The sequence below is a fragment of the Coregonus clupeaformis genome, chromosome 4 (genome assembly GCF_020615455.1).
Source record: "Coregonus clupeaformis isolate EN_2021a chromosome 4, ASM2061545v1, whole genome shotgun sequence".
NCBI classification, from domain to species: Eukaryota; Metazoa; Chordata; class Actinopteri; order Salmoniformes; family Salmonidae; genus Coregonus; species Coregonus clupeaformis.
In genome coordinates, this window is record NC_059195.1 from 11821222 (window position 1) to 11893310 (window position 72089).

The 72089-nt window shown below is 44.2% G+C and overlaps 1 long non-coding RNA gene across 1 annotated transcript; it reads left to right on the forward strand.

The window, feature by feature from the left end:
* The first annotated feature begins 18277 nt into the window (after positions 1-18277).
* On the forward strand, positions 18278-49334 carry LOC121556235. The gene is made up of 3 exons (XR_005998122.1): positions 18278-18367; positions 49018-49080; positions 49200-49334. It is a non-coding gene; the product is annotated as an uncharacterized LOC121556235 (long non-coding RNA).
* The last annotated feature ends 22755 nt before the right edge of the window (positions 49335-72089 follow it).

Here is a 72089-nt window from a genome sequence, read left to right on the forward strand (position 1 = left end):
CACCATGAAGGGGTTCAAATGCTGAGTTGATGAGAGGCAGGGGGTATGTATTTCTGACTGTGATGTTATTCAGTCCTCTGTAGTCAATGCAGGGGCGTAATGTTTTGTCCTTCTTCTCTACAAAAAGAACCCAGCTCCAACAGCGGAAGATGAGGGACGAATGATGCCAGAGGTTAGGGAGTCGCCTATGTAGGTTTCCATAGCTTCTCTCTCAGGACGGGACAGATTGAAAAGCCGACTGGACGGCAAAGGGGCTCCAGGCAGTAACTCAATAGCGCAATCGTATGGCCTATGAGGTGGTAATGAAAGTGCCTTGGACTTACTGAATACCTCGGCCAGGTCCAGGTACTCCTCAGGGACTGAAGAGAGGTCTGGGGTTTTGACAGGGGAAGCAGGGGAGCCGACCGAGGGCGGAATAGCCGACCCAAGGCAAACAGAATGGCAGTGAGTGCTCCAACTGTGTATCTTGTGGTTTTGCCAGTCAATATGGGGGTTGTGAAGGCTAAGCCAAGGGAAACCGAGGATAAGGGGGGAGGCCGAGGAGGAGACTACTTTAAACTGGATGGTTTCTTTGTGATTGCCGGACAGCATGAGAGAAACGGGGACAGTTTGGTGGGTGATGTTGGCAAACTGATGGCCGTCAATAGCGGTTACTGTTATAGGCTTAGGCAGGGGCTTAACAGGGATCTCAGCCTGAGTGACCAGGTTGACGTCAAGGAAACTATCCTCAGCACCAGAGTCGATTAGAGCAGCTAGTGGGAGAGATAGATTCCTGAACTGGACTGTAGCTGGGATAACTAGACGGGGTGCTGTGGGCATTGAGTCAGGTGTAGCACTCGCAAGTACGCCCACTTTTACCTGCGAGCTTGGTCTTTTGGGCGAACCGGACAGTTAACCAGGAAATGAGTGCGGTCCCCACAGTACATGCACTCACCAGCCCGCATGCGCCGTTCCTTTTCGGCAGGGGACAGACGAGCACGGCCCAGCTGCATGGGCTCGTCTAGTTCCGTGGAGGGATCCGCTGAGGTGTGTGGGCGGTGTCCGAGTGGTGGTGTAGCTCGGGCTGCCGAAGCGAGGGGGCCCCGCCTGTGGTGTGGACCCGACCGCCCCTCTCCTGTCTCCTCTCCCGTAGCCTGTTGTCTATTCGTGTAGCAAGGGAAACGAGAACATGAAGGTTAGCAGGCTCATCACGAACAGCTAGTTCATTCTTAATCGGATCACTTAGACCGTTAACAAACGCTCCCTGAAGAGCTTCGTCATTCCACTTGGAATCGGCTGCCAAGGTCCAAAAGTCAATGGCGTATTCCGCCACGCTACCCGTGCCCTGTCGTAGCTTCAATAGTCTCTTTGTGGCGGTCCCGGCATGGTCCGGGTGATCAAACACAACTTTCAATTGAGAGGAAAAATCGTCAAACGACAGGCTGGCAATCTGCTGAGTAGAACAAGCCGCTTCTGCCCAAATCAAAGCTTTGCCCCTCATTAACCCCAGTGCGTAATGTACCTTTGAGGATTCCGTGGAAAAAGACAGGGGCTTCTGTTGGAACACCAAGCGGCACTGAAGCAGGAAACCACGGCATTTGTTCAGGTCCCCGGTGAAAGGTTCGGGTGAGGTTGTAGGGGGTTCCCGAAGGACAGGAGCGGAAGCCGAACCTGGAGCCACTGTAGGAGGAACAGGCGGAGGAGAAACAGAGGGAGGAAGGGTAGTGAGTGTTACCAGGTTAGCTACCTGAGAGGAGAGATGAGATACTTGATCCAACAACTGCTGGTTGTTATCCAATAGAGTCCGGATGAGTTGGTCGTGTTGTCCCAATAGCATTCCCTGTGAATGGAGGGCGCGTTGTATGCCATCACCCGTTGTTTCACGTGGCATCTCTGCTGAGTCCATGTTTGGCCAGTTCGTTCTATTAGGCTTGGGTGGGGGACTCAGGTGCAGAGACGGACACGCGGACAAAGAGGGTGAATTATGATGTAGTTTATTCAGCGTGTTATGGTAGAGAGAAGCAGTACAGGGTGGAGTAGCTTCAGGCCGGGGTAGGAGCTGAGTAGGGTGGAGAGCCAGTAGTCCTGAGGGCTGGATGACGAGGATATCAGACAACAGAGCAGGTTGCGGCGTGGGAATGGCAGGCAGGCAGGCAGCAGGAACAGACGAGATCACAGGTAGTGTAGGAACGAACTGGCGCTGGAGAGGTGTCCAGCCCGGGTAGATAACTGCTGGTTGATTGTTGACAATAAGCTGCAGCTGGATGTAACTGATCTTGTGAGAGAATGGCCACGCCCCCTGACCTAGATCCTCTGACTGGACTGCACAGCAGGGGGAGACAGACACAAACAACACACACAGGGAAAAAGGGAAAGGAAAACCAGCAGGAACAGGACCAACAGTGCCGGACCGTAACAAAATCAATGAATGTGGGGTTTGACTCGTTGACTGCTAAGTTGTTTACGTTGAGCGTGTGAGATCTGTGTCCTTCGAAGCTATTTTCTGATAAAGTGTGGTATGTGCCAGATACTAAAACTACTGACCATTATCATTGAAATAAAGGAGGATTAACTTGTCTTTTCAATAAAGCATAGATTCTGCATCGCTGATTAGAGTCTAGGTTTTCTAAGTATAGTTTAACTATGGTTGTGGGTTGTTTAGATTGACGGAACAGTCAGGATAAGACTGGACAATTTAGCAGCCTGCGTCTTTTCAGACTTAAGGACTCACTTATTCAACGGGAAAGAAGGAGGAGTGTCTATAGTCTAATCAGAAAGGACAGTTACATACATTTGAATAGCGGACTGGCAATTGCGATAGAGTTATGGCCATAATTTGAATTGTTTAGGTAGACTGGAATGAAAGTAAGGTCTTTTAGTAATATGAATATAAATATATTATTAGTTATTGTTGGGATGTGAATAGACTTTGCTAATGCCATGAACTAGTTCCCGGGTAAAAGAGAGTCGTACTTGCTTGACTGTATCGAGATGAAAGAGATATTTGAAGCAAGTTTGAATAGTTGGATGGAAAATATTTATTTGACAGATTCTAATTGTTATTACTTTATTCTATAGCTTGCGTGACACCAGTGATGTATGCAAATAGTTGGTGAATTCTAGAACAATCATTTATTTTCGTTACGTGAACCAGGGGATGCAAGGAGCTTTGGCTATTATGCTGAGGGAATAGCACCAATTTATAGTGGGTTCTAGATTTGTTGAATAAACAAACGTATATTTTAAACTAAAGTAATGCAATAGGCTACAATTATAACATTATCAGAAAAAGGCACTATACGATCATCTGTGGTCCTCTGTAGCTCAGTTGGTAGAGCACGGTGCTTGCAACGCCAGGGTTTGGTGTTCGATTCCCAAGGGGGGCTAGTATAAGTATAAAGATGTATGAGCTCACTAATTGTGCGTCGCTTGGAATAAGAGCATCAGCTAAATGACTAACATGTAAAAATGTTAATGGTATGGAGAGGAGAGTACGTGGTAGTAATTTTTTGGGCATTGAATAAGGTTTTGCTAGATTAAACGAGTGACAATGGTGGAATATGTCTATAAATAAATTGGATCGTGATAAATGGATGGTTTCAATATATGATGGTAAACTACAGCAAGTGTTTGGTGTTACTTGTAGCTTACTTAGAAAGGATAGTTGAATAGATCTCATTCATTCTGTAATGGCGGAGTGATGGTTTAATTGCGTGGCTATGATTTTGGTTGATTACAAGAGAAATAGGATATAGTTTACGACGCATGGAGAAGTGAATGCCTTATATGGTAATAGATAAACTGAACCAAACATGACGTTACTACGGCAATTTAGGATGGTTAATGTTTTTAAGTTAGTTTTTAAACCCTATGATAGAGGTAAATGCAGAACGCTGTTTGAAAGTGTGTTTTATTTGGTCTGCTAGTAGAAATTGAAGAATTTCAATTTTTGTCTGCGGGTGTTAACCATTGGGGCTTGCTGAAACGTGAGAGCGCTATAAGGGACATTATGGGTTAAGTTAGGTGTACAAGGATCGCGTATTTTGTAGGACGTCATAGGAGGTTGAGTATTATCGGCAGGAAATTGCTAGCTAGTTAGCGGTGAGAGCTAGTGCGGTTTTCGTTGGGTGACGTCACTTGCTCTATGAACTGGAAGTAGTTGCTTTGCGGGGGCCGTGGCTTTTGTGGAGCGACGGGTAACGGTGCTTCGATGGTGAATGTTGTCGATGTGTGCAGAGGGTCCCTGGTTCAAATCCAGTAAGGGACAGAAAGGAAATCTTTTACATTGATGTTATTGATGTGAATTACTGGTTTTATTGATAACATTATAGGAAATATGTTGTCCTACCAATCCATGTCGTATAGGATAACATAGTATTTAAAATTGCATATCGGTGAATTGGATGTTTTATTGGTTTTTACTATAAATATTAAATAATTTGTCATCTGTTGGGGTACCGTTATGAGGGAAATTAGCGGTAGAGTATGATAGATATTGTAGAGGGTTTAAAAAATAAGTTAATTGGTTGATGAGACAGGTTGACTTGATGTTGAATGGGATTGTTTAATATAAGTAATTATTTCTATTTAGGAGAATGAGAATATGTTTTAGGTAGTATTGCTCTGTGGAGACGATTTACTAATGAAGAACATGTCTCAATAGTTGAATAAGGAACGATAATTGATAATTGATCATTTTATTATGACATTATATAGTTTGTTTAAACAGCAGTGAGTTATGACGATGGTTTATTACTTCAGATAACGATAATGTGTTTATAGTACGTTGAACGATGGGAGGTAGTTGTTGCTGTTGGCCTGATGGATTAAGTAGACATATTTTTATGGGTTTTGGATTATGAAATAATAGGTTTATATTTTTAAAAAACATCAATGCAACAGTTTGCTATGTTTAAATTACTAAAAAGGAGTGAGATTGATACGAATGATTGTTGATGAGATAGGACTGGGGATATATGTATGATGTTTTGTGTGTAATTACTATCTTTGGATTGCTGATTATATGTTAATGACATGTATACTTTCTCTTCCAGGAACATGGGGATTTCTTTATATCTCATTGGGATGTTAAAAAAGTATGTAGGCTAGGGTGGAACTAGTTAGTAAAATTAAGTAGTTTTATTTTTAGGTTGTCATAGGGAGCTACCAAAATAAATAAGGCCTGGCCATTTTTTGTTTGTTTATTGTTTTACTATATGGTGTTCGAATAACCACAAACAAACTACTTAGTATGAAATGTTATTCTGTATAGGATTTGTATTTCTATTTTGGGTTTTTTGACGGGATGGAAGTGAAATATCTTAAAGGGGCAAACACATGTAATTTGGGTTTTATTTACTGAGTGATAAGTAAATATGTGTGATTTATTTTGAAAAGAGCTGTACTAAGGACTTACTGTACACTCGGGATACAACATTTATGAAATGTCTTGATGGTTATTAATGAGTAGTATACTATTGGATGAAACAATTCATTGAATGATTTCAATGACCTCTGAAATCTGTCCTGGCTTTTTAGTGTGACCTGATCACCCGCACTATAAATTCTAGAGGCATGCTGTATTAGGGGGTTAGATATAATAAGGATAATTGTGACGAAGTTTATAATTTGGACAAAATCCTATATATATATATTAGTCCAAACAGGACAAGGATGAAGTGAGACAGTTAGTCCTGAAGGAGAGGTATTCCTTGAATAGTGTTATGGGATACAGTTAAGTAAATATATGCTCAAGGGTTGTTATTTTCAGTTTAGTTATTATTTTTGGTTTAATAGGCAATATTGTTGTTGTTTAGTTTTTTGGAACACATGAATCACGATGTGATGCATGTGTCCAAGGGGGGAAGTTGGGCTTACAGAGGTTTTAATGTTTTATAATGGTTTTGTGGGGAAATATGCAAGGTGTATTAAGGATATGAGCAGTAGTAATAATGTGTTATGGGTTAGGTTAAATCTTTTTTGTCTTTGTGATAGGAGGCATGAAATAAGTGGACTACAACAAGCTGGAAGCGGGTGTGCTTCATAATTTCAAGGCTTCTCTTGACGGATGAGAGGACATAAGTAGCATACTGTGTCTCACCTAACCTAACAATGTTCTTAAGATTTTATTTTCATGGGTGAAGATAACTCTGCCCAACTGAGTAGGAGAATCTGAGTATTTTCTGTGCCCTGGAGACTATGTGATGGCAAAAGACTACAGAAGAAAGAGCTGGAAAGACCCTATGTGGAGGGGCCTGTACCAGGTGTTGTTGGCTACCTTAATGATGGTAAAAGTGGTGGAGACAGATACTTAGATCCATGTTTCCCACTATAGAAGTGTTCCAACCTTAGCCATTGGGTAGCATTGTTGTCTTTTGTGTGTGTCTGTGCTTGTGTCTTTGCAGCAGTAACTCCGAGCTTCCCTATGGGTAGGCTGATAGAAGGACACTCATCGCAGACCGATGTTGATAGATTGAGAGGGACTCTGGCTGATCCGGAGACCCTGGTGATGGGAGAAGGTTAACAGCTAAAAGTGACCATACATCATCGTCTAGGTTACACCAACAGCGGTACGGATAGAGGGGAGCGTGATCGGGTATCATTTAAACCATTGTACCAGAGTGAGGGAACTGATGACTAGGAGACCACCGATACTTCCAAGACCTTCCAGACCGCCGAGAGATTCCAGACCACCGAGAGATTCCAGACATTCAAGATGTTATTACGGATGGTGTCGTAATGCATAGTAGAAATAATTCGGTCCAGAGCGGTGTGAACCTCAATAAAAACAAAAAACCCTCTACCCGGCTGAAGAGGAACAACAAAGGCGGTGAAGACGTTCCTGTCCGACACCACCTCTGCCAGGAGACCTGAATCCAGCATCAAATCAAAGCAATCAATTGCCTTCTCTTTTGTGCCTTTTCTCTCAAGAATGTGACAGGAGTCCATATGGAGAGAGCAGGAAGAGAGAGGTCTATGCCAATGCAACGTTCTTCGTAGTTTGGGTATACTGGTTTGCAAATTGACAAAACAGAATGATGGTGGAGGTGGGGTGGCTCAGGTGTGACATTGGAATTGGGACATTGCCATGGGCAATCCAAGATGAACTATGAAGCTATCTGAAGAACACAATGAAGACGGCAGAAGATTGAGTGCCGGTAGAGTAAGGGAGTGTTAGTTAAGGTAGTATGTTGATTAAGGAGGTATTAAACACTGCAAAATGTATAGTATTTTAGACTAGGAATGTATTAAGATAATGATCTGTTGTAATTCTTGTTATGAGGAAGCTAATGCCAAAATTATGATAGTATAAATATACATTCTGCCAGTGTCAATATGTGCCAAGGTGAGAGATTTAACTTTGAATGATGGAACCAAAGTGAATAACTAAGAATTGTCATTCTAAATTTGTTTTGGGTAATTAATCTGATAATGACTATGAATTATAAGGTGACTGATTGATTTGAATAAGTTATTAATATGTTAATAACTAATGATGTTGACATTGCAATTAATGGATTAGATATTGATATTGATTCTTTTGATTGTTATAATAGTTGTGATATGGGTAAAAAAGGTTATGTAAGCTAAAGATGTTGACACTATTCTTAACATGTCCTAGATATTATGGTTTAAACATAGTTGCATTTATTTCTTATATATTTTGATGTGTTAGGATACTACCATGTATATTGGAAATGCTACAACAAAACAAAAAGGGGAGCAATGGTTACAAAGCTCAATAGAACAATTTGAAGGTTAATTTAGAGGAAAACCTTCCAGACTTGTAACCAATACCTGACTGGGCTCTGGGTCCTCATCAGGATGGGTCAGACAATGAGGAAGATACATTGGTCTGAATATATATTCTTATAAAATGTAACAACAGATGGCAAGGCTAAGAATAAGTATATGCACATGCTTACACTCATTTTATGTAAACTTTTGATTTATTGGAAAGTCCCAAAGGGGGGAATATATATAGATGATTTTCAAGTACATATGTTGTAGAATTAAACACCTATTTGCCTTAAAATGTTTATGGATTGAGAACCAGTTGAAGGGTTAATACAGAGCAGAGACATTTATGTGTTTTTCATAACTCCCTGCAGCTGGTCTGGGTATGTCAATGACATGTGATGGAGATACAACTCCTCATGGTGGCTGTGTGGAGATTGGAGTAACAATGGAACTAGTGATATCATTTGTTTGTGCTTATGACCTGACACATAGCCACATGCACATAATCTCAAGGGTCAGGGAGGATAGTAAATGATAAATACTTAAATGTATGTGGTTGAGAATGGGTTATGGATGACATGTTTAAACTATGTTTAAGTATTAATTGATATGTTTTATAATGTGTTATGAAATGATAAAGGTAAAACAGAATGAACATGATTGATACTTTGTACTTCAGATATATGTCTGGATAGTGAATATAGTCAATACAGAGTGTGATTGTTCTTTAATGTACGTATGTACATAATTTTTTGAGTCACGCCACTAATAAGATACAGAGGCCCCATTTAGAGAAGCGCAAGTAGCCCCTGTGAGTAGCCAACATGTGATAATGAAAATATGTTATTCATTCACACAGAGAGGAGTAACTATGTATGTTGACTATGCATTTGTGTCTGTATAAAAGGACAGCTCTGGTTCAGGGCAAGCAGTTGCTCCATGGAGCAAGCTCGGCTTTGTTATGCAAATAATAAAAGTCTAATTTTTGGATTCACAAGCTCCAGTCTCTTGAGAGATATTTTGAGTTGACTACTTTTGAGTCAAATATTTCTACGACACCAGTGGGTCAGAAGTTTACATACACTCAATTAGTATTTGGGAGCATTGCCTTTAAATTGTTTAACTTGGGTCAAACGTTCCGGGTAGCCTTCCACAATCTTCCCACAATAAGTTGGGTGAATTTTGGCACATTCCTCCTGACAGAGCTGGTGTAACTGGGTAAGGTTTGTAGGCCTCCTTGCTCGCACACGCTTTTTCAGTTCTGCCCACACATTTTCTATAGGCTTGATGTCAGGGCTTTGTGATGGCCACTCCAATACCTTGACTTTGTTGTCCTTAAGCCATTTTGCCACAACTTTGGAAGTATGCTTGGGGTCATTGTCCATTTGGAAGACCCATTTGCGACAAAACATTAACATTTTTTATGGCGGTTTTGGAGCCGTGGCTTTTTCCTTGCTGAGCGGCCTTTCAGGTTATGTCGACATAGGACTCGTTTCCTCCAGCATCTTCACAAGGTCCTTTGCTGTTGTTCTGGGATTGATTTGCACTTTTCGCGCCAAAGTACGTTCATGTCTAGGAGACAGAATGCGTCTCCTTCCTGAGTGGTATGACGGCTGCGTCCCATGGTGTTTATACTTGCGTGCTATTGTTTGTACAGATGAACATGGTACCTTCAGGCGTTTTGAAATTGCTCCCAAGGATGAACCAGACCTGTGGAAGTCTACACATTTTTTTCTGAGGTCTTGGCTGATTTCTTTTGACTTTCCCATGATGTCAAGCAAAGAGGCACTGAGTTTGAAGGTAGGCCTTGAAATACATCCACAGGTACACCTCCAATTGACTCAAATGATGTCAATTAGCCTATCAGAAGCTTCTAAAGCCATGACATCATTTTCTGGAATTTTCCAAGCTGTTTAAAGGCACAGTCAACTTAGTGTATGTAAACTTCTGACCCACTGGAATTGTGATACATTTACATTACATTTTCATCATTTAGCAGACGCTCTTATCCAGAGCAACTTACAAATTGGTGCATTCACCTTATGATAGCCAGTAGGACAACCACTTTACAATATATCAATTTATGTATTTATTTTTGTAAAAATTTGGGAGGTGGGGTAGGGGGAGGGTAGAAGGATTACTTTTATCCTATCCCAGGTATTCTTTAAAGATGTGGGGTTTCAAGTGTCTCCGGAAGGTGGTGAGTGACTCCGCTGTCCTGGCGTCGTGAGGGAGCTTGTTCCACCATTGGGGTGCCAGAGCAGCGAACAGTTTTGACTGGGCTGAGCGGGAACTGTGCTTCCGCAGAGGTAGGGGGGCCAGCAGGCCAGAGGTGGATGAACGCAATGCCCTCATTTGGGTGTTGGGACTGATCAGAGCCTGAAGGTATGGAGATGCCGTTCCCCTCACAGCTCTGTAGGCAAGCACCATGGTCTTGTAGCAGATGCGGGCTTCAACTGGAAGCCAGTGGAGTGTGCGGAGGAGCGGGGTGACGTGAGAGAACTTGGGAATGTTGAACACCAGACGGGCTGCAGCGTTCTGGATAAGTTGTAGGGGTTTAATGGCACAGGCAGGGAGCCCAGCCAACAGCGAGTTGCAGTAATCCAGACGGGAGATGACAAGTGCCTGGATTAGGACCTGTGCCGCTTCCTGTGTAAGGTAGGGTCGTACTCTTTGAATGTTGTAGAGCATGAACCTACAGGATGGGGTCACCGCTTTGATGTTAGCGGAGAACGACAGGGTGTTGTCCAGGGTCACGCCAAGGTTATTTGCACTCTGGGAGGAGGACACAACGGAGTTGTCAACCGTGATGGCGAGATCATGGAGTGGGCAGTCCTTCCCCGGGAGGAAGAGCAGCTCCGTCTTGCCGAGGTTCAGCTTGAGGTGGTGATCCATCATCCACACTGATATGTCTGCCAGACATGCAGAGATGTGATTCGCCACCTGGTTATCAGAAGGGGGAAAGGAGAAAATGTATTGTGTCGTCTGCGTAGCAATGATAGGAGAGACCATGTGAGGATATGACAGAGCCGAGTGACTTGGTGTATAGAGAGAATAGGAGAGGGCCTAGAACTGAGCCCTGGGGGACACCAGTGGTGAGAGCACGTGGTGCGGAGACAGCTTCTCGCCACGCCACCTGGTAGGAGCGACCTGTGAGGTGGGACGCAATCCAAGAGTGAGCCGCACCAGAGATGCCCATCTCGGAGAGGGTGGAGAGGAGGATCTGATGGTTCACAGTATCAAAGGCAGCAGATAGGTCTAGAAGGATGAGAGCAGAGGAGAGAGAGTTAGCTTTAGCAGTGCGGAGAGCCTCCGTGACACAGAGAAGAGCAGTCTCAGTTGAATGACCAGTCTTGAAACCTGACTGGTTTGGATCAAGAAGGTCATTCTGAGAGAGATAACAAGAGAGTTAGCTAAAGAAGGCACGCTGAAGAGTTTTGGAGAGAAAAGAAAGAAGGGATACTGGTCTGTAGTTGTTGACATCGGAGGGATCGAGTGTAGGTTTTTTGAGAAGGGGTGCAACTCTCACTGTCTTGAAGACGGAAGGGACATAGCCAGTGGTCAAGGATGAGTTGATGAGCGAGGTGAGGTAAGGGAGAAGGTCTCCGTAAATGGTCTGGTGAAGAGAGGAGGGGATAGGGTCAAGCGGGCAGGTTGTTGGGCGGCCGGCCGTCACAAGTCGCAAGATTTCATCTGGAGAGAGAGGGGAGAAAGAAGTCAAAGCATAGGGTAGGGCAGTGTGAGCAGGACCAGCGGTGTCATTTGACTTAATAAATGAGGAACGGATGTCGTCAACCTTCTTTTCAAAATGGTTGACGAAGTCATCCACAGAGAGGGAGGAGGGAGGGGGAGGAGGAGGACTCAGCAGGGAGGAGAAGGAGGCAAAGAGCTTCATAGGGTTAGAGGCAGAGGCTTGACATTTAGAGTGGTAGAAAGTGGCTTTAGCAGCAGAAACAGAGGAAGAAAATGTAGAGAGGAGGGAGTGAAAAGATGACAGGTTGGCAGGAAGTTTACTTTTCCTCCATTTCCGCTCGGCTGCCCGGAGCCCTGTTCTGTGAGTTCGCAATGAGTCGTCAAGCCACGGAGCAGGAGTGGAGGACCGAGCCGGCTGCGAGGATAGGGGACATAGAGTCAAAAGATGCAGAAAGGGAGGAGAGGAGGGTTGAGAAGGCTCAGTCGAATACACTACAATACATACCTACAATAACTACCTACAATAACTACCTGGATAAACTACCTACAATACCTATCTACAATACCTACCTACAATCTAAATGCATGTTTTTTAGCAGTGGCTGCGGTGTTGCTACCCGCTAGCTAGCTAGCTTTAATGGTCCAGGTAGTGGGTTAGCTAGCTAGCCTCGTGCTTCACCGGGCTCAGTCAAATACACTACAATACTTACCTACAATAACTACCTGGATAAACTACCTACAATACCTAACTACAATACCTACCTACAATCTAAATGCATGGTTTAAGCTTTACTCAACACATATAAAGAAGAAGCCAAGCTTACCTCCCCGCTTAGAGGAACACAATCTCACCCCATAGATCCTCAGTATGCATACTTGACAGAGCAAGATTGGAAAAAAGTGTTATGGACAGACGAATCGAAGTTTGAGGTGTTCGGATCACAAAGAAGAACATTTGTGAGACGCAGTCCAAATGAAAAGATGCTGGAGGAGTGCTGATACAGTGAAATATAAGTGAAATAATCTGTCTGTAAACAATTGTTGGAAAAATTACTTGTGTCATGCACAAACTAGATGTCCTAACCGACTTGCCAAAGCTATAGTTTGTGAACAAGACATTTGTGGAGTGGTTGAAAAACGAGTTTTAATGACTCCAACCTACGTGTATGTACACTTCCGACTTCAACTGTACCTACCTCAATTACCTTGTACATCGACTCGGCACAGATACCCTATGTATATAGCCAAGTTATCGTTACTCATTGTGTATTTATTCCTTGTGTTATAATATAATAGATTTTTCTCTCTGCATTGTTGGGAAGGGCCCCGTAAGAAAGCGTGACACTGTTAGTCTACAGCTGTTGTTTACGGAGCATTTGACAAATGAAATGTGTTGATTTGATGATTCAGCCCCTTTCTCAATTTTCTCACAGAAATGGGGTGTGTCTTTGGTGGTTCGTTATGCGTGCCACGACCGACGTAGCTAGTTCGTTAACTAAGCTAGCAACTTTAGGTAGCCATTAACTCCAACAGTATGAGTTGACGTCATTTCACAGAATTTGGTTTTGGACGGAAGCTGTAGAGATTGGTAAGAAATGGCACTTCTGTAGACATATCTTATTCATCATTTTGTTTTTAATTTTAAGCATTAATTGACCTGATATGATGGTGTGTTGATCAGTTATACAGTTTAAAGCTGTTATTTTTGAGTTTTTGCCCAAAGTCGACCTTTAATAAGTTGACATTACAGACATTTCAGTACCTGCAAGGTAACAGGGATTAGCCTACTATTATATATGACTTACACTACCCATATGTCCCGGGGCAAGGATGAAGTATATGTCCCAATGTCTATTTTGGGAAGTGCAGTATATCTAGAGCTCTATATTATGTGCATTGGTTTAGATCTTTCATTTGACTAAGAATATAGTCCCGTGTAGCTCAGTTGGTAGAGCATGGTGCTTGCAACGCCAGGGTTGTGGGTTCGTTTCCCACGGGGGGCCAGTATGAAAATGTATGCACTCACTAACTGTAAGTCGCTCTGGATAAGAGCGTCTGCTAAAATGTAAAATGTAATTGGTAGTAGAACAAACTTTTGAACGTGACTTTAACGTTACATGAGGTATATGTAAGGGATAGGGGCCTAACTACTGTATAAATAAATAAATATTTGTGGAAAATGGAACGTACTGAAATAATGGGTTGGTGTTATGATATGGAGAATCAATGGCATAAAGTAAGTTTTTCAAAAGTCATTCTCCAGCCACAGCTACAGTGCCTTCAGAAAGTATTCATACCACTTCATTTATTCCACATTTTGTTGTGTTACAGCCTGAATTCAAAATGGATAAAAAACAATTAAAAAATCTCCCATCAACACACAATACCCCATAACACAGTGAAAACATGTTTTTAGACATTTTAGCAAATGTATTGAAAATGAAATACAGAAATATTTAATTTCCATAAGTATTCAGACCCCTGAGTCAATACTTTGTAGAAGCACCTTTGGCGGCGATTACAGCTTTGAGTCACCTTGGGTATGTCTGTATCAGCTTTGCACATCTGGATTTGGGAATTTTCTCCCATTCTTCCTTGCAGATTATCTCAAGCTCTGTTAAATTAGATGGGGAGTGGAAGTGAACAGCAATCTTCAAGTCTTGCGACAGATTTTCAATGGGATTCAAGTCTGGGCTTTAGCTGGGCCACTCAAGGACTTTCGCATTCTTGTTCTGAAGCCATTCCAGCATTGCTTAGGCTGTATACTTGGGGTCATTGTCCTGTTGGAACGCAAGTCTTCGCCCCCAGTCTAAGGTCGTTTGCACTCTGAAGCAGGTTGTCATCAAGGATTTGCCAGTATTTGTCTCAATTCATTGTTCCCGCTATCCTTACCAGTCTCCCAGTCCCTGATGCTGCCACCACCATGCTTCACTGTAGGGATGGTGTTAGACGGGTGATGAGCTGTGTCTTGTTTTCTCCAGACATAGCGCTTTGCATTCAGGCCAAAGAGTAAAATGTTTGTGTCATCAGACCACAGACTCTTTTGCCTTATGATCTCAAAGTCTTTCACGTGCCTTTTTGCAAACTCCAGGCGTGCTGTCATGTGCCTTTTTCTCAGGAGTGGCTTCCGTCTGGCCACTCTCCCAGAAAGCCCAGATTGGTGAAATGCTGTATAGACTGTTGTCCTTCTGGCATGTTCTCCCATCTCAGCCAAGGAACTCTGTAGTTATGTCAGAGTGGTCATTGGGTTCTTGGTCACCTCCAAGGTCCTTCTTGCCCGGTTGCTCAGTTTGGTCGGACGGCCAGCTCTAGGCAGAGTCTGGGTAGTTCCATATTTGTTAAATTTCCCAATGATGGAGGCCACTGTTTTCTAGGAAACTTTCAACACTATAGAAATTGTTTTACACCCTTCCCCAGATATACAGTAAGGAAAAAAAAGTATTTGATCCCCTGCTGATTTTGTATGTTTGCCCACTGACAAACATGATCAGTCTATCATTTTAATGGTAGGTTTATTTGAACAGTGAGAGACAGAATAACAACAAAAAAATCCAGAAAAACGCATGTCAAAAATGTTACAACTTGATTTGCATTTTAATGAGGGAAATAAGTATTTGACCCCTCTGCAAAACATGACTTAGTACTTGGTGGCAAAACCCTTGTTGGCAATCACAGAAGTCAGATGTTTCTTGTAGTTGGCCACCAGGTTTGCACACATCTCAGGAGGGATTTTGTCCCACTCCTCTTTGCAGATCTTCTCCAAGTCATTAAGGTTTTGAGCCTGACGTTTGGCAACTTGAACCTTCAGCTCCCTCCACAGATTTTCTATGGGATTAAGGTCTGGAGACTGGCTAGGCAACTCCAGGACCTTAATGTGCTTCTTCTTAAGCCTCTCCTTTGTTGCCTTGGCCGTGTGTTTTGGGTCATTGTCATGCTGGAATACCCATCCACGACCCATTTTCAATGCCTTGGCTGAGGGAAGGAGGTTCTCACCCAAGATTTGACGGTACAAGGCCCCATCCATCGTCCCTTTGATGCAGTGAAGTTGTCCTGTCCCCTTAGGAGAAAACCCCCCCAAAACATAATGTTTCCACCTCCATGTTTGACGGTGGGGATGGTGTTCTTGGGGTCATAGGCAGCATTCCTCCTCCTCCAAACACGGCGAGTTGAGTTGATGCCAAAGAGCTCGATTTTGGTCTCATCTGAACACAACACTTTCACCCAGTTCTCCTCTGAATCATTCAGATGTTTATTGGCAAACTTCAGACGGCCCTGTATATGTGCTTTCTTGAGCAGGGGGACCTTGCGGGCGCTGCAGGATTTCAGTCCTTCACGGCGTAGTGTGTTACCAATTGTTTTCTTGGTGACTATGGTCCCAGCTGCCTTGAGATCATTGACAAGATCCTCCCGTGTAGTTCTGGGCTGATTCCTCACCGTTCTCATGATCATTGCAACTCCACGAGGTGAGATCTTGCATGGAGCCCCAGGCCGAGGGAGATTGACAGTTATTTTGTGTTTCTTCTATTTGCGAATAATCGCACCAACTGTTGTCACCTTCTCACCAAGCTGCTTGGCGATGGTCTTGTAGCCCATTCCAGCCTTGTGTAGGGTCTACAATCTTGTCCCTGACATCCTTGGAGAGCTCTTTGGTCTTGGCCATGGTGGAGAGTTTGGAATCTGATTGATTGATTGCTTCTGTGGACAGGTGTCTTTTATACAGGTAACAAGCTGAGATTAGGAGCAGTCCCTTTAAGAGTGTGCTCCTAATCTCAGCTCGTTACCTGTATAAAAGACACCTGGGAGCCAGAAATCTTTCTGATTGAGAGGGGGTCAAATACTTATTACCCTCAATAAAATGCAAATCAATTTATAACATTTTTGACATGCGTTTTTCTGGATTTTTTTGTTGTTGTTCTGTCTCTCACTGTTCAAATAAACCTACCATTAAAATTATAGACTGGTTATTTCTTTGTCAGTGGGCAAACGTACAAAATCAGCAGGGGATCAAATACTTTTTTCCCTCACTGTATGGCAACCCATTCACTCTGGTTACAAATCACAAACCACTGAAGATGATCTGGAACAACTCAAGGTCAAAGCCACCTGCTCAGATCGAAGGTGGGGACTCCGTTTTCAGCCATACAACTACAGAGTTACAGTGGGGGGAAAAAGTATTTAGTCAGCCACCAATTGTGCAAGTTCTCCCACTTAAAAAGATGAGAGAGGCCTGTAATTTTCATCATAGGTACACATCAACTATGACAGACAAATTGAGAAAAAAAATTCCAGAAAATCACATTGCAGGATTTATGAATTTATTTGCATATTATGGTGGAAAATAAGTCTTTGGTCACCTACAAACAAGCAAGATTTCTGGCTCTCACAGACCTGTAACTTCTTCTTTAAGAGGCTCCTCTGTCCTCCACTCGTTACCTGTATTAATGGCACCTGTTTGAACTTGTTATCAGTATAAAAAACACCTGTCCACAACCTCAAACAGTCACACTCCAAAGTCCACTATGGCCAAGACCAAAGAGCTGTCAAAGGACACCAGAAACATAATTGTAGACCTGCACCAGGCTGGGAAGACTGAATCTGCAATAGGTAAGCAGCTTGGTTTGAAAAAATCAACTGTGGGAGCAAGTATTAGGAAATGGAAGACATACAAGACCACTGATAATCTCCCTCAATCTGGGGCTCCACGCAAGATCTCACCCCGTGGGGTCAAAATGATCACAAGAACGGTGAGCAAAAATCCCAGAACCACACGGGGGGACCTAGTGAATGACCTGCAGAGAGCTGGGACCAAAGTAACAAAGCCTACCATCAGTAACACACTACGCCGCCAGGGACTCAAATCCTGCAGTGCCAGACGTGTCCCCCTGCTTCAGTCAGTACATGTCCAGGCCCGTCTGAAGTTTGCTAGAGTGCATTTGGATGATCCAGAAAAGGATTGGGAGAATGTCATATGGTCAGATGAAACCAAAATATAACTTTTTGGTAAAAACTCAACTCGTCGTGTTTGGAGGACAAAGAATACTGAGTTGCATCCAAAGAACACCATACCTACTGTGAAGCATGGGGGTGGAAACATCATGCTTTGGGGCTGTTTTTCTGCAAAGGGACCAGGACGACTGATCCGTGTAAAGGAAAGAATGAATGGGGCCATGTATCGTGAGATTTTGAGTGAAAACCTCCTTCCATCAGCAAGGGCATTGAAGATGAAACGTGGCTGGGTCTTTCAGCATGACAATGATCCCAAACACACCGCCCGGGCAACGAAGGAGTGGCTTCGTAAGAAGCATTTCAAGGTCCTGGAGTGGCCTAGCCAGTCTCCAGATCTCAACCCCCATAGAAAATCTTTGGAGGGAGTTGAAAGTCCGTGTTGCCCAGCGACAGCCCCAAAACATCACTGCTCTAGAGGAGATCTGCATGGAGGAATGGGCCAAAATACCAGCAACAGTGTGTGAAAACCTTGTGAAGACTTACAGAAAACGTTTGATCTGTGTCATTGCCAACAAAGGGTATATAACAAAGTATTGAGAAACTTTTGTTATTGACCAAATACTTATTTTCCACCATAATTTGCAAATAAATTCATAAAAAATCCTACAATGTGATTTTCTGGATTATTTTTTCTCATTTTGTCTGTCATAGTTGACGTGTACCTATGATGAAAATGACAGGCCTCTCTCATCTTTTTAAGTGGGAGAACTTGCACAATTGGTGGCTGACTAAATACTTTTTTTTCCCCCACTGTAAGTACAGAAAAGGAGCCGACAACCCAGCAGACTACATGTCCCATCACCCACTCCTAGCAAAGACAGCTGACAGCACACGAGAAGCGAAAGTGGCAGAGGAATATATCAACTTCGTTGCACAACACGAAGCACCCAAAGCAATGACACTGGAGGAAGTCAAAGAAGAAACTCAGAAAGACCATACCCTACAAAAGGTCAGTGCCCTTATCAGAGACAATACATGCACACAATCACAAATGACAAGCGCAGATTTCTATGGCTCTCTCCCCGCAGGAGTATGTACTAGTCCTTGTAGATGAGTATTCGCGCTATCCAGTTGCGGAGGTTGTTCACTATACATCAGCCAATGCTGTCATCCTAGTCATGGACAAGGTGTTCTCCATGTTCGGGATCCCCAGAGTCGTTAAAACAGACAATGGCCCTCCCTTCAACAGTGACCGAATGACTAAATTTTCAACCTACCGAGGGTTTCATCATCTTAAGATCACATCCCTCTGGCCGCAGGCTAACGCTGCAGCAGAACGGTTCATGCGCACTCTAGGCAAAACCATATTACGTTATTATTATATTGAACATATGGAATATTAAAGTCATCATAGCTGAGGAGGAAATAATGAGGCTATTTAAATAACACTATCCCAGTAGATAGACTCAATAAACAGTTGTAGCAGAACTGACTATGGGCATATTTCCATGTAAAAAGCCTGATGAGCACTAACGCGAAGTTCAAAGTAGCACATAACATTTGTTGTCAAATGAAAGCTAAGAGTCTATATTTTTGAGAAATGAAGGCATATATAACATTTTCAACCATTTTCCATCCTAAAAATGTGGAATAAGCAATGGCTTTCATTTCTGGTCAAACAGATGGAAAAGGGGTCTTAGAAAACATCTAGCAGAAAAAGTCTTAAAAAGTATTAGAAATACATCAAAACACAATATTGTTGAAACCAACTAATATTAACAGCTATATTTCAATTGCAGAAATGATTTGCCTTCTGTAAGTCTAAGAAATATTGCTTAGTGTCTTGTCATTCTGTTACCAAAACCAACATACAGTATCTTTAAGGTATTTTCTAATTTCTCTCCCTCAGGGAGGATAATGAAGTTCACAGTAAAGATAGACCTACCAATTAGTTATAGTGTTTTTACTGATAACAATTTGGTTTAGGATTTATTAAGTGATTAAAACTCATCATTCTGTTACCAAATCGTTTACAGAATGATGAAAAAAATCAGTAACAGAATGACTGCAACTGAATTGGCTACAATAGGAATTCATAGTAGTCACAAATCACTTTGGGTCACCTGCTACTTTCCTCACTTCAACTGGTATACTTTTATGTTTTTGAGTCATTCAGTTTCCTCTTGATTGCTAGCAATAGCATCAATTCTTTGTTTCACAGTGTTATCTGACAAAGGTATTGATGTGAGTTTCTGTACCTCTGCCTCCCCACATATTGTTTTCACCATATCAATTGTGGCCTGCAATATCGAAGTCTCTGCAATAGTGTTTGGTTTCATAGCGTAGCCATTCACAGTGGGAATTATTCAAGTGCAACTGTCAAGTGCGTCCTTTTCCCATGATCTAAGGGCGCTCTCTGGTTGAATTGTATCTTTCAGATTTGAATTATTTTCGTTTAGATTTTGAAGGTTAACCACATCACAATAATTTTGAGATACAAAGACGATATTATAAAGAAAACACACATGGGGTTACCGGGTTACCTTCAGACGAGGCCCGGAGAACTCCCTTATCGGAGCATGAGGTCTGATACCAACAGGCTCAGAGACCGTTTCTATCTACAAGACATCAGACTGCTAAGCACTTGAACTGGACGGTGTATACCATGTGTATCCCATACATACGACTAATAAAACTTGAAACTTGAACTAAATGTGTTTTTGTAAAATGTTCTGTGAAAATTGTTACAAGTAGTCCTGCATAGAGTTCTATGGTTTGCTTAACTTTGCAATCAATGGTTTTTGTTTCGCATTGAAGTGCCATTCTGTTAACCTGGAATTGCCCCTATCTGACTAACTAGGCTATGGGATCACAAGATAGACTCTTTATCTACTTTGTGTCCGTTCCAGGAAGATATACAGTTGAAGTCGGAAGTTTACATACACCTTAGCCAAATACATTTAAACTCAGTCTTTCACAATTCCTGACATTTAATCTTAGTAAAAATTCCCTGTCTTAGGTCCGTTAGGATCACCACTTTATTTTAAGAATGTGAAATGTCAGAATAATAGTAGAGAGAATGATTTATTTCAGCTTTTATTTCTTTCATCACATTCCCAGTGGGTCAGAAGTTAACATACACTCAATTAGTATTTGGTAGCATTGCCTTTCAATTGTTTAACTTGGGTCAAATGTTTCGGGTAGCCTTCCACAAGCTTCCCACAATAAGTCCTCCTGACAGAGCTGGTGTAACTGAGTCAGGTTTGTAGGCCTCCTTGCTCGCACACGCTTTTTCAGTTCTGCCCAGGATTGAGGTCAGGGCTCCAATACCTTGACTTTGTTGTTCTTAAGACATTTTTTATTTTATTTTTTTGTAATTTAGCAGACGCTCTTATCCAGAGCGACTTAGAGTTAGTGAGTGCATACATTTTCATACTGGCCCCCCGTGGGAAACGAACCCACAACCCAGGCGTTGAAAGTGCCATGCTCTACCAACTGAGCTACAGGGGACCATTTTGCTACAACTTTGGAAGTATGCTTGGGGTCATTGTCCATTTGGAAGACCCATTTGCGACCAAGCTTTAACTCCCTGACTGATGTCTTGAGATGTTGCTTCAATATATCTACATAATTTTCCTTCCTCATGATGCCATCTATTTTGTGAAGTGCACCAGTCCCTCCTGCAGCAAGCACCCCCACAGCATGATGCTGCCACCCCCATGCTTCATGGTTGGGATGGTGTTCTTTGGCTTGCAAGCATCCCCCTTTTTCCTCCAAACATAACGATGGTCATTATCGGCCAAACAGTTCTATTTTTGTTTCATCAGACCAGAGGACATTTCTCCAAAATGTACAATCTTTGTCCTTGTGTAGTTGCAAACCGTAGTCTGGCTTTTTTATGGCGGTTTTGGAGCAGTGGCTTCTTCCTTGCTGAGCGGCCTTTCAGGTTGTGTCTATATAGGACTCGTTTTACTGTGAATATAGATACTATTGTACCTGTTTCCCCCAGCATCTTCACAAGGTCCTTTGCTGTTTTTCTGGGACTGATTTGCACTTTTCGCATCAAAGTATGTTCATCTCTAGGACACAGAACGCGTCTCCTTCCTGAGCGGTATGACGGCTTTGTGGTCCCATGGTGTTTATACTTGCATACTATTGTTTGTACAGAACGTGGAACCTTCAGGCATTTGAAAATTGCTCACAAGGATGAACCAGACTTTTTTTTCCGAGGTCTTGGCTGATTTCTTTTGATTTTCCCATGATGTCAAGCAAAGAGGCACTGAGTTTGAAGGTAGGCCTTGAAATACTTTGACAGGTACACCTCCAATTGACTCAAATGATGTAAATTAGCCTATCAGAAGCTTCTAAAGCCATGACATCATTTTCTGGAATTTTCCAAGCTGTTTAAAGGCACAGTCAACTTAGTGTATGTAAACATCTGACCCACTGGAATTGTGATACAGTGAATTATAAGTGAAATAATCTGTCTGTAAAGAATTGTTGGAAAAATGACTTGTGTCATGCACAAAGCAGATGTCCTAACCGACTTGCCAAAACTATAGTTTGTTAACAAGAAATTTGTGGAGTGGTTGAAAAACAAGTTTTAATGACTCCAACCTAAGTGTATGTAAACTTCCGACTTCAACTGTAAGTATTTTGAAAGCTGTTTGTATGTTTTTTAGATATTTATTGTACTGACCTGATTTAAAAAAAAAACTATGTGCCCTTGAGAGTTGGAGTCAACGAGTTCACAGATTACAGAAATGTTGGTAAATGTGTATGCCTCAACAAAAAAATTATTGAGCCAAACCGCAACATTAATCCAAATGGTAATGGTGAAATGGATTTAGAATAACAAACAGACAAAATATAAAAAATACACTTTTGTCCATCAGACTTCAGATTGCATCATCTTCACGCTGACCCTTCTGTGGCTCCGTCTTTTCCAAGCCACTGTCTAGAGATTGTGTGAACGGAGTGAGGACAGACAGACAGTCAGAATGAATGACAGAAGTACAGACAGACATGGTTTGTACCAATTAACTTGTCTTTGTTTTATTGTAATTCCATATAATTCCATTGTGCCAACCTAAAGCTGTGCTCTTTACGTTTAGGAGGAAAATGAAGAGAAATAAGTGGAGAGTGAGATGAGACAAGAAGAGGGTGAACAATAGGCCCAACACATTTAATAACAAACACCCTGCCTAGCCCAACACACACACACACACACACACACTGATGTGTATGAGGAAGTTTATCCAGATGCAGCACTGGTAGTGCATTTGTAAAATGATTCATGTCAAGTTTTGACAAGCATGCACCTGTTATGAAACTAACTGTGACAACTTTTAGAGCCCCCTGGATTGATGATGAATTGAACAATTGTATGGTTCAAAGAAATGATGCAAAAGAGGTGGCAAACAAGTCAGGCTGCTCAGTTGACATACTGTAAATTTAGACATTTTGTGACTAAACTTAACAAAATAAGAATACCAAACAAAGATAAATGACATAAACCACAATGGAAAAATACTTTGGAATACCTTACATGATATCATGGGCAGAAAACCCAATTAATCTCCATTGTTCATTGAAGTTGATGAGTAATTTATAACAAAACCTTTCGATATTGTCAATTTCAATAACTAGTTCATTAGTAAAGTGAAAAAACTCAGAAGTGAAATGAAAACAATAAACAGTGAACCATCATATGTTTGTATAAACTATCTAATAATGAAAGAGGATTGCTGTTTTGTATTTGGTCAAGTTAGTGTGGGAGAGGTGGAAAAATGATTGTTATGCATCAATAATGATTAGCCACCAGGTATAGACAACCTTGATGGGAATCTATTGAGAATGGTAGCAGACTGTATTTCCACCCCTTTTTGCTATATCTTTAACCAAAGCCTAAATGAGTGTGTGTTTCCACAGGCGTGGAATGAAGCTAAAGTAATTCCACTGCCTAAAAATAGTTAAGCCCCCTTTGCTGGCTCTAACAGCCGCCCAACCAGTTTGCTGCCTGTTCTGTTTGACCAAATACAATGCTATTTTTCAGAGAATATGTTAACCACTGACTCTCAGCATGCATTTAAAGAAGGGCACTCAACTTGTACTGCACTGACTCAGATGACTGATGATTGCTTAAAATAAATAGATAATAAGATGATAGTTGGAGTTTAATTGTTAGATGTTATTGAACATAAATTGATATTGAAAAAACTCACTTGCTATGGCTTTACATTACCTGTCATCACATGGTTGGAGAGTTATTTATCAAATAGAACCCAAAGAGTGTTCTTCAATGGAATCTTCTCTAACATCAGATACGTACAGTTGCCTTGGGACATTACTCTTCTCTATTTCTACCTCAATTTCGTGATATCCAATTGCACTTCTTAACACCTGACTGCACCGATGTGTCGGCAGAAACACCGTTCAACTGATGACCTAAATCAGCCTGCAGGCACCCGGACCACCACAAGGAGTCACTTGAGCACGATGAGCAAAGCAAAGCCACCACTGCCAAACCCTCCCTTACCCAATTCTGCACCGCCCTACGGGACTCCCGGTCACGACACAGCCTGGAAACGAACCCGGGTCTGTAGTGACGCCTCTAGCACTGTGATGCTGTGCCTTAGACCGCTGCGCCACTCAGGAGGCACTCTATTCTTAGGAATGATTTGCCACTGGTCTTACACAAAGCTAGAATGACTACAGTGGCTTGCAAAAGTATTCACCCCCCTTGGCATTTTTCCTGTTTTGTTGCCTTACAACCTGGAATTTAAATTAATTTTTTGGGGGTTTGTATAATTTACACAACATGCCTACCACTTTGAAACAAACAAGAAATAAGACAAAAAAAAACAGAAAATTTGAGCGTACATAACTATTCACTCCCCCAAAGTCAATACTTTGTAGAGCCACCTTTTGCAGCAACTACAGCTGCAAGTCTCTTGGGGTATGTCTCTGTAAGCTTGGCACATCTAGCCACTGGGATTTTTGCCTATTCTTCAAGGCAAAACTGCTCCAGCTCCTTCAAGTTGGATAGGTTCTGCTGGTGTACAGCAATCTTTAAGTCATACCACAGATTCTCAATTGGATTGAGGTCTGGGCTTTGACTAGGCCATTCCAAGACATTTAAATGTTTCCACTTAATCCACTCGAGTGTTGCTTTAGCTGTATGCTTAGGGTCATTGTCCTGCTGGAAGGTGAACCTCCGTCCCAGTCTCAAATCTCTGGAAGACTGAAACAGGTTTCCCTTAAGAATTTCCCTGTATTTAGCGCCAACCATCATTCCTTCAATTCTGACCAGTTTCCCAGTCCCTGCCGATGAAAAACATCCCCACAGCATGATGCTGCCACCATCATGCTTCACTGTGGGGATGGTGTTCTCGGGGTGATGAGAGGTGTTGGGTTTGCGCCAGACATAGCGTTTTCCTTGATGGCCAAAAAGCAAAATTTTTGTCTCATCTGACCAGAGTACCTTCTTCCATATGTTTGGGGAGTCTCCCATATGCCTTTTGGCGAACATTTAAAAAATGATTAAACAACAATTAATGGAACGGTGTTGACTGTGAATACATATGCACGCACCACTTTTCCGTTATTAGTTTTTTCATTTCACTTCACCAATTTGGACTATTTTGTGTATGTCCATTACATGATATCCAAATAAAAATCCATTTAAATTACAGGTTGTAATGCAACAAAATAGGAAAAATGCCAAGGGGGATGAATACTTTGCAAGGCACTGTATGTATGCAGATGATTCCAAACTCTACCTCCCAACACCCAGTGAGCTCACATAAATTCTAAATAAGGAGTTACAATCAGTATCAGAATGGGTGACTAATAATAAATTGGGTGACTAAAACTAAAGGCAATATATTTGGTTCAAAACATTCTCTAACATCTAAACCTCAACTGGAGTTGTACATGAAGGGTGTGACCATTGAGCACGTTTAGGAAGCTAAACTCCTAGGTATAACATTGGATGGTCAATTATCATGGTCAAGTCATATTGACAAAGTTGTTGTGAAGATGAGGAGAGGCATTAATTATTTAAAAAAAGATGTACTAGTTGTTCAGGCTCTGGTCTTGTCCCATCTTGGGCTCTGGTCTAGTTCCATCTTGATTACTGTCCGGTAATATGGTCAAGTGCAGCAAAGACCTAGCAAAAGCTGCAGCTTGCTCCAAACAGAGCAGCACACCTTGCCCTTAACTGAACTAACATCAACAACATGCATGCCAGTTTTTCCTGGTTGAGGGTTGACGAGAGATTAACTGCTCCTCTTCTAATTATGAGAAATATTACTGTGACAAAAATTCAGAATTGTATACATACATACAGTCAAATAACATTCAGCTCAGAAACCCATACAGTACATATCCCACAAGGCATGTCACCAGGGGCCTCTTCACAGTCCCCAAGTCCAAAACTAATTCATGGCAACGCACAGTTTTATACAGAACTCCCTTCCATCTCCAATTACTCAAGCAGACAGCAAAATGACCATTAAAAAACTGATTAAACAACAACTCGTGGAACGGCGGGGACTGTGAGGGGGACACACACACAAACACATGCAGGCACACACATTGTGTAATTTTTTATTGTTTGCATTATTATTTTTGTTGTATTGTTTGTATCTCATTGTATTTTAAATGTGTGTGACTGTCCTTGTCTATCAGTGTATGTGTTTCGTTACTTGTCATGTTTTGTGTTTTTTTGTGGACCCCAGGAACACTAGCTGCTGCTTCTTCAAAAGCTAATAGGATTCCAAATAAACAAATAGACACACACACACACACCTTCCCTGCCCTAGCCCCCAGTGGATCAGGCCAACTTGTTTCACACATCCATGAAGTTGCTGCAGAGCCAGATAAGGCCTTATTAGATTTGTCATATGTTTGGTGTTTACCTTTTTTGGACAAAGTTCATAGATGCAATGTGTTTCCACAACATAGATGAATCCAAAATCAACTAAATATAAATCCTTAAACATACCGTGGCATATCAAATAAATTGTTAAAAATAGAATATTTGACGCAATTAAGTACAGATGTTTTTAGCCACCAACATCACATTATGTGTCCTTGCTGTTTTAGATTTTGCATTGACAAACATCTGTCAAAACCTTTGGGGATTTAACACACAACTAAAACAACTTAAATCTCTTACATCTATAAAAGTCTTAACATGTCATACATGCTTGACTTAAATCCCAATAAGGTTCTGTGAGAATAAGATGCTAAGGGAGAGAACTACTTGAATGTACAGGAATTCACAGAAACTTTTATCTGCTTGTAGTATCTTCTGTATTGTAACAGCATATCACAGCAAATGCATGGATGCATAGACAATTGATTCTACCTTTTTTTCTCTACTGTTAGGCAAGGTCAGCTTTTATACATACTGGGCAATTCCACAGTAACAGAATGATGCTGAGACTCAAATTTTACACTTTAAAATGTATGTCAAACAAAAACCAATGTTTGCAAAGTTCAACAAACCATACAAAGTTTGGTAACAGAATGATGTTTTGTGCTGTTTGTGTCGGCATTCTCTTAACAAACTTTGCATCTGCATTGTTCTTCAAGTAAATGTGTTTTTGTAAAATATTCTGTGGAAATTGTTAAAAGTAGTCCTTGTGCATAGAGTTGTATGGTTTGTTTAACATTGCAATCATTGTTTTTGTTTGAAATACGTTTTAAAGTGGAATTGCCATATAAATAACGAATAATGAATAATGAATAATAACATTATGCAGTTACAATGTGTTACATCGAATTATGTATTCACCATTACATAATTCAGTGTGCTGACCAGCCACTACTGTCAACCATGACCGTCCACAATTCACTTGGCTTTGACAAAAGGTTTAAAAGTTCAAATTCTAAACTTTGAGACACAGGGACCCTCCCTCTTAAATTTCCTTGACGCATCTTTCATGAATAGAAGCCAATGGGGTTCGGCCTTGCATGTGTGTGAAGCTCAGTTCTGGAATATGATGTTATCTGCCTGTTTCCTCCTCAAACACGCTGCATCACCCAAACAGATCTTCCTCCCTGATCTTTTTTAACTCAACTGTTTCGCCAATCTTTATCGTTTCCATCTCTCACACTCCTCCATCTCTTATCTGCCATTTCCATTGCACAACTAGCTATGTGACTGCATACAGACGTAAACTATTTTTAAAGAGCCACGCGAGCCCGGCAATTGAAAATTGGAAACACAATGGTTGAGTGTAACTGGTTCATTTATTTTGACCTTTTCTAGTCTTCCAAGTGTTCCCCAGACTTTGGATGCTGTTGAGTTTCTACTCACACCTAGCCAGATGGTTCTAATTCCTTCTATAATTCAGCAATCACTGAGTGCCTGTAAACCAGTTGGAGTTGAAGTGAGGTCTATATTGTCTGAGGTAAGGATTCTACTGAGAGTAGGGATGGATCTTATCAAAACGTTCAAAAATGTTTATGTGTGCTGATGTGTAAATGCATAAAAGCAAATCAAGGGGTGTGCCACCCCTTTTCATCCAGCCTTCACTAGATAGAAGCAGGTTTGTTAAAGCAGGGATGGACCAAAAGCCTCCACACCCAATAGCTCTCCAGGGGAAGAGTTGGCCATCCCTGTTCTAAGGGTTAGACTATGGGGTAAAATGATGATATTTATATTATACTTGTTATCAAGTAAAATAGAAGAGGTGTAGTTCTGCAGCCGGTGTTGGAGAAGAGCCAGTGGGATGGAGGCTGACTTCCAAGTGATCTCAGAGAGCAGGCGCTGCGGGACCTTATTACGTTAGTGACAAAGTGAGGTGAACACTCAAACAGAGGGCCTACAAAACAGGCCTCATGAACACAATTAGGATTAGTATAATCCCACTGTTGCAGATAAAGGCTGATTGCTGTCATCCTGTTCTCTTCTCGGCTTGGATGGATCCAAGATAGCTCCAACTTCGCACTCTTTAGTATAATGGCTGAATGACATGTTCTATTGAAAACAATCAAACTGCTGATTTTTGGAACTATGACTGCTACATTCCCTACAGGACAAGAGGAAGGAAATTATAACACATTTTAATCAACCCCTGCTGTCTGATGACTCTAACACATTTGGTCAGACTTCCCATGCAGCTGCCAGTCTAGCCCTTTCCAAAGCTTCGGAATTCCGTCATTAAACTAGGAATGATCTTCAATATACAGGTATCTGCCAAAATAAAGGAAACACAAACATAAAGTGTCTTAAAGAGATTCTCCAGTACTTTTGTATACTTTTTAGCCAGTAGTTCTGAAAGTAGCACTCACGAGCCAGAATTGCGTACTACGTCACATATGTTCAGATATGTGAACTACGTCATTGCGCTCTCTCTCTCTCTCTCTCTCTCTCTCTCTCTCTCTCTCTGTGTCCACTGAGCCGTTGGGCCCACCCTGCAACCTCATTGGATAATGCTGGGCAGGCCTCTTGCTAGCTGTCACTCAAATGTAAGGAGCTGAAGCTCATTGGCTAGAACTTGAATTGCTAGTGGGCTGGCCCACATGGGGGGAAATGTAAGAAAAAGGGCGTGGCACAGCGTCAAGAATTCAGTCGCTTTCAAACTAGGGATTATGTGGCTAACTGAGGTAAGACAGTAATTCTGCTCATAGATTATGTATGTATGAACTACACATCAAGCCCAAAGCGGGAGGTTTAAAAAATACTTTCTTAGTCGCCAAAGTACCTGAGCATGTCTTTAAAAGGGCGTTGGGCCATCACCAGCCGCCAGAGCCACCAGAACAGCTTCAAAGTGGCTTGGCATAGATTCTACAAGTGTATGGAACTCTATTGGAGGGAAGCGACACCATTCTTCCATGAGAAATTCCATCATTTGGTGTTTTGTTGATGGTGGTGGAAAATGCTGTCTCAGACGCTGCTCCAGAGTCTCCATAAGTGATCAATTGTGTTGAGATCTGGTGACTGAGAAACACACACACACAAACACTGACACAAATGTGATCATATTACTCCAGTGCTAGCCTCTCTACACTGGCTTCCTGTTAAGGTTAGGGCTGATTTTAAGGTTTTACTGCTAACCTACAAAGCATTACATGGACTTGCTCCTACCTATCTCTCCAATTTGGTCCTGCCGTACATACCTACACGTACACTATGGTCACAAGACACAGGCCTCCTTATTGTTCCTAGAATTTCCAAGCTAACAGTACCTCCCACAACCTGGTGCCGACGAAGATGGCGGACTCGCGACTAGCTGTTAGGAAACTTTGCAGAATTGTGTTTTTTTTATGTATTATTTTTTACATTATTAGCTCAGAAAGTGTTTTGTATCATTTACATATCGCCGGCACTATTGGATATCAGAGCGACGGTAACTCACCAGCATTACGACCAGGAATACGACTTTCCCGAAGCAGATCCCTTGTTTGCTCTCCCCAGGGCAACTGAACTGATTCCAGCGGCTGACCAAAACATCGCCGGCGGAGGAGAGGCACTTGGAGCGGCCTGCTGGTTCGACTTAGGAGATGCGCACACCACCCACCGCTTCCAAGTATACTACTCGCTAATGTTCAGTCTTTGGTTAACAAAATCGACGAACTCCGGGCAAGGATTTCTTTCCAGAGAGACATCAAGGCCTGTAACATACTTTGTTTCAAGGAAACATGGCTCTCTTGGGATATTCCTTCGAAATCGGTCCAGCCAGAGGGGTTCACAGTTCATCGCACAGACAGGAATAAATATCTCTCCGGGAAGCAGAAGGGCGGAGGTGTGTGTTTCATGATTAACGACTCATGGTGTAATTGTAGTAACATACAGGAACTCAAGTCCTTTTGTTCACCCGACCTAGAATATCTCACAATCAAATGCCGAATGTATTATCTCCCAAGATAATTTTCTTCGGTTATAGTCACGGCAGTGTATATCCCCCCTCAAGCCAATACCACGACGGTCCTCAAAGAACTTCATTGGACTTTACGCAAACTGGAAACCACATATCCTGAGGCTGCATTTATTGTGGTGAAGGTAGGAAACAACATCTCCACTTCGCTGATCCTCAACACTGGGGCCCCACAAGGGTGCATGCTCAGCCCCCTCCTGTACTCCCTGATCACCCATGGCTGCGTGGCCAAGCACGCCTCCAACTCAATCATCAAGTTTGCAGATGACACAACAGTAGTAGGCTTGATTACCAACAATGACGAGACCGCCTACAGGGAGGATTTGACGGCTCTGGGAGTGTGGTGCCAGGAAAATAACCTCTCACGCAACGTCAACAAAACAAAGGAAATGATCGTGGACTTCAGGAAACAGCAGAGTGTGCACCCCCCTATCCACATCGACGGGACCGCAGTGAAGAAGGTGGAAAGCTTCAAGTTCCTTGGCATACACATCACTGACAAACTGAAATGGTCCACCCACGCAGACAATGTGGTGAAGAAGGCGCAACAGAGCCTCTTCAACCTCAGGAGGCTGAAGAAATTCGGCTTGGCACCTAAAACCCTCACAAACTTACAGCACCCGATGTCACAGGAAGGCCAAAAAGATCATCAAGGACATCAACCACCCGAGCCACTGCCTGTTCACCCCGCTATGATCCAGAAGGCGAGGTCAGTACAGGTGCATCAAAGCTGGGACTGAGATAATTAAAAACAGCTTCTATCTCAAGGCCATCAGACTGTTAAATAGCCATCACTAGCGCATTAGAGGCTCCTGCTGCCTATTGAAATAACTGGCCACTTTAAGAAATGGAACACTAGTCACTTTAATAATGTTTACAGTCACTTTAATAATGTTTACATATCTTGCACTACTCATCTCATATGTATATACTGCATTCTGTTCTATAATATTCTACTGTATCTTAGTCCATGCCGCACTGTCATTGTCATTGCTTGTCCATATATGTATATTTTCTTAAATTCCATTCCTTACTAGTTTTGTGTGTATTAGGTATATGTTGTGAAATGGTTAGATATAACTTGTTAGATATTACTGCATTGTCGGAGCTAGAAGCACAAGCATTTTTTCTACACCCGCTATAACATCTGCTAAACACGTGTATGTGACAAATACCATTTTATTTTATTTTATTTGTAGACAGGGGTTTCTCCTATAGAGCTATATTTTTATCCACGTAAGAGACGCAGACTCGGTCTCGAGCTTTAAGTCTTTACTGAAGACTAATTTCTTCAGTAGGTCCTATGATTGAGTGTAGTCTTGCCCAGGAGTGCGAAGGTGAACGGCAAAGCACTGTGACAAACCGCCCTTGCAGTCTCTGCCTGGCCGGCTTCCCTCTCTCTGCTGGGATTCTTTGCCTCTGACCCTATTACGGAGGCTGAGTCACTAGTGCTCTTCCATGCTGTTCCTAGGAGGGGTGGAGGAGATCTTTGTGGGCTATACTCAGCCTTGTCTCAGGGTAGTAAGTTGGTGGTCTGTTGATATCCCTCTTGTGGTGTGAGGGCTGTGTTTTGGCAAAGTGGGTGGGGTTATATCCTGCCTGGTTGACCCTGTCCCGGGATATCGTCGGACAGGGCCACAGTATCCCCCAACCCCCCGTCTCTGCCTCCAGTATATATGCTTCAATAGTCTATGTGCATGGGGGCTAGGGTCAGTCCTGTGTGAACTTAAGTGTTCTCTCTCTCTCTCTCTCTCTCTCTCTCTCTCTCTCTCTCTCTCTCTCTCTCTCTCTCTCTCTCTCTCTCTCTCTCTCTCTTCTCTCTCTCTCTCTCTCTCTCTCTCTCCTCTCTCTCTCTCTCTCTCTCTCTCTCTCTCTCTCTCTCCCCCCCTCTCTCTCTCTCTCTCTCTCTCTCTCTCTCTCTCTCTCTCTCTCTCTCTCTCTCTCTCTCTCTCTCTCTCTCTCTCTCTCTCTCTCTACCGTACCTGCTGTCTCAACTTCTGAATGCTCGGCTATGAAAAGCCAACTGACATTTACTCCTGAGGTGCTGACCTGTTGCACTCTCTACAACCACTGTGAATATTATTTGATACTGCTGGTCATCTATGAACGTTTGAAGATCTTGAAGAGCGATCTGGCCAGCACAGCCAGAAGAGGACTGGTCACACCTCTGAGGCTGGTTCCTCTCTAGGTTTCTTCCTAGGTTCCTGTCTTTCTAGGGAGTTTTTCCCAACCACCATGCTTCTACATCTGCATGGCTTGCTGTTTGGGGTTTTAGGATAAGCACTTTGTGACATCTTCTGATGTAAAAAGGGTTTTATAAATACATTTTAAATCCCCTATGGTCCTTTGAGTCCCCTCTTTCAAAGTCACCAAGATATTTTATTTTAGCCATGGTAGACAAAATAATGGCCAACTGGGCATTGTTATACATGACCCTAAGCATGATGGGATGTTTTAATTGCTTAATTAACTCAGGAACCACACCTGTGTGGAAGCAACTGCTTTCAACATACTTTGCATCCCTCATTTACTCGTGTTTCCTTTATTTTGGCAGTTACATGTAAATGCATACAGTATGTACAATAAATACAGTATTTATGTCAAATGGTACTTCTATGAGGTCTTGGTTTTCACTCTTGTAATGCAACAGAAAGTGATGTCAGGGTTGATGTTACATAGACTGACTCTTGTGGCAACACTGGTTGTGGTTGATATTACCATCATGTTCTTGCCATTTGCCTGTGGCACAGGTTTTTTTGCTTTAAACTGGAAAAGTTGGCATGCCACATCATACTGGACTTTCACTCCTAACTACGTTAAAAGCTGACCTGATCAAGCAGGGGATAGGTCGATGATTAGCATGTATTAGCAAATTAGCCTACCGACTGGAAGCATAATGGGTGTGTAGTAAAATGTTAAGTGATTGACTGTATATGTGTTTCACACCTTACCTTTACTATGGTGTCTGTATTTATTCAGCTTTTCTTCCAGAAAGGGGATGCAGTGGCTGTAGCAGCCATGGAAAATGCTATGAACTACACATTTGACAGGCTTATGAACAAGAGTTGCGTGACACAGACCTCCTTTCATAATAGCCTTTTTTTACTAGACGTACTTGGCTACAGGTCCTGTTCTGCTCTGTTAGGTCAATATACCTTTTCTATCTTGTTTTTCTGTCTAATAGTAAGAGTGTTTTTACACTCAATAGACTTTTCTGAAAAAATACCACAGATACACATATTACTTTAGTCTAAAGATGCGAATATAGATACATTTGTCACGTCTCGCATGCAACCTCCATGGGTAGCGTTAGACATAGTCCCTAGACTCCCCGCCCTCCGAGCAGAACAAAACAGAATTGTATTTTCAAGCCAAATGTTTCTGCAGTAAAAATCTTAATAGCAGAGCAATGTTTTTGAAACACCTGAAATGTAGACATTTTCCTTATATTAGAGACTTGTTTTGTTGAGTTTTTACCTGAAATTGCAGAAACAGCCTGTTACATTCTGAAATTGTCACTATTGCTTAAAAAAAAAAGGAATCTCAACTTTGTTTTCTTTGGGTGCTTGCCAGCACAGGGCCACAGTACATTTGAATGCAACACTGTCAAGCAGCTGATCAACTCCCCAGTGAATTAAAGGAAATCTTCTCCCATGTTGAAAGTTATATTGTATTTGTGCATCTCTGAGCAATGTTCTATTGATTCCCATGGTCATTTCATGTTTTCATGTGTATCTGAGCTATTCGCCGTTCAAGCAGGCAGAAATACAGCCGGTATAGAGCGTTTTGCAAATACAATATAACATTCAAAATGGGTGAATCTTTTCTTTAAGGTTTTTTCAGTTGCAATTTGCTTTTACCTCATGCAATGATTTGCATGATATTGATCAAATAAAGCCTGGTTTGTTGTAAGGTAAAGTTGTCATTTAGGCCTAAAAACCTATCTAGCTATGGTTCAGATAACGGTAGCTAACATTAGTGCTCAGCTAACTACCCAGCTAACAACAAACGTTCCCACAACTTTAAAGAACGTTCCCTTAACCCTCCCGTTGTCCTAGGGTCAAAATGACCCGCCACTGTGTTGAACCAACTTTATTTAATTTTTATATTTTTTGGATCATTTGTGAGAAGGAGGCAGTGATATTTTCTTTAAAGTCTCACTGCCTCCTTCTCACAAATGATCCCCAAAATATAAAAATTAAATAAAGTTGGTTCAACACAGTGGCGGGTCATTTTGACCCTAGGACAACGGGAGGGTTAAGAGTCTTAAGAGTCATTAGGTCATTAACTAAAGTTTTCATAAGAATGTTCCTTTGATGTGCAAGGAATGTCTCCAAGAGCCCATTCCCTTAATGTCAAATAGAACATATCCAGAACGTGGTTATCATGTTCTCAGAATTTAAGATATTAATGTTCTAGACACGTTTCATTGGACCGCTGCAAGAACATTTATTTTTATCAGTTGTCAGGACGTCACCTTATGGTCCCAAAGAAACTTTCTCTCCCCCTTAAAAATAATTACACATCATGCCTTGTTACTGTTGCCGAGCCAATCAAGGCCCTGATTGGTGAACCACTGATCCATTCATACAGTGCCTTGCAAAAGTATTCAACCCCCTTGCCGTTTTTCCTATTTTGTTGCATTACAACCTGTAATTTAAATATATTTTTATTTGGATTTCATGTAATGGACATACACAAAATGGTCCAAATTGTTGAAGTGAAATGAAAAACATAACTTGTTTAAAAAAATTAGAACAAATAAATAACGGAAAAGTGGTGCGTCCATATGTATTCACCCACTTTGCTATGAAGCCCCTAAATAAGATCTGGTGCAACCAATTACCTTCAGAAGTCACAAAATAAGTTAAATAAAGTCCTGCTGTGTGCAATCTAAGTGTCACATGATCTCAGTATATATAGACCTGTTCTGAAAGGCCCCAGAGTCTGCAACACCACTAAGCAAGGGGCACCACCAAGCAAGCGGCACCATGAAGACCAAGGAGCTCTCCAAACAGGTCAGGGACAAAGTTGTGGAGAAGTACAGATCAGGGTTGGGTTATAAAAAATATCAGAAACTTTGAACATCCCTCAGAGCACCATTAAATCCATTATTAAAAAATTGAAAGAATATGGGACCACATAAAAACCTGCCAAGAGAGGGCCGCCCACCAAAAGTAATGGACCAGACAAGGCATTAATCAGAGAGGCAACAAAGAGACCAAAGATAACCCTGAAGGAGCTGCAAAGCTCCACAGCACCACTTTAAGCCGTACACTCCACAGAGCTGGCCTTTACGGAAGAGTGGCCAGAAAAAAGCCATTGCTTCAAGAAAAAAATGAGCAAACATGTTTGGTGTTCGCCAAAAGGCATGTGGAAGACTCCCCAAACATATGGAAGAAGAATACTCTGGTCAGATGAGACTAAAATTGAGCTTTTTGGCCATCAAGGAAAATGCTATGTCTGGCACAAACCCAACACCTCTCATCACCCCGAGAACACCATCCCCACAGTGAAGCATGGTGGTGGCAGCATCATGCTGTGGGGATGTCTTTCATCGGCAGGGACTGGGAAACTAGTCAGAATTGAAGGAATGATGGATGGCGCTAAATACAGGGAAATTCTTGAGGGAAACCTGTTTCAGTCTTCCAGAGATTTGAGACTGGGACGGAGGTTCACCTTCCAGCAGGACAATGACCCTAAACATACCACTAAAGCACCACTTGAGTGGTTTAAGGGGAAACATTTAAATGTCTTGGAATGGCCTAGTCAAAGCCCAGACCTCAATCCAGTTGAGAATCTGTGGTATGACTTAAAGATTGCTGTACACCAGCGGAACCCATCCAACTTGAAGGAGCTGGAGCAGTTTTGCCTTGAAGAATGGCCATAAATCCCAGTGGCTAGATGTGCCAAGCTTATAGAGACATACCCCAAGAGATTTGCAGCTGTAATTGCAGCAAAAGGTGACTCTACAAAGTATTGACTTTGGGGGGGGTGAATAGTTATGCACGCTCAAGTTAGTTTTTTAAATCTTATTTCTTGTTTCACAATAGAAAATATTTTGCATCTTCAAAGTGGTAGGCAAGTTGTGTAAATCAAATGATACAAACCCCCTAAAAATCAATTTTAATTCCAGGTTGTAAGGCAACATAACAGGAAAAATGCCAAGGGGGGTGAATACTTTCGCAAGCCACTGTAGCGCTTTGTCTGTTGGCAAGGTTAGGGATAATCACACACACAGTGCTTTTAACATACAGTGTTATGACATGTTTGTCAATTACATGTTTGTTCTACATGGTATACAGTATGTGGTGCAGTAGAGGCTGCTGAGGGGAAGACGGCTCATAATATTGTCTGGAACGGTGCTAATGGAATGGCATCAAACACATGGAAATCATTCCACCAATTCCGCTCCAGCCATTACCGAGCCCGTCCTCCCCAATTAAGGTGCCACCAACCTCCTGTGATGTGATGTAGATAGTTCTCTTTGAGATGCTCAGCTATATAAAATTAATAAATACTGATAATTTATGAGGTAGTGGAAATGTGGTCATCATTTGTGGTCAAGTGGAAATCCTACAGATACCCATCTTTCAATGAGGAACTCATGTTTTAAATTAGAACAGATAGATGTGTTGTAACTGTTGCCAAATAATGACATTAATTAATGTTGCTAAGAATGTGAGATTAGGGTGACTACGCTAGCGGGTCTCAAAACCAGGCTACCAGCACCAACGACGAATGCCCTATCCACTGTCCCGATATGTGATATCTCTAGGGTATGTGCTTATTGGGCCACTATAGTTAGAAGAAACCCTACCCCCTCCTCCCTAGGCACTTGTGTAGGTCTGAAACAACTTGATATGTTTAAGGCTGTAAGCAATAGGGTGAATGCACTTTGAAGTAATGCAAATCTCAGCTCTGTTAAAAGTACACTCAAGAAAAACTTGTATTGATCACAGTGATTTGGAGTATCGTTAAAACAGGTTAATAACATGCCCCACCAACATTAGACAGACAACAATTTGAAAGCCCTTAAAGAGTGACTGCCCCAAAAAGCAAATAATCACTTTGAAAACGGCATGTGGCATCGATATGAGTCACAAACATGTATTCTAGTGTCAAAATTGACTACAAAGTGTAAATAGGATAATTTTGGTCATAAAGTCAGTCTCATCTAAAACTGAGTTTGCAACCTCAGTGTGTCACAACAAGCAAATGAAGGTTGGGTTTGGATTACAATTATGTCAACAAATCATGCCCCTTTTTGCCAAGCTCCAAGTGCAAAATGCCCTTCTGTCGACTTTGCTTCCCTTCATTGAATGGGGCATTGATATTTATACATACATATTATGAGTTACACCCCCCAGCCTACCCCCTCCTCACCCCACCCACATACCTCATATGCACATATGAATTTAAATACAACATAACATATTACAATAACTTCTTAGACCCACTCAGGTCGTTCAAGACATTTTGTGAATTAAGCTCTTAAAACAACTATTTGGCAAGTTTTTGTAGATGAAGGGAAAAAAATATGTTTAAGCCTTGAGGCAACTGAGACATGGATTGTGTATAAGTGCCATTCACAGGGTGAATAGGCAAGACAAAATATTTAAGTGCCTTTGAATGGGGTATGGTAGTAGGTGCCAGGCGCGCCAGTTTGAGTGTGTCAAGAACTGCAATGCTGCTGGGTTTTACACCCTCAACAGTTTCCCGTATCAAGGAGTAGAATGGCGCCGGAGAAGATGGCTGCCGTTTTACAGCCCTCTAACCAATTGTACTACTGTGTGTTTTTTCGCGTTATTTGTAATTTATTCTGTACATAATGTTTCTGCCACCGTCTCTTATGACCAAAAAGAGCTTCTGGATATCAGGACAGCGATTACTCACCTCGTATTGGATGAAGATTTTTTCTTCAACGAGTCGGACGCGAAGGATATCCTACAGACACCCGACAAGGCCCAAATCCCCATCATTCGCACGAGAAAGTGTCACAAACCGGGCTAGAAACTCCGGTCTCAGATGTGGAGAGCTGGGGGTACTACCCCTTAGCCACAGAGGAGGTGTTGTAGGACCCAAATGAAACACCCAAGGCAATACTCCAGGCAAGTAGATTTAATGTTCCAAAACAGGAGGCAAAACAAAACAACTCCACGAGGGGAGAAAAACAAACTAAAGATAACTTTGAACAACTTACTAGGACAGACACGGTGGGACAAAGCAGGAGACACATAGTCAGGACGCAATAACCAAGTGAGAAACAAGGGGAAAACACACAGCTAAAATACACAAGGGGGAAACAAGGCACAGGTGACCTGGATCAAGCTAATTAGGACACATGAGGAAGAACTAAGGCAGAGGGGGAACACAGATGACCTCTAGAGGCCCGGAGACAAACAGGAGGCAGGAAGCTGACACACACGAGGAAGAACTAAGGCAGAGGGGGAACACAGATGACCTCTAGAGGCCCGGAGACAAACAGGAGGCAGGAAGCTGACAGGACCCCTCCTCTAGGAACGACTCCTGACGTTCCTTCCAGAACACCCTGGCCCCAGGGTGCGAAAATCTTGGATCAAACCTGGGTCCAGGATGTCCCTGGCTGGAACCCAGGAGCGCTCCTCCGGCCCGTAGCCCTCCCAGTCCACCAGATACTGCAGAGAGTTCTGGACCCTCCGGGAGTCCAGTATCCGGCGGACTGTGTAGGCTGGCTGGCCGTCAATGATCCTGGGAGGTGGCGGGGGTCTGCGTGGGGGGCAAAGGGAGAAGACAAGACAGGTTTAAGGAGTGAAACATGGAAAGTGGGGTTAACTCTAAGGGGAGCGAGGGAGAACCAAACGATACGACACAGGGTTAACCTTTCTAGCAATGCGGAAAGGCCCGATGTATCTCTGGGAAAGCTTCCTGGATTCGACCCGGAGGGGCAGGTTCTTTGTGGCCAACCAAACTCTCTGACCAGCTCGGAAACTAGGGCCGTCCGGCGGTGGCGATTAGCCTGACTTTGGTATCTCTGGGAGGTCCGAAGGAGGGCACGCCTGGCCTTCTTCCAGGTCCGCCTACAGCGTTGGACAAAGCGCTGGGCCGAGGGAACACCAACTTGCGCCTCCTCCTCTGGAAACAATGGAGGGTTGTAACCGAACTGGCATTCGAAGGGGGACAATCCGGTGGCTGAGGACTGGAGGGTGTTGTGGGCATATTCAGCCCAAATGATATAGGTGGCCCAAGACGTGGGATTACTGGCCGCCATACACCGCAGGGTGGTCTCCAGATCCTGATTAATCCGTTCCGTTTGGCCATTAGACTCTGGATGGAACCCCCGACGATAGGCTGGCTGTGGCCCCAACAAGCCTGCAGAAGGCCCCCAAAACCGGGACGAGAATTGGGGACCTCGGTCAGAGACCACGTCCAGGGGAATACCAAATATCCGGAAGACATGGTTCATGAGGAGCTCAGCAGTCTCCTTAGCCGAGGGCAGCTTGGGCAGGGGAATAAACCGGGCAGCCTTAGAGAACCGGTCTACCACCACTAGGATGACGGTGTTGCCCTGGGATAGAGGAAGTCCCGTAACAAAGTCCAGAGAAAGGTGTGACCATGGCCTTCGAGGAACAGGTAAGGGATGGAGCAGTCCCTGGGGGTCGCTGGCGTGTCGACTCTTCCCTGGTTGCACACAGGGCAGGCCTCAACATAGACCTGCACGCCTTCTTGATGGACGGCCACCAAAACCGCCGTCGGAGGAACTCCAGTGTGCGAGCACTGCCTGGATGGCATGTCAAGGGCGACTCATGACCCCACTGCAAGACGCGGCCCCGAACAGAGAGAGGAACGTACAGGCGACCGGCAGGACCACCGCCTGGATCGGGCTCCTGGACAAGAGCTTCTCGTACCCTCTTTCTAGTTCCCACTGAAGAGGTGCGACGATCCTAGACCTCGGAATAATCGATGCCAAGGGCTTCTCTTGTAACTCGGGAGAATAGACTCGAGACAGAGCATCCGGCTTGACGTTCTTGGTGCCAGGTCGGTAAGTCAGGAGGAACTGGAATCGATTAAAGAAAAGGGACCATCGTGCTTGCCGAGGGTTCATCCGCTTAGCCTGTTGGAGATATTCCAGGTTCTTGTGGTCTGTGAGAACCTGGAAAGGGTGCTGAGCCCCCTCAAGCCAATGGCGCCACTCTTCCAATGCCAGTTTTACCGCAAGCAACTCTAGATCCCCCACGTGGTAGTTGCGCTCGGCCTCAGACAGGCGGACGAGACATGAAGGCACAAAGGGTGTAATCTCCCATCCGCACCCCTCTGTGACAGGACGGCTCCCACCCCCACCTCTGAGGCGTCCACCTCCACCACGAAAGGTCTCTCTGGGTCAGGGGTCACCAGAATCGGAGCAGACGTGAAGCGGCGCTTGAGATCCTCGAAGGCCCCTGCTGCTTCCGGACCCCAGTGAATCTTGGTCCCTCCTCCCTTGGTAAGCGTCGTCAAGGGGCTACCACCGAGCTGAAATTCTTAATGAACTTCCGATAGAAGTTAGAAAAGCCAATGAACCGTTGAACCTCCTTGACCGTGGCAGGTGTGGGCCAATCGTGGACCGCCTTGACCTTCTTGGGATCCATCTCTAGGTGCCCGGGAGTGACAATAAACCCGAGAAACTGAGTCTGAGAAACATGAAATTCACACTTCTCAGGCTTAACGTAGAGGTGATTGTCAAGGAGCCTCTGGAGAACCCTGCTAACATGCCCCTCATGCTCCTTCAGTGACCTCGAGAAGATGAGGATATCGTCCAGGTACACGAAGACGAACAGATTAAGCATATCCCGGAGAACATCATTAATCAGGGCTTGGAATACGGGGGCATTGGTGAGCCCGAACGGCATCACCCGATATTCATAGTGCCCCCGTGGGCGTGTTGAACGCCGTCTTCCATTCGGTCTCCTTGCCGGATCCGCACGAGATGGTAAGCATTGCGGAGATCCAGCTTAGTAAAAATGGAAGCCCCTTGAAGCAGCTCAAAAGCAGTGGCCATGAGAGGAAGGGGGGTATCGATTCCGAACCGTGATCTTGTTGAGTCCCCGGTAATCAATACAAGGCCTAAGACCCCCGTCTTTCTTTTCAACAAAAAAGAAGCCCGCCCAGCCGGGGAAGTAGAGGCATAGATGAGGCCGGCTGCCAAGGACTCCTTAATGTAGGTGTCCATAGCTGCGTGCTCGGGGAGGACAAGGAAAAGATCCGACCTCTAGGAGGGCAGCACCCAGGGAGTAGATCAATGGCACAGTCATACGTGCGATGAGGCGGTAAGGAAGTAGCCCGGGCCTTGCTGAACACTGCCTTGAACCGATGGTAAACACTGGGGACTCGGGAGACGTCAACAGACTCTTGAAACTGGGTACTAGGGGCTGAGGGACTCTGAAGCATGCAGGTGAGTTGGCAGGCGGGACCCCAGCTTAGAATGGTGCCCGTAGGCCAGTCGATCTGGGGATTATGTCTGCATAGCCAAGGGTGACCCAGGATAATAGGATACTCGGGAGAGTCAATGAGATAGAAGGTCTCCTCCTGCTGGTGTTGAGAGATGGTAAGTCGCAGGGACTGAGTCGCCTCGGTAACCTTTCCTGGTTCCAGAGGTCTGCCATCTAAGGCTGTAACTGCCTGGGGTTGAGGAAGTAGTTGGGTAGGGATCTTAAGTTCCTTAGCCAAGGTTACATCCAGGAAATCACCTGCGGCACCGGAATCGATCATAGCCTGGACCCGATGCTGGTGGCCCCCAGGACAGAGTGGCTGGAATAGCCAGGACAGCGTTAGTAGGAGGCGCTCTAACTCTCCCCATCACAGCCCTCCTGTAGCTGGGCGGGGACAGGCGTTTCCCAAAGCTCGGGGCAAGTGGAGCGGAAGTGGCCGGCAACCCCGCAGTAGAGGCACCGACGTTCCCTCATCGCGACGTTCCCTTTCGTTGGGAGAAAGCCTGGAACGGCCTAACTGCATGCTCTCCGGGGAATCCTGGAGCAGTTCAGGAGCCGGGGCAGCTCTGAATGACGGAGTCCAAACAGGAGAAACAGAGCTGCTCAGAGGAACTTGGGAATGAGACACCTGACGGCGAGCCGTTCTCCGCTCTCTTAGACGATTGTCCAGGCGGATGGCCAAGGCTATGAGGGACTCGAGATCACCAGCTGGTTCTCGGGTGGCTAACTCATCTTGAAGGGGCTCAGATAACCCTCCCTGAAAGCAGACCCTCAGCGCTTCATCATTCCATCCGCTCCTTGCTGCTATGGTCCGGAAATCAATGGCAAAATCTGCCGTGCTTCGGGGCCCCTGACGGAGAGACAGTAGGCGCTTGGAAGCCTCCCGCCCACTGACAGGATGATCGAACACCCGCTTGAACTCTTCTACAAATGCAGCGTGGGAGTCACAACAGGCCTCCTGGGACTGCCACACCGCAGAAGCCCAGGCGAGCGCCTTGTCTGAAAGAAGGGTAATGATGTAGGCAATCTTGGAACGGTCTGTGGGAAAACTTGAGGGTTGGAGCTCGAAGGTGAGGGAGCATTGGGTGAGGAAACCCTGGCAAGAGCTTGGATCCCCAGAAAAGGGCTTGGGAGGTGGTAGTCGGGGCTCCGCCAACCGAGACGACCTGTCGTCACTGGGGGGTGACCTGGGGGAAGGGAGAGGACCAGGGAGGCGTTCAAAGAGCTGGCGGAGGGAACTCATCATTTCGGCCAGGAGTTGAGAATGACTAGCCATCAGCTCCTCTTGTCGGCTGAGAACGGCTTCATGGCGCTGGAAAGAAGCCTCATGTCGAGTGATCACCGCCAACAGGTCCGGGGAACTGAGTGTTTCTGGGTCCATGATTGACTTGGTTATTCTGTCACAAACCGGGCTAGAAACTCCGGTCTCAGATGTGGAGAGCTGGGGGTACTACCCCTTAGCCACAGAGGAGGTGTTGTAGGACCCAAATGAAACACCCAAGGCAATACTCCAGGCAAGTAGATTTAATGTTCCAAAACAGGAGGCAAAACAAAACAACTCCACGAGGGGAGAAAAACAAACTAAAGATAACTTTGAACAACTTACTAGGACAGACACGGTGGGACAAAGCAGGAGACACATAGTCAGGACGCAATAACCAAGTGAGAAACAAGGGGAAAACACACAGCTAAAATACACAAGGGGAAACAAGGCACAAATGACCTGGATCAAGCTAATTAGGACACATGAGGAAGAACTAAGGCAGAGGGGAACACAGATGACCTCTAGAGGCCCGGAGACAATCAGGAGGCAGGAAGCTGACACACACGAGGAAGAACTAAGGCAGAGGGGAACACAGATGACCTCTAGAGGCCCGGAGACAAACAGGAGGCAGGAAGCTGACAGAAAGAGAAGGAGATATCGTGGATGTAGGTCGGGGTGCCTTGTAAGGATCAGACGACGAGTGAGTGAACTGCCTCTTCCATCAATCCTATTAGCCAATGTTCAATCACTTGAAAACAAATTGGACGACCTATGATTACAATTATCCTACCAACGAGACATTAAAAACTGTAATATCTTATGTTTCACCGAGTCGTGGCTGAACGGCGACATGGACAACATACAGCTGACGGGATATACGCTACATCGGCAGGATAGAACGGCTGACTCCTGTGAGACAAGGGGTGGAGGTCTGTGTAAATTTGTAAACAACAGCTGGTGCACAATATCCAATACTAAGGAAGTCTTGAGGTTTTGCTCGCCTGAGGTATAGTATCTCATGATAAGCTGTAGACCACACTATTTACCAAGACTTTTCATCTATATTTTTTGTAGCTGTCTATCTACCACCACAAACCGTTGCTGGCATTAAGATTGCACTCAATGAGCTGTATAAGGCCATAAGTAAACAGGAAAACATCCAGAGGCAGCGCTCCTAGTGGCCGGGGACTTTAATGCAGGGAAACTTAAATCTGTTCTACCTAATTTCTACCAGCATGTTGAATGTGCAACCAGAGGGAAAAAAACTCTAGACCACCTTTACTCCACACACAGAGACGCATACAAAGCTCTCCCTCGCCCTCCATTTGGCAAATCTGACCATAACTATATCCTCCTGATTCCTGCTTATAAGCAAAAACTAAAGCAGGAAGCACCAGTGACTCGGTTAATAAAAAAGTGGTCAGATGACGCAGATGCTAAGCTACAGGACTGTATTGCTAGCACAGACTGAAATATGTTCTGGGATTCTTCAGATAGCATTGAGGAGTACACCACATAAGTCACTGGCTTCATCAATAAGTGCATCGATGACGTCGTCCCCACAGTGACCGTACGTACATACCCCAACCAGAAGCCATGGATTACACTGCACTGAGCTAAAGGGTAGAGCTTCCGCTTTCAAGGAGCGGGACTCTAACCCGGACGCTTATAAGAAATCCCGCTATGCCCTCCGACGAACCATCAAACAGGCAAAGAGTCAATACTGGACTAAGATTGAATCGTACTACACCGGCTCTGACGCTCGTCGGATGTGGCAGGGCTTGAAAACTATTACAAACAAAGGGAAGCACAGCCACAAGCTGCCCAGTGACACAAGCCTACCAGACGAGCTAAATCACTTTTATGCTCGCTTCGAGGAAAGCAACAATGAAGCACGCATGAGACCACCAGCTGTTCCGGATGACTATGTGATCACGCTCTCCGTAGCCGATGTGAGTAAGACTTTTAAGCAGGTCAACATTCACAAGGCCACAGGGCCAGATGGATTACCAGGACGTGTACTCCGAGCATGTGCTGACCAACTGGCAAGTGTCTTCACTGACATTTTCATGTCCCTGACTGAATCTGTAATACCAACATGTTTCAAGCAGACCACCATAGTCCCTGTGCCCAAGGACACTAAGATTACCTGCCTAAATGACTACCGACCCGTAGCACTCTCGTCTGTAGCCATGAAGTGCTTTGAAAGGCTGGTCATGGCTCACATCAACACCATTATCCCAGAAACCGTAGACCCACTCCAATTTGCATACCGTCCCAACAGATCCACAGTTGATGCGATCTCTATTGCACTCCACACTGCCCTTTCCCACCTGGACAAGAGGAACACCTACGTGAGAATGCTATTCATTGACTATAGCTCAGCGTTCAACACCACAGTGCCCTCGAAGCTCATCACTAAGCTAAGGATCCTGGGACTAAACACCTCCCTCTGCAACTGGATCCTGGACTTCCTGACGGGACGCCCCCAGGTGGTAAGGGTAGGTAACAACACATCTGCCACGCTGATCCTCAACACGGGGGCCCCTCAGGGGTGCGTGCTCAGTCCCCTCCTGTACTCCCTGTTCACCCATGACTGCATTGCCAGGCATGACTCCAACACCATCATTAGGTTTGCTGACGACACAACAGTGGTAGGCCTGATCACCGACAACGATAAGACAGCCTATAGGGAGGAGGTCAGAGACCTGGCCGTGTGGTGCCAGGATAACAACCTCTCCCTCAACATGATCAAGACAAAGGAGATGATTTTGGACTAAAGGAAAAAAAAGAGGACTGATCACGCCCCCATTCTCATTGATGGGGCTGTAGTGGAACAGGTTGAGAGCTTCAAGTTCTTTGGTGTCCACATCACCAATGAACTATCATGGTCCAAACACACCAAGACAGTCGTGAACAGGGCACGACAAAGCCTATTCCCCCTCAGGAGACTGAAAAGATTTGGCATGGGTCCTCAGATCCTCAAAATGTTATACAGCTGCACCATCGAGAGCATCTTGACTGGTTGCATCACCGCCTGGTATGGCAACTGCTCGGCCTCCGACCGCAAGGCACTACAGAGGGTAGTGTGTACGGCCCACTACATCACTGGGGCCAAGCTTCCTGCCATCCAGGACCTCTATACCAGGCGGTGTCAGAGGAAGGCCCTCAAAATTGTCAAAGACTCCAGCCACCCTAGTCATAGACTGTTCTCTCTGCTACTGCACGGCAAGCGGTACCAGAGCGCCAAGTCTAGGTCCAAAAGGCTTGTCAACAGCTTCTACCCCCAAGCCATATGACTCCTGAACAGCTAATCATGGCTACCCGGACTATTGGCACTGCCCCCCCATCCCCACCCTATCCCTCTCTTTTACGCTGCTACTACTCTGTTTATTATTTATGCATACACTTTAACTGTACCCACATGTACATATTACCTCAATTACCTTGACTAGCCGGTGCCCCCGCACATTGACTCTGCACCGGTACCCACCTGTATATAGCCTCCCTACTGTTATTTTACTGCTGCTCTTTAGTTATTTGCTTTTATTCTTTAAAATAAAAAAATGCATTGTTGGTTAAGGGCTTATAAGTAAGCATTTCACTGTAATGTCTACACCTGTTGTATTCGGCACATGTAGCAAATACAATTTGATTTGATTTGAATGTTCCACCTCCAAAAGGTCACCCAACTAACTTACATTTACATTTATATCATTTAGCAGACGCTCTTATCCAGAGCGACTTACAAATTGGTGCATTCAACTTATGATAGCCAGTGGGACAACAACTTTTTTTAAATGTTTTATGGGGGGTGGGGGGGGTAGAAGGATTACTTAATACTATTCCAGGTATTCCTTAAAGAGGTAGGGTTTCAAGTGTCTCCGGAAGGTGGTCAGTGACTCCGCTGTCCTGGCGTTGACACAACTGTGGGAAGCATTGGAGTCAACATGGGCCAGCATCCCTGTGGAACGCTTTCGACACCTTGTAGAGTCCATGTCCTAATGAATTGAGTCTGTTCTGATGACAAAAGGGGGTGCAACTCAATATTAGGAAGGTGTTCCTAATGTTTGGTATACTCAGTGCATTTCGCAGTGCTTCTGAGTCTACAGGTGCCAATGATTTTGTTGTAGAGCTGTGAAATGTGTAACCAAGAGAGACTGTTGTCTAGCAGCACACCTAACAGCCTAGTCTTTTGAACCTCTTCTATGTGTTTCCCGCCAACCGTTGTTTCTTCCTTCTCCTCTTCGTACATATTAGCAGTGCCTTGGTTTTCTTTGTATTTAGCACTAATTTGTTTTGGGTTATCCAATTTGAAATACTTATCATGTCAGCTTCAAGAGCCTATTTTAGCTGCCCTACAGAATTGCCTGTTACATAGATATTGGTATTGTCAGCAAACGTGGTTGCCATAGAATTGGAAAGCACCAGAGGGAGATAATTTGTGACTCGTTTCAGGAAACTAGGGGTATGTAGCGCGTCACAACTTCACAGGAGAGCCATTTAAACGTAAACTTTTTTAAAAAATCAAAATGTTTTTTTTTGTTGCAGAAATGCGTCTGGAACATTTGAACTTTCATGTGCCTTAATAACAAACGTGTATGCCATCTGTAAATATGAATACAATTGTTAAATTACGAGCCTAGTTGGTTTAGCCACAGAAAAAGACAGCAACCTTCCCTCTAGCCATGATTCGCTGAGATAGTGAGTGGGCTGGACAAGCCGAGAGATGAGTTTGGATTGGTCTGCCATGTAGCCCGCTTCTATCTATAACATGAGCTGATCAGTATTTGTAGGTAATCCTTTCTAACGCAACTTTTTTGAAAGATATCACGTGGTAGAACTGCATAAGTGTTGCTATCCACTTTCTGGAGGACCGAGTTTTGAAATCAGTGAAATTAGAGGCCTTGAAATACATACACAGGTACACCTCCAATTGACTCAAATGATGTCAATTAGCCTATCAGAAGCTTCTAAAGCCATGACATCATTTTCTGGAATTTTCCAAGCTGTTTAAAGGCACAGTCAACTTAGTGTATGTAAACTTCTGACCCACTGCAATTGTGATACAGTGAATTATAAGTGAAATAATCTGTCTGTAAACAATTGTTGGAAAAAGTACTTGTGTCATGCACAAAGTAGATGTCATAACCGACTTGCCAAAGCTATAGTTTGTTAACAAGAAATTTGTGGAGTAGTTGAAAAAATTAGTTTTAATGACTCCAACCTAAGTGTATGTAAACTTCCGACTTCAACTGTATTTGAAGGTTTGTGTCGAATTTGAATAGGTTTTTAAGGGTGGCTCTAAAGTTATCTTCATAAGTAAGCTGTGGCTGTCACGGCTTTTGAGAGTCTTGATGGCTCGCAGTGATGACGCGAAAAATTAACTATTGATTGAATTAACTATTGATTTCTCACGAGTAATTCACTTTACACTCACGATTGATAATTTATTGTTTTTAATCTGCGAGGGAATCTCTACCCCTGGTGGAAAGACGCTGTATGGCACAAAATGAGTTGCATAATGCGTGCCGTACGTTACGTCGTGACACGTCACAATGTAACGTACAGCGTCAGAGGGGTCTGTTTTTTCAACTTTTCTTGAATACTATTGGTCTATTACCATGTCAATCAACGCTTGAATAGAAATGTAGTTTACACCCCGGATTTTGATGCCAACACAGTCGCTACAGTCCAATTAGTTTTCATTGCAGCCTCGTTTGAATACTGCGGTTACGCAAAATGTGTATGGAACACGGTTAGCTACCAGTAGCTATCTATTGGATTATAGATTTCGAGTTTTTTTTTTTGCATGTTCAACTAGCTGGCTAGCTATATGAATACCATTTACATCTAGCAAGCTAATAATTATGACGCTAAATGTTTGCTAAATCTAGCTAGTTACCTTGTAGTGTCTGCATTGCCATTGTTGGGCTGGAAGCAGGTTAAGTGTGTACATGTCATTGTATTACAGCTGTAGCAGTCAACAGGCAATAACAAGCTAAAGGACATTATTTAATTCATGTTTTAACCAATTTTTCTGGAATTTGTCTTTCAGCATGAAACTGTTCTCTGCCACCAGTACAAGGAGATAATCAACGGTGTACAAGCAACCCTTCAGGTATTTTGTCTTTGTTATACTTTGAGTTTATTGCTTGAACTTGGGGGTCAATTAATGTTATCGCTGTTATGCAAGGTTTTAATGTCTTGTCTATTTTTGTCTGATTTCCTCCTTTACAGCTTCAATTGTCTGGAACCTGGTGGTGTTGTGGCCAAGGAGCTTTCACTCAGATGGAACCAGGTTTCAGCTGCTGTGCAATGTTGACGTCCACAATTGGCCCAGTGTCGTCTGGGTTAGGGAAGGGTTTGGCCGGGATGTCCTTGTCCCATTGCGCTCTAGCGACTCCTGTGGTGGGCCGGGCGCATGCACGCTGACACGTCGTCAGTTGTACAGTGTTTCCTCTGACACATTGGTGCGGCTGGCTTCCGGGTTAAGGGAGCAGTGTGTCAAGAAGCAGTGCGGCTTGGCAGGGTCGTGTTTCAGAGGACGCATGGTTCTCGACCTTCGCCTCTACCGAGTCCGTACAGGAGTTGCAGCAATGGGACAGGACTGTAACTACCAATTGGATATCACAAAAAAAGGGGTAAAAGTACAAAAAAATATATATATAATAATAAAAAAATATATACAGTATTTTATTGTTGAAATATTTTCTTAGTTTTTTAAGCACTATCTCAATGCTTTAGCAATGTGAAGAGATGGGTGGGTCTAAGGCTTTAGAGGTTGTGAACAATGCTAAATGGGCTAAATGGGCTAATTGGGCATAAACAAAGAGAAGCATTGTAGCTGTTCAATGTGAAAGGTTATCTTTATTATACAACAATAGGCCATTTAATACCGTTAATGGTTTGGCTAATGTGGTAACTTGGTGAGATAATGCTCAGAGAATCCATTGTAGATTTTTCGCTTTGTTCTTGAGATTTTCCGGATTGACTGACCTTCATGTCTTAAAGTAATGATGGATTGTCATTTCTCTTTGCTTATTTGAGCTGTTCTTGCCATAATATGGACTTTTACCAAATTGGGCTATATTCTGCATACCAGCCCTACCTTGTCAAAACACAACTGATTGGTTCAAACACATTAAGAAGGAAAGATATTCCACAAATTAACTTTTTACAAGGCACACCTGTTAATTGAAATGCATTCCAGGTGACTACCTCATGAAGCTGGTTGAGAGAATGCCAAGAGTGTGTAAAGCTGTCATCAAGGCAAAGGGAGGCTATTTGAAGAATAACACTTTTTTGGTTACTACATGATTCCATATGTGTTATTTCATAGTTTAGATGTCTTCGCTATTATTCTACAATGTAGAAAATAGCACAAATAAAGAAAAACCCTTGAATGAGTAGGTGTTCTAAAACTTTTAACCGGTAGTGTGTATATATATACGGACTCTGACATTGCTCATCATAATATTTATATATTTCTTAATTCCATTCTTCTACTTTCAGATTCGTGTGTATTGTTAGATATTACTCCACTGTTGGAGCTAGGAACACAAGCATTTCGCTACTCCCGCAATAACATCTGCTAAATATGTGTATGTGACCAATACAATTTGGATATGATTTGCCTGCCGCAGTTGTTCTAGAGATGTCCAGTTTGCAGCCGAACATGCAACACAGAGAAGACTAGAAAGGGGACCCCCAGTGTCACGCAGACATGCCCTCGCTGTGAGTATTTAAATAGAACAGGGAGGACACTTATAATTTAGTCACTTAGCAGACACTCTTATCCAGAGCGACTTACAGTTAGTGAGTGCATTCATTATTTTTTCATACTGCCCCCCCGTGGGAAATCGAACCCACAACCCTGGCGTTGCAAACGCCATGCTCTACAAACTGAGCTACCAACTGAGCTACATCCGACTTGAATTAGGTTGGTGACATTTGACCTGGTCAAATTTCAAAATGGTTTAGAGTTTTGTCCCAATTCAACTTCATAACCTAGCCTGGTGGAACCAGCCTGATCATTGCGTTTAACATTCTAATTCACTTCACATATCATGATATCTGAATGCAGCGATCAGGTCGGTTCCACCATGCTAATCATAACCACCATTGAAAATGTAATCAGTTCTCTGTGTGAGTGTTTGTGTTTGACCGTCCAATATTTTTGCTGAGGGGCCAGGAGCTGATCTATGCTGCCATGCCCATCAATGGGGCACTGGCAAAGGCCTCACCTCTTGCCTGCTCACCAACGGTGGTCGATGGGGAGACCAGAATTATGTAGGTTTAGTCTGAACTAGGGCTGTTGCGGTGACCGTATTACCGCCACACCGGCGGTCACAAGTCATGAAGGCAGTCAAATTCCACATGACTGTTTAGTCATGGTATTTAGGCTTCTCCAAGCTCTGATGCTGCTGCTGGTCATTAGTAGCCTAACAAACTTGCTACCTGCCTGGTACTCAGCACTCTATTGTCCCTCTAATCACTCTGACATCAATGCAAAGTATTCGAAAATAAACCGTCCTCCATTCGCTATTTAAGTGCATAGATTACGTTGTTTTTTTTCCTGCTGCCCCTGTTTCGATACAGGTGCATGATAATGGTCCATTCTAAATCAAAACAAACGTCCCACATCAATTATTTAGTATATGTAAAGACAAGATTAAATCAAGAATAGTCTGATAGGTGACAATATTAGCCTATAACCTGTGAATTATATATTATCACTTGTGAATGATGCCCAGCATAAGAAACAATGCGTTTTTTGTGTGACTTTTTCCGAATCACAGTCGCACACCTCATGTAGCCTAGCCCATAGGCCTATATGTTTTAATAAGGTTTGCATCACAACTAAAGTGGCCAAATAACATCTTAAATTAAGCACATTCATCCGCTTTACAAGGGGTGTAGAGCCTAACTGGCATATATAAGCAGCGCGCAAGTTTCAAGTTTGGGGAAGATAATTTTCACCATAAAAATGCAACTTTATTATAAAAGCATTACATGCATAATTGCATTTGTGGTCACTTTTGATAATGTTTTTTTTTCTGCTAATGGAACATTTGTGCTTATAGCCTACTACCATGTGTGCATTTCTATGCTTATAATTTGAAGAAATAGCCTAATAGTTTATTAACATTTTAAGCTAAACCTTCTGATCAGTTGCGTCAGCCACATTGCATAAAAAAGGTTTTTTGATGCTAGTGGTTGTATTAATTTGGGATCTATCGCATCCCACAACTGTCCCAGACTATGTTTGGAATATTTATTTCTCGCACAGAATAGAATAAGTTGACTTTTGTACTATGGGGGATAGTAGAATCTCCTGAGTGGCGCAGTGGTCTAAGGCACTGCATCGCTGTGCCACTAGAGATCCTGGTTCAAATCCAGGCTCTGTCATAGCTGGCCGTGACCGGGAGACCCATGGGGCGGCGCACAATTGGTCCAGGGTAGGGGAGGGAATGGCCGGCATGGTTGTAGCTCAGTTGGTAGAGCATGGCGTTTGCAACGCCAGGGTTGTGGGTTCGTTTCCCACGGAGGGGCAGTATAAAAAAGAATGTATGCACTCACTAACTGTAAGTCGCTCTGGATAAGAGTGTCTGCTAAATGACATAAATGTAAACATAGGCTAGTGCTTTGGCTGTTCGTTAGGCCTACTCATCTTGTTGGCTGACGAAAAGTAAATGTGGACAATATGTACTTCAGAATTGGATAATGACTCGCCCAGTTGCATCCCCGATGTGTCTGTCTTCACTTGTAGCCTGTGAGAAAGATCTGATCATGTGACAGAGATCCATGTGAGTGAGAGGCGCTTCGGATTGCGCAGCACACTCAGGGAGAAGGACACAATGCAGCGCATGGTGCAAAAGGCATGGATTTCTTTAGGGTGCATTACGGCCACAAAGGCAAATTGTCTAATTGTGAATGAGAGACTATTGAAATGTGTACAGCCTGCACAAAAAACAAAGCATTGCTCATGCCTTTCAAGCGACTTTTTTCAAATCATTAGAGTCTCATCATGCAGCCTTACAATGTATTAAAAATCAAAACATATAGCCCAACGTTTGTAGAACAACTAAAGTTACATTAATAACTCCAAATTAAGCTCAACACAGAATAGCCACACCCTCAAATCGTTTGGAGAAAATATTTTTATTTTATTCAGCTTTGTTCAATTGTATTCTTCATACTATGAAATAATATAAAATAATGCCACGGAATTATAAGCAAGTCTGTTAAATGAATTTGTGTAGCCCACAGCCATTTGGTATAGCCACATCAGGACCTAACATAAGGACAACTCAGAGTATGCTATTATTTTCTTCTGAAATAGACTACATTTTCTTCATATCATGCTTCTTTAGACCTGTCTAAAATAAATAATGGATTAATTGTGAAGGTGTAGGCTATATTACATGGATTTATTAGACTTTTAGAAATGGCTTGTAGGCTATGTGTGGAAGCCAGGAGATGCTAAATGTGTTTATGTTCATAACTCCAGGTTAGCTAACTCCTGACTCCAATTAGCTTTTGGAGAAGTCATTAGCCTAGGGGTTCACATACTTTTTCCAACCTACACTGTGAATGTTTAAATGATGTATTCAATATAGACAAGAAAAATACAATAATTGGTGTGTTATTAGTATAAGCACACTGTGTTTGTCTATTGTTGTGACTTAGATGAAGATCAGATCAAACTTTATGAACAATTTATGCAGAAATCCAGTTAATTCCAAAGGGTTCACATACTTTTTATTGCCCCTGTAGGTCACTCAGGAACATTCAATGTTGTCTTGGTAAGCAACTCCAGTGTAGATTTTCCCTTGTGTTTTAGGTTATTGTCCTGCTGAAAGGTGATATTAGTCTCTCAGTGTCTGTAGGGAAAAAGACTGAACCAGGTTTTCCTCTAGGATTTTGCCTGTGCTTAGCTGTATTCCATTTATTTTATCCTAAAAACTCCCTAGTCCTTGCCAATGACAAGCATACCCATAACATAATGCAGCCTCCACCATGCTTGAAAATATGAAGAGTGGTACTCAGTGATGTGTTGTGTTGGAATTTCCCCTAACGTAACACTTTGTATAATCTTTTTGCAGTTTTACTTTAGTGCCTTATTTGGAATATTGTTATTCTGTACAGGCTGCCTTCTTTTCATTTAGGTTAGTATTGTGGAGTAACTACAATGTTGTTGATCCATCCTCCATTTCTCCTGTCACAGCCATTAAATTCTGCTAACTGTCTTAATAGATGTAAAGTCCCCTGTTTTGGGGACCTGTGTTGTTCTGGTACCGGTTCCGACCGACTTGTTCACTTATAAATTGATATGTAGACACCATAGATCAAAATGGATTGCATTGAGCGGTAGCCCTGATTCCCATGGACATAGGAGTATGTCTCTTCTGCCTGTGGGAAGATGTGAAATCTGACACCACTTGAAGCTGGGATGTCCCTCCATTTAATTCGTTCTTCCTACTGTCCTTTAACTCCTGGCTGAACCCTATGTCACAGCCACTAACAAAGCACATGCATATGCCTGGAATCCTTACATCATAATGCAGCAGGAGAGAGGGGTTCCATTGCTGTAGCACATTCAAAGATCTATTTATAGCCAGTAATCTAAAATAATTAATAGATTTTAACCAAAAAACACTTTCTGTTTGTCATAGACGGACAAGATTAATATGAGCTGGAAGGAGAGTTCCTAACGAGTTCAGGAAGCCAAGCTAGTGCTCTGTGAGACGTTCACAGCGATGGGGGAAGACGTTTTGATCAAGAGAGAACTTTAGACAATATGCACATTTTCTCTAATACTAAATATAGAAATAGTTGTTTTATAAATTGATTATACTATATTTAACAAAAAAATAAGTAATTTCAAGCCTTATTCATAAAGTTTTATTGAATAGGAAATACATCATATAAATTATTTCATATTTTCATATTTGTGTCATATTTGTACTGTGTACTTGAGCTTGTGTCCTCAAAAGTAACTACACCTCAGCAATTTAAATCTATTTTTACTAGAAAAGTTAGATTTGAACCTTTCTTGGAGTATGCAGCATTACTAGCTATTGTTTATGGCCATCTCATGACAGATCATTACTTTTGGGGATTACTTAGATTACATTTGTTATTACATTTAGTTACATTTAAGAGGTTAAAGTCAACATTGGCCTCATGGTGAAATCCCTGAGCAGTTTCCTTACTCCCCAGAAACTGAGTTAGGAAGGATCCCTGCATTTTTGTAGTGACTGTGTATTGATACAGCATACAACAACAAATGTATAACTTCACCATGCTCAAAGGATATTCAGCATCTTGTGAGCCATTGCAAAACATTCCTGGTCTTTGTGGTTGAATCTGTGCTTGAAATTCATTACTCGATTGAGGGACCTTACAGATAATTGTATGTGTGGGGTACAGAGATGGGGTAGTATTTAAAAAAAATCAAGTGAACCAATACTATTGAACACAAAATAAGTCCAGGCAATTTATGTGATTTGCTAAGCACATTTTTACTCCTGAACTTATTTAGGCTTGCCTAAATAAGTTATTGACTGAAGACATTTTTCCAACAATTGTTTACAGACAGATTAATTTCACTTATAATTCGCTTTATCACAATTTCAGTGGGTCAGAAGTTTACATACACTAAGTTGACTGTGCCTTTAAACAGCTTGGAAAAATTCCAGAAAATGATGTCATGGCTTTAGAAGCTTCTGATAGGCTAATTGACATCATTTGAGTCAATTGGAGGTATACCTGTGGATGTATTTCAAGGCCTACCTTCAAACTCAGTGCATCTTTGCTTGACATCATGGGAAAATCAAAAGAAATCAGCCAAGACCTCAGAAAAATAATTGTAGACCTCCACAAGTCTGTTTCATCCTTGGGAGCAATTTCCAAACACCTGAAGGTACCACGTTCATCTGTACAAACAATAGTATGCAAGTATAAACACCATGGGACCACGCAGCCATCATACCGCTCAGGAAGGAGACGTGTTCTGTCTCCAAGAGATTAATGTACTTTGGTGCGAAATGTGCAAATCAATCCCAGAACAGAACAGAAGATGCTGGAGGAAACAGGTACAAAAGTATCTATATCCACAGTAAAACGAGTCCTATATCAACATAACCTGAAAGGCTGCTCAGCAAGGAAGAAGCCACTGCTCCAAAACCACCATAAAAAAGCCAGACTACGGTTTACAACTGCACATGGGGACAAAGATCGTACTTTTTGGAGAAATGTCCTCTGGTCTGATGAAACAAAAATACAACTGTTTGGCCATAATGACCATCGTTATGTTTGGAGGAAAAAGGGGAACGCTTGCAAGCCGAAGAACACCATCCCAACCGTGAAGCACGGGGGTGGCAGCATCATGCTGTGGGGGTGCGTTGCTGCAGGAGGGACTGGTGCACTTCACAAAATAGATGGCATCATGAGGAAGGAAAATTATGTGTGAAGCAACATCTCAAGACATCAGTCAGGAAGTTAAAGCTTGGTCGCAAATGGGTCTTCCAAATGGACAATGACCCCAAGAATACTTCCAAAGTTGTGGCAAAATGGCTTAAGGACAACAAAGTCAAGGTATTGGAGTGGCCATCACAAAGCCCTGACCTCAATCCTATAGAAAATGTGTGGGCAGAACTGAAAAAGCTTGTGCGAGCAAGGAGGCCTACAAACCTGACTCAGTTACACGAGCTCTGTCAGGAGGAATGGGACAAAATTCACCCAACTTATTGTGGGAAGCTTGTGGAAGGCTACCCAAAACGTTTGACCCAAGTTAAACAATTTAAAGGCAATGCTACCAAATACTAATTGAGTGTATGTAAACTTCTGACCCACTGGGAATGTGATGAAAGAAATAAAAGCTGAAATAAATCATTCTCTCTACTATTATTCTGACATGTCACATTCTTAAAATAAAGTGGTGATCCTAACGGACCTTAAACAGGGAATTTTTACTAGGATTAAATATCAGGAATTGTGAAAGACTGAGTTTAAATGTATTTGGCTAAGGTGTATGTAAACTTCCGACTTCAACTGTATTTGGTTAACTATTTAACTAACTATTTAGCAGTCTTATGGCTTGGGGGTAGAAGCTGTTCAGTGTCCTGTTGGTTCCAGACTTGGTGCATCGGTACCGCTTGCCATGTGGTAGCAGAGAAAAAAGTATATGACTTGGGTGGCTGGAGTATTAGAACATTTTTAGGGCCTTCCTCTTACACAGTATGCATATGGTGAATGCAATTAAGCGCCATAGGGCTGGAGGCTTTTTATGGAGGGAAAGAGATTTCTTACCCCAGATGTCTTGTTAAAAACCTCTTACTTACATATTGCAAACAATACATCCCGTTTGCTCAAGCAGTACACAGTCCTTCCTTCTGCCTTTGCTAAAGCATATCAGTATTTTGTGGAGAGCAAGAGGTCTTTAGGTACCGCTTAGCTAACGACACTTGTTAAGTCAAATTTTGTAAGAGCATCTGACTGCTAAGCGACCCTGGAGGTTATGGATTTTACATCACATACTCTTCTCAGTATTTTCCTCTTTTCCATTTCACCTTATTTAAATGGCCTTGAGACCATCAGAGATCCTCAAAGCCTTGGCGTCCGTGTTAGGTACCTTGAAAAGTATTGACAAAATTCCTTTAGTGTGGTGATGTTGGAAACATTTACTTTTAGAATGTGTTTTGCTTGCACGTGGTCTTTTTTAGGGATGGGTGTAAGGGGTGTGTGTATGTATGTGTGTGTGTCAGGGGGAGGTAATTTTTTGAATCCACGCAAGGTTTGTGGGATTAACCTCTGATTAATTGCTCAGCTGCAGGGCAGTCAGTTGTTGTGAGAGCACGCTACTGTAATTTCGCAGCTGCTCTCTTTAGCATGACCAATATGATACTCAGAATCCAATTGGTCTTCCAACAACATACCAGAGCACTTAGAATATTTATATTTTCTCAGGCTCTGTATACTGTCAACACAACAGACATGGGAGTAGTTCATATTGTGTCTCTGCATTTTGAAATCCATCCAAACAACATTAGGTTAGTTTGAAGGCTGTCAAAACAAAATAGAGTGTCAGGCTTGAAGCTACTCACTTGTGCACTCTGAGCTACACAGCAGGGGTATATTGTGGTTTGAGAGAAGCACTGTGGATGGCACAGACAAGCCGGGGTATCTATAGCCTGTTAAGCAACTGAGACATTACCCTTATTCAACAAGAAGCCCTCTCGGTTTCTCCTCACCTCTTCTGTTTTTTTCATGTGAGGGTTTTATCATTTCACCATGCAAATATGCTTCTGTGCTTTTCCTCGGAGTACAAGTGACTTCATAGATAATTGGATTTGATCAGCCATGCTTTCCCTTAACTGTGGGACGCGTGGTGCCAACGCATGCAGGCTCCACACCCTCTGGGCATGCATGCAGCCAGGCAGGACACAGGCCGTGGCTGCCCTGGAAAAAGGCCAGGCCCCTAGTCTCCTGGTCGTCAGCCCAGAGCAGGAGCCCCACAACGTGGCAAGGCCTCCACATACACATAGACATACAGCAGAAAGACACACACATACACACACACAGTACAATGATACACAAATACACATGCACTCCTACAGACAGTAAAATGACACACTGAATGCGTGTAGGAAATGCGTCTCCACCAGACGTCTATGGTAAAAAGAGACAGGCAGGTTTCCCCTGAGCTGCATGGATACAATGGTATTTTTCTCACAACAGTGGAGAGACCAGATGAGGGAGAGCGATGAGGAGAGGAGAGGAAAAGAGACTGGGTGGAAGTAGAAAGAACAGACCAACCTTATTTGCTGCATGCAATCTTTTTATTTGCTTTCATGAAAGAGCTTACGCCTGTGGTGCAAGCAGGAGAGCGTACATTTTCTCTTTCAACCCCCAAGTGACACTTGAATGCCCCAGTAGCGTTCAGGGGTTACAGGTGTAGCAATTGATTTTATGGTATCTTCTGTGACGAGAACAACTTTTGTCTCAGCGTGGGGATCCAGAAGAGGCCATGCCACAGATTGTTCTCATTGAGTCGATTCGGATCTGCTTTACAAATTCGTCGGAGAAGATGTGGAAAGGACAGGTCCTTTTGAAGTGGCCTCATTTGGTATTCCCCTCAGAATTTGTTCCTCTCACGGGTTGATTTGAAAAGGTAAATGAGTGCCCCCGCTGCTTGACATTTGAAATGTGTACCAAATGAAGGTGGCATTCAAAGCGAGCACTGAGTGAACTTTTGAACCCCTTACCTCGTAACTCTCCTCGGCGAGATGGAATCTGTGAAGTTGGACTTTAAGTAAACTTTTCTCATTATCCTAATACACCCCCCCCCACCCACCACCACCACCACCACTGTTGCATCTCGACTGGAACATGGAGAGCTGCAGTTACCCCATGTGGTGCCAAGACTAGAGTATAACCACATGCACACAAACAGGGTAGCTCACACACACACACACACATACACACACAGGGAAAAACACAGACGCACACACATGCATGCACATACACACATGCACACAGACAAGTGCACATGCACACATACACACACACTGTGAAGCACACAAACATACACCCACACATACACACACAACACGAGAAAGGTGGATCACACACATACAGTGAAGCACACAAATACACCCAAAAGATAGGTGTATGCACAGTGCGTGCCTCTTCAAGATGACCATCACATGGAGTATTACATTTTAATGACTACCTTGTTTGCACAGCATGATAAGATATAGGATTAGGCTGTGCAGCTCTCTTTTTGGAATAAGTAACACTAACAGTCGACTGACTTGGGTTTCAAATCTTGCCTGAACACCTGGGCCTGTAAATTAGGGACCAAGAAGCAGCTGGGAGATTTGGGCCGGGACGCTGGCACGTTCCCTAAACCTTTCTCGGGGACGCTTGGCTCTTAACTCTGGCCTGCTGCCATCACGCTGCAAAGTTTCAGAGTGGAAACTGAGATGGTTTTGGAGCCATTAACCTCAGTAAATGAGCTCAAATGTCTCTGCATGCAGTGGGATGGCTCAATTAGGTCTTTGTGATACACTTGGTGTACCATTATTCCTGGGTCAGGCCAACTTTTTTGTTGAGTAGAAGCCTTGAGCACTACAGTTAACTATTCATCCCATGCATTATTGTCTAATGTTATTGAATAAGCTGATCTTTGTGTGTTCAAGTAGGTCCTGCATTCAAAAAAATATTTGATTCCTTTTCTACTACTTTTCTACTACTACAGATTTGTCATTGACATTTAGGTCTATCTACAGTGAGGGAAAAAAAGTATTTGATCCCCTGCTGATTTTGTATGTTTGCCCACTGACAAAGACATGATCAGTCTATAATTTTAATGGTAGGTTTATTTGAACAGTGAGAGACAGAATAACAACAGAAAAATCCAGAAAAACGCATGTCAAAAATGTTATAAATTGATTTGCATTTTAATGAGGGAAATAAGTATTTGACCCCTCTGCAAAACATAACTTAGTACTTGGTGGCAAAACCCTTGTTGGCAATCACAGAGGTCAGACGTTTCTTGTAGTTGGCCACCAGGTTTGCACACATCTCAGGAGGGATTTTGTTCCACTCCTCTTTGCAGATCTCGAACCTTCAGCTCCCTCCACAGATTTTCAATGGGACTAAGGTCTGGAGACTGGCTAGGCCACTCCAGGACCTTAATGTGCTTCTTCTTGAGCCACTCCTTTGTTGCCTTGGCCGTGTGTTTTGGGTCATTGTCATGCTGGAATACCCATCCACGACCCATTTTCAATGCCCTGGCTGAGGGAAGGAGGTTCTCACCCAAGATTTGACGGTACATGGCCCCGTCCATCGTCCCTTTGATGCGGTGAAGTTGTCCTGTCCCCTTAGCAGAAACCCCCCCCCAAAGCATAATGTTTCCACTTCCATGTTTGACGGTGGGGATGGTGTTCTTGGGGTCATAGGCAGCATTCCTCCTCCTCCAAACACGGCGAATTGAGTTGATGCCAAAGAGCTCGATTTTGGTCTCATCTGACCACAAAACTTTCACCCAGTTCTCCTCTGAATCATTCAGATGTTCATTGGCAAACTTCAGACAGGCCTGTATATGTGCTTTCTTGAGCAGGGGGACCTTGTGGGCGCTGCAGGATTTCAGTCCTTCACGGCGTAGTGTGTTACCAATTGTTTCCTTGGTAACTATGGTCCCAGCTGCCTTGAGATCATTGACAAGATCCTCCCGTTGTCACGGATTCCGCCGAGGCTGCTCCTCCTCCTTGTTCGGGCAGGCTTCGGCGTTCGTCGTCCCCGGAGTACTAGCTGCTACCGTTTGATGTTATCTATGTTTGTTTGGTTTTGTCTGATTAGTGCACCTGTTCCATATCACGTATTGATTATGTCACCTATTAGTTTCCTTTGGTTTTGTTTGTAGTTGTGTGTTGTTGTCCGCCTGTCCATTGATGTCTCTGTACGTTCTTATTGTGGAACGAGTATTTTACGCACTGTGTTGCGTAATCGTTTTGCCTCCTGTGTTTTCGAGGCCGTTTGCTTTTGTTCGCTATTCAGTCTTAAGTAAAGTCGTTTTGACTGAGCCTCTGTGTCCTGCGCCTGACTCCTACACCGCATCCACATCAGCTATTGTGACAGAACAACACACCATTCATGGAGTCAACAGGAGCAGCGGCGGCGACCGAGTCGCTGGAGGATCGGGTCAGCTGCCAGGAGGCCATGATCCAGCAACTCGGCTCCGCCATGCAGGAGGCAATGAACACCCTGCGCCGATGGGAAAGGGGAGGCGTGCCCACACCTCCTCCTACGTTACCACCACCATCGGCCAGCCCCACCAGACCAGCTCCGGAATCCAGTGGGATTCGGCTCTCACTCCCGAGGGCGTATGATGGCACCGCAGCCGGGTGTCAGGGGTTCCTCCTTCAGGTGGAACTCTACCTGGCCACCATACACCCGGCGCCCTCGGGATACGAGAGCGTTTCCGCCCTCATCTCCTGTCTCTCCGGCAAGGCGTTGGAGTGGGCCAACGCCGAATGGAGGGGAATAGACGCCGCCACCACCAGCTACGCGGAGTTCTCCCGCCGCTTCAGGGCAGTTTTCGATCACCCTCCTGAGGGTAAAGCGGCGGGGGAGCGTCTGTTCCACCTCCGACAGGGGAAGAGGAGCGCACAGGAGTTCGCCCTGGATTTCCAGACTCTAGCGGCGGATGCGGGGTGGAATGAGAGGGCCCTCATCGATCACTATCGGTGTAGCCTGCGTGAGGACGTTCGTCGAGAGCTGGCCTGCAGGGACACCAATCTGTCCTTCGACCAGCTAGTGGACATGTCCATCCGACTGGATACCCTGCTGGCCACCCTCGGACGTTCCGAGATGGGGCCGTCCATTCCATCCCCCAGCACCTCAGAGCCGAGCCCAATGGAGCTCGGGGGTGCTGGCGCTAGAGAAAGAAGGAGAGAGAACCCGAGGGGGGCCGTCCCCTGCACCAGCTGTGGCTGTGGAGGACACACTGCGGCTAGGTGCTGGGGAGGGTCTCCAAGGAATCGAGGCAACAGGTCGCACACTGGGGAGTCATTTCAGGTGAGTAGGCGCCCCACTCACCCAGAGCTCTGTTGTTCACTTGTGTATACCTTTGGTATTTCCTCAGGTTGCATCTCATTCCCAGCATAAGGCGCTAGTCGATTCAGGCGCAGCTGGGAATTTTATTGATCGGAAATTTTGCTCTAAGTTAGGGATTCCCCTCCTGCCCGTTGATGCACCCTTTCCTGTCCATGCCCTAGATAGCCGCCCGTTGGGATCTGGGTTGATTAGGGAGGTCACAGCGCCACTGAAGATGAAGACGCAGGGGGGTCATGAGGAGATTATTCAGTTGTACCTCATTGACTCACCTGCGTATCCCGTGGTGCTGGGGCTTCCTTGGTTAATCACCCATGACCCCACCATTTCGTGGCAACAGAGGGCTCTCAAGGAATGGTCTGGCCAGTGTGTTGGGCAATGTTTAGGTGTTTCCGTTGGGGCGACCACGGTGGAGAGTCCGAACCAAGTGCCCGCAATGCACATTCCCCCTGAGTATGAGGATTTGGCACTCGTGTTCAGCAAGACGAGGGCGACGCGTTTACCACCTCATAGACAGGAAGATTGTGCGATAAACCTCCAGACAGGTGCGGCGCTTCCGCGGAGCCATGTGTATCCTCTGTCTCAAGAGGAGACGGCGGCTATGGAAACCTACATAGCTGAGTCCCTGAGACAAGGATACATACGGTCCTCCACTTCCCCTGCGTCCTCGAGTTTCTTTTTTGTGAAGAAAAAGGATGGAGGTTTGTGCCCGTGTATTGATTATCGTAGTCTCAATCAGATCACTGTGAAATACAGTTACCCTCTACCTCTGATTGTGAGTATGACTGAATCATTACCCGGAGCGCGGTAGCGGATCTCAGGAGCGCTTATAACTTGGTGCGCATTAGGGAGGGAGATGAATGGAAGACGGCATTTAGTACCACCTCAGGTCATTATGAGTATCTTGTCATGCCATACGGGTTAATGAATGCTCCTTCAGTCTTCCAATCATTTGTAGACGATATCTTCCGGGACCTGCATGGGCAGGGAGTGGTAGTGTGCATTGACGACATCCTAGTGTACTCTGCTACACGAGCCGAGCATGTAGCCCTGGTGTGCCGAGTGTTGGGTAGGCTGTTGGAGCATGACTTGTATGTCAAGGCAGAGAAATGTCTGTTTTTCCAGGAGTCCATCTCCTTCTTGGGTCATCGGTTGTCCGCGTCAGGGGTGAAGATGGAGATTGACCGGGTGTCAGCCGTGCGTAACTGGCAAACCCCAACCACTGTTAAAGAGGTGCAGCAGTTTTTGGGTTTTGCCAATTACTACAGGAGGTTTATCCGGGGTTTTGGACAGGTGGCAGCTCCCATTACGTCCCTGCTGAAGGGGGGCCCGGCGCGTTTGCAGTGGTCGGCTGAAGCGGACAGGGCGTTTCGTAAACTTAAGGACCTGTTCACTTCGGCTCCGGTGCTGACGCACCCGGACCCCACTTTAGCGTTCCAGGTAGAGGTGGACGCGTCAGAGGCCGGTATTGGGGCAGTACTGTCGCAACGCTCCGGCACGCCTCCTAAGCTCCGTCCCTGCGCTTTTTATTCTAAAAAGCTCAGCCCAGCGGAGCGTAATTATGACGTAGGGGACAGGGAGCTGTTAGCCGTGGTTCAAGCCCTAAAGGTGTGGAGGCATTGGCTTGAGGGGGCTCAACACCCTTTTCTCATTCTGACTGACCATCGTAACCTGGAGTACATCCGGGCAGCGAGGAGATTGAACCCTCGTCAGGCTAGGTGGAACATGTTCCTGACCCGGTTCGTTTTTAAGATCACGTACATCCCGGGGTCCCAGAACGGTAAGGCAGATGCCCTGTCCCGGCGGTATGACACAGAGGAGAGGTCCATTGAGCCCACTCACATACTGCCGGAGTCTTGTCTGGTGGCCCTACTCCCCCAGAGTGTCCAGTGGGTCGGACGTATGTGCCGCTCGAGGTCCGTGATCGTCTCATCTATTGGGCTCATACGTCACCCTCCTCTGGACATCCAGGTATTGGCCGGACAGTGCACTGCCTTAGTGTTAAGTACTGGTGGCCAACATTGGCTAGGGACGTGAGGGTTTATGTCTCCTCCTGCTCGGTGTGCGCACAGTGTAAGGCGCCTAGACACCTGCCCAGGGGGAAGTTACAACCCTTGCCCGTTCCACAACGGCCGTGGTCTCACCTCTCGGTGGAATTTGTCACGGACCTTCCCCCCTCTCAGGGGAATACCACTATTCTGGTCGTTGTGGATCGGTTCTCTAAGGCCTGTCGTCTCATTCCAATGCCGGGTCTCCCTACTGCCCTACAGACCGCTGAGGCCTTGTTCACCCACGTCTTCCGGTACTACGGGGTTCCCGAGGATATAGTGTCTGATCGGGGTCCCCAATTCACCTCTAGAGTCTGGAGGGCGTTCATGGAACGCTTGGGGGTCTCGGTTAGCCTTACCTCAGGTTACCACCCGGAGGGTAATGGGCAGGTGGAGAGAGTGAACCAGGATGTGGGTAGGTTTCTGAGATCCTATTGCCAGGGCCGGCCGGAGGAGTGGTCGGGGTATATCCCCTGGGCAGAGATGGCTCAGAACTCTCTCCGCCACTCCTCTACTAACTTGACCCCCTTTCAGTGTGTGTTAGGTTATCAGCCGGTTCTGGCACCATGGCATCAGAGCCAGATTGAGGCTCCAGCGGTGGATGAGTGGTTTCGGCGCTCTGAGGAGACGTGGAACGCTGCCCACGTACATCTGCAGCGGGCCATCCGCAGGCAGAAGGCGAACGCCGACCACCACCGCAGTGAGGGTCCAGTCTACGCCCCTGGAGATCGAGTCTGGCTCTCGACTCGAAACCTGCCCCTTCGCCTGCCCTGCTGGAAGCTTGGCCGGCGGTTTGTGGGGCCATTTAAAGTCCTGAGGAGATTGAATGAGGTGTGTTACAGGTTGCAACTGCCTAATGACTATCACATTAACCCCTCATTCCATGTGTCTCTCCTCAGGCCGGTGGTAGCAGGTCCACTCCAGGAGAATGAGATAAGAGAGACCCCTCCGCCCCCACTGGACATCGAGGGGGCTCCGGCGTACTCAGTCCGGTCCATCGTGGATTCGAGACGTCGGAGGGGGGGGTCTACAATATCTCGTGGAGTGGGAGGGGTACGGTCCAGAGGAACAGTGCTGGGTGCCTAGGATGGACATACTAGATCCATCCCTCCTGACTGAGTTCCATCGCAGTCATCCTACGCGCCCTGCTCCATGTCCTCCTGGCCGTCCCCGAGGCCGGGGTCGGCGCACGGCTGGAGCCGCGCGTCATGCGGGGGGGGGGGGTACTGTCACGGATTCCACCGAGGCTGCTCCTCCTCCTTGTTCGGGCAGGCTTCGGCGTTCGTCGTCCCCGGAGTACTAGCTGCTACCGTTTGATGTTATCTATGTTTGTTTGGTTTTGTCTGATTAGTGCACCTGTTCCATATCACGTATTGATTATGTCACCTATAAGTTTCCTTTGGTTTTGTTTGTAGTTGTGTGTTGTTGTCCGCCTGTCCGTTGATGTCTCTGTACGTTCTTATTGTGGAACGAGTATTTTACGCACTGTGTTGCGTAATCGTTTTGCCTCCTGTGTTTTCGAGGCCGTTTGCTTTTGTTCGCTATTCAGTCTTAAGTAAAGTCATTTTGACTGAGCCTCTGTGTCCTGCGCCTGACTCCTACACCGCATCCACATCAGCTATTGTGATACCCGTGTAATTCTGGGCTGATTCCTCACCGTTCTCATGATCATTGCAACTCCACGAGGTGAGATCTTGCATGGAGCCCCAGGCCGAGGGAGATTGACAGTTCTTTTGTGTTTCTTCCATTTGCGATTAATCGCACCAACTGTTGTCACCTTCTCACCAAGCTGCTTGCCGAGGGTCTTGTAGCTCATTCCAGCCTTGTGTAGGTCTACAATATTGTCCCTGACATCCTTGGAGAGCTCTTTGGTCTTGGCCATGGTGGAATCTGATTGATTGATTGCTTCTGTGGACAGGTGTCTTTTATACAGGTAAAAAGCTGAGATTAGGAGCACTCCCTTTAAGAGTGTGCTCCTAATCTCAGCTCGTTACCTGTATAAAAGACACCTGGGAGCCATAAATCTTTCTGATTGAGATGTGGTCAAATACTTTTTTCCCTCACTGTATGGGTGGAATTGTTGCATATAGCACTTGCAGTGTGTTTGTGTGACCAGGCAGGTTCTAGACCTGGGTCAAGGGTCAACTGCAGAATGCACTATTGTATTATCCCACTGAGCTCACACTCGCTCGCACGCACACACCCATAGCCCAGTTGACATGGCTCCCCATCAACAACCGAGCCAACTGATGCCGACCTGACGTGGGGCCCTCCTCCCTCCTCTTCCCTGCTCTCCACAATAAAACAATTAAGCTGTTTGCTGGGTGAGGGAAACAGGGATATCTGTTGAGCTACCCCGCAAATTGGTCTGCAGTGAATGGCCCGAATATGGTTCCCATTCCCCAGCAGTGCGGCCGGGCAGCTGGACGTGCTGGCGGAAGCCGGAATGTGCACTGTCTGCTCGGACCATCTGGAAAAATGAGTAGGATTCCAAGGCTGACGACTTGGTGAGGAAAAGTGCTGTCCCCTCTGCGCTTGCCGGAGCGGTGATTTGTACCGTGGCGTTTTGTGAGAAGTACTTGCTCTTTCTCTCAGCAGGCCTTTTCTGACATTCCTCACCTCCAATATCTCTCTTTCTATCTCTCGTTCCCTCTTGCTGTGGGCCGCAGTGCTAAACAACACTATAGGTCACATTTTAACCCTTCAAAACAGGTACTCCCAACCACCAATGTATGGACAGGTACCAGGTGTTAAGCTTTTAAGATTAAGATGACTTCACCAAATTTTGGTTGAAGCAGGGGGCTGCCACACTGGGCATCCATGGATCAGTTGTTGTGGGGGGGAAAAGCAACAGGTAATGGTATTTAAGATTTGATACCTGCAACCCTCCGGTTGACAGCTCACTTCGCACCATATTTATCCTGTCAAACCTGGGATTTGAACTAGCAACCCTCCAATCTCTAGCTCTACCTGCCTTTTAAGTACAGGCCCTGGGTCTGTATCAGCCTCTTTTTTCTCATCCCCACAGCGAAAGAAAGACCTGTTGATTACTTATTTTGGAAACCAGAAGCAGCGGCCTCTCAGCGTCCATCAGGACAAGATGGCAAGTGACGGGGCTGAGTGGAGCTTAAGTGTCTGAAAACTGGGCGCCGATAACAGCTTTTGGGAACATGTCCCAAATATACTGGGGGGTTTTTGGGAAGAAAAAAAACCTGTGTTGCTAGGTGCTGGTCCCTCGAAGCCTAGCGGTTATAGTGTTTGGACAGTTACTGAAAGGTTGTTTGTTTGAATCCCCGAGCTGGTGCGTTGGAAAATGATGCTGTTCTGCCATTGAGCAAGGCAGTTAACCCCCACAACAGCTAGGCGCCGATGATGTCGATAAAGGCTGCCTCTCACACCTCTCTGATTCAGAGGGGTTGGGTTAAATGTGGAAGACACATTTCTGTTGAATGTATTCAGTTGTTCAACTGACTAGGTATCCCGTTCACCCATCATCGCACAATCTGCTGATGTGCACAGTAGCTGTTGTCCAATGGGGTCATTTCCTTTGTTATTTTATCACTGAGCGAGGATTGGAATGAAACCATTATGTTAAAGTCCCAGTCAGTAATTTTAACATCCTAACCATGTCTCTTTGGTTGGTAGAATGAGGGATGGGGCCGGCTCGATTCCGTCTTATGTAGCAAAATTTGAAATTGTGTTTTTTACATTGGATAAAAGTAGAGACTCAGAGCTAGAAAATGGTATATCATACACTACAGTTGAGGAACAATGGGAAACTAATTCTGCTTTGAAAGTTGATAAACTTGTAACCTCACATTTGAGAAAATGGTCTTTGAATGTTTTGGTACACCTAGTGGAGAGCTTTTCTTTGTCTACACACATTCAGCATCGTTCACACCCTCTTAAGCTTTAGCCCCACCCATCTCTTGATCCCAGTGTTCTGTCCTAACAACAGCAGTCAAGCTAACCGGCTAATGTTGGCTAGCTTGCTAGCTACTTCCAGACATAAATGAGAGAACAGCTCACTCTGACCATTTTACTCACCCTAGCAGAGCTATTTAGGCAGTTTTTTTTATGTTATCCAGAGCGTTGGTGACTGCAACTGTGCTGCTGGCAACAATTTCATTACGTTTTCTTGCCAACTTTTACTGACACTGGCCATATTCAACGGGTGTTGAGCATTCGTAAATTCATCAGTTATTCTGCGCTCTTGCACACTCAGACGAGAGTGCTCTGAAATTGGAGGTACCCTGTGTATATAGCCAAGTTATCGTTACTCATTGTATATTTATTCCTTGTGTTATAATATAGCCAGAGCGAATTTACAAGCTACGTCTATCAACAGCTGTCTATCAACAGCTACGAACCAACTAGGCTCATAATTCAACAATTTTATTCGTATTTACAGATGGCATACAATTTTGTTATTAAGGCACATGAAAGTTCACATGTTCCAGAATGCATTTCTGCCAAAAAACGCATTTAGATTTTTTTTTTAAGTTGACGTTCAAATGGCTCTCTTATGAAGTAGTGACGCACGACATACACCTAGTTTCCTGAAACAAGTCACAATTGTGCTGTTTTTAAAGTTTTAATGCTACTCTTGCTACAACTGCAGGTCATTGGAATGCAAGCCGTCTCTGGGCTGTTTTGAAATGTACACGCCTCCTGGAAAATGGGCATAAAATAACACTTCTTCCCCTTCAGGAGGCTGAAAAGATTTGGCATGGCCCTCAAATCCTCAAAAGGTTCTACAGCTGCACCATTGAGAGCATCTTGACTGGTTGCATCACCGCTTGCTATGGCAACTGCTAGGCATCCGACCGCAAGGCGCTACAGAGGGTAGTGCGTAAGGCCCATTACATCACTGGGGCCGAGCTCCCTGCCATCCAGGACCTCTATACCAGGCGGTGTCAGAGAAAGGCCCTAAAAATTGTGAAAGACCAGGGATTAGGAACTTTGATGGGAGTGGTGGCTACATAAAATCGTAACTCATCATGAGGGGCCGCAGTGGCTCGTGGGTCTGCGTACCCACATCCATCCCCCAACCCCCACCTTGTGAGCAAAACATTTTAGCGGACCCCCTCGTGACATCAAATTCTACACCTTTTGCCATGGGGTGTAGAAAAAAGTTGCAATTTTTAAAGCAAATTTACTGCAATTCTACACATTTTGCCATGGAGAAGCGAGAAGATTTAGCAATTTTATAACTCATGTCATGCAATTCTACACATTTTGCCATCGGGTGGAGAGAAATGTGTAGTTTTACAGCTAATTTCTTGCAGTTCTATACATTTTGCCATAGCATGGAGGCAAATGTTTGCCGTTTATAATGTGATAACTGATGATCAATGGACCCTACCCCAGTCGGTAATTCGACCATGCTTGCTACAAGTTTAGATAGCTTGCCGCTAGACTTACTTACAAATCCAAAAACATTTAGCTGGCATGGGCTAATTGAGTGACTGATGATGCACCACCAAATTTTGAAATTAAACCTTGTGTATTCTATTACTCTAACTCTCAACAGTAAGTTGAGACCCCGACTGAGTTTCTGTATGCAGCCCGCGGGACGCCAGTTGCCCAACCCTGTCATAGACCGTTCTCTCTTCTACCGCATACACGGCAAGCGGTACCGATGCACCAAGTCTGGAACCAACAGGACCCTTAACAGCTTCTAACCCCCAAGCCATAAAACTGCTAAATAGTTAACCAAATAGTTACCCGGACTATCTGCATTGACCCGTTTTCCACTAACCCATTTTGACTCATCACATACACTGCTGCTGCTGTTTATTATCTAAGCTGTTGGCTAGTCACTTTACCTCTACCTATATGTACATACAGTTGAAGTCTGAAGTTTACATACACCTTAGCCAAATACATTTAAACTCAGTTCTTCACAATTCCTGACACTTAATCCTAGTACAAATTCCCTGTCTTAGGTCAGTTAGGACCACCACTTTATTTTAAGAATGTGAAATGTCAGCATAATAGTAGAGAGAATGATTTATTTGTAATCCCGTGTAGCTCAGTTGGTAGAGCATGGCGCTTGCAACGCCAGGGTTGTGGGTTCGTTTCCCACGGGGGGGCCAGTATGAAAATGTATGCACTCACTAACTGTAATTCGCTCTGGATAAGAGCGTCTGCAAAAATGTAATTGGTAGTAGAACGAACTTTTGAACTTGACTTTAACGTTACATGAGGTATATGTCAGGGATAGGGGTCTAACTACTGTATAAATAAATAAATATTTGTGGAAAATGGAACGTACTGAAATAATGGGTTGGTGTTATGATATGGAGAATCAATGGCATGAAGTAAGTTTTTCAAAAGTCATTCTCCAGCCACAGCTACAGTGCATTCAGAAAGTATTCATACCTCTTCATTTATTCCACATTTTGCTGTGTTACAGCCTGAATTCAAAATGGATAAAAAATAATTAAAAAATCTCCCATCAACACACAATACCCCATAACACAGTGACAACATGTTTTTAGACATTTTAGCAAATGTATTGAAAATGAAAATGAAATACAGAAATATTTAATTTCCATAAGTATTCAGACCCCTGATTCAATACTTTGTAGAAGCACCTTTGGCGGCGATTACAGCTTTGAGTCACCTTGGGTATGTCTGTATCAGCTTTGCACATCTGGATTTGGGGATTTATTCCCATTCTTCCTTGCAGATTATCTCAAGCTCTGTTAAGTTAGATGGGGAGTGGCAGTGAACAGCAATCTTCAAGTCTTGCGACAGATTTTCAATGGGATTCAAGTCTGGGCTTTAGCTGGGCCACTCAAGGACTTTCGCATTCTTGTTCTGAAGCCATTCCAGCATTGCTTAGGCTGTATACTTGGGGTCATTGTCCTGTTGGAACGCAAGTCTTCGCCCCCAGTCTAAGGTCGTTTGCACTCTGAAGCAGGTTGTCATCAAGGATTTGCCTGTATTTGTCTCAATTCATTGCTCCCTCTATCCTTACCAGTCTTCCAGTCCCTGATGCTGCCACCACCATGCTTCACGGTAGGGATGGTGTTAGACGGGTAATGAGCTGTGTCTTGTTTTCTCCAGACATAGCGCTTTGCATTCAGGCCAAAGAGTAAAATGTTTGTGTCATCAGACCACAGACTCTTTTGCCTTATGATCTCAAAGTCTTTCACGTGCCTTTTTGCAAACTCCAGGCGTGCTGTCATGTGCCTTTTTCTCAGGAGTGCCTTCCGTCTGGCCATTCTCCCAGAAAGCCCAGATTGGTGAAATGCTGTAGAGACAGTTGTCCTTCTGGCATGTTCTCCCATCTCAGCCAAGGAACTCTGTAGTTATGTCAGAGTGGTCATTGGGTTCTTGGTCACCTCCAAGGTCCTTCTTGCCCGGTTGCTCAGTTTGGTTGGACGGCCAGCTCTAGGCAGAGTCTGGGTAGTTCCATATTTGTTAAATTTCCCAATGATGGAGGCCACTG